This window comes from Corvus hawaiiensis, chromosome 4, assembly GCF_020740725.1.
Source record: "Corvus hawaiiensis isolate bCorHaw1 chromosome 4, bCorHaw1.pri.cur, whole genome shotgun sequence".
Classification (NCBI taxonomy): domain Eukaryota; kingdom Metazoa; phylum Chordata; class Aves; order Passeriformes; family Corvidae; genus Corvus; species Corvus hawaiiensis.
Window position 1 is genome coordinate 19,144,704 of NC_063216.1, and position 69,903 is coordinate 19,214,606.

The 69,903-nt window shown below is 43.2% G+C and overlaps 3 protein-coding genes and 1 long non-coding RNA gene across 15 annotated transcripts in view; 2 read left to right on the plus strand and 2 right to left on the minus strand.

Annotated features, from left to right (window-relative positions):
- Positions 1 to 23,901: 23,901 nt before the first annotated feature.
- Positions 23,902 to 33,424, minus strand: LOC125324807. Its single transcript, XR_007203132.1, has 3 exons — positions 33,308 to 33,424; positions 24,013 to 24,017; positions 23,902 to 23,912 (listed from the first exon to the last, which is right to left on the minus strand). It is a non-coding gene; the product is annotated as an uncharacterized LOC125324807 (long non-coding RNA).
- Positions 33,425 to 34,533: 1,109 nt separating this feature from the next.
- On the plus strand, positions 34,534 to 59,150 carry KRAS (KRAS proto-oncogene, GTPase). 3 transcript variants are annotated; one of them, XM_048301168.1, is made up of 5 exons: positions 34,534 to 34,628; positions 35,486 to 35,724; positions 41,181 to 41,359; positions 43,067 to 43,226; positions 49,269 to 55,635. In XM_048301168.1, exons 2-5 carry the CDS (start codon positions 35,614 to 35,616, stop codon positions 49,386 to 49,388), a joined length of 570 nt encoding a protein of 189 aa, XP_048157125.1. In that variant the 5' UTR covers positions 34,534 to 34,628; positions 35,486 to 35,613; the 3' UTR covers positions 49,389 to 55,635. The 3 variants fall into 3 exon arrangements, with proteins under 3 accessions (XP_048157125.1, XP_048157128.1, XP_048157126.1); XM_048301171.1 differs by having other exon boundaries at positions 34,541 to 34,628; positions 55,596 to 59,150; XM_048301169.1 differs by having other exon boundaries at positions 34,542 to 34,628; positions 35,602 to 35,724.
- A 2,482-nt stretch (positions 59,151 to 61,632) lies between these two features.
- On the minus strand, positions 61,633 to 63,337 carry ETFRF1 (electron transfer flavoprotein regulatory factor 1). 3 transcript variants are annotated; one of them, XM_048300375.1, is made up of 3 exons: positions 63,282 to 63,337; positions 62,249 to 62,343; positions 61,633 to 62,145 (listed from the first exon to the last, which is right to left on the minus strand). In XM_048300375.1, the coding sequence occupies exons 2-3, from the start codon at positions 62,291 to 62,293 to the stop codon at positions 61,930 to 61,932; spliced, it is 261 nt and encodes an 86-aa protein (XP_048156332.1). In that variant the 5' UTR covers positions 62,294 to 62,343; positions 63,282 to 63,337; the 3' UTR covers positions 61,633 to 61,929. The 3 variants fall into 3 exon arrangements, with proteins under 3 accessions (XP_048156332.1, XP_048156334.1, XP_048156333.1); XM_048300377.1 differs by having other exon boundaries at positions 63,271 to 63,294; XM_048300376.1 differs by lacking the exon at positions 63,282 to 63,337 and adding an exon at positions 63,255 to 63,279.
- Positions 63,338 to 63,373: 36 nt separating this feature from the next.
- The window catches only part of LOC125324463 (dynein axonemal intermediate chain 7-like), a 17,968-nt gene continuing 11,438 nt past the window's right edge, over positions 63,374 to 69,903 (plus strand). For 3 of the 8 annotated variants that reach the window (XM_048300363.1, XM_048300366.1, XM_048300369.1), the window contains exons 1-7: positions 63,502 to 63,625; positions 64,402 to 64,422; positions 66,363 to 66,426; positions 67,427 to 67,518; positions 68,448 to 68,549; positions 68,705 to 68,812; positions 69,901 to 69,903. The exon at positions 69,901 to 69,903 is cut by the window's right edge and continues 84 nt beyond it. In XM_048300363.1, the coding sequence (XP_048156320.1) occupies positions 63,503 to 63,625; positions 64,402 to 64,422; positions 66,363 to 66,426; positions 67,427 to 67,518; positions 68,448 to 68,549; positions 68,705 to 68,812; positions 69,901 to 69,903 (513 nt within the window). In that variant the 5' untranslated portion in view covers position 63,502. Of the gene's footprint in view, positions 63,443 to 63,501; positions 63,718 to 64,401; positions 64,423 to 65,154; positions 65,174 to 66,362; positions 66,427 to 67,426; positions 67,519 to 68,447; positions 68,550 to 68,704; positions 68,813 to 69,900 lie in introns of those variants that run through there. The other 5 variants (XM_048300367.1, XM_048300370.1, XM_048300364.1 and 2 more) reach the window with 5 other exon arrangements.

The window sequence follows — 69,903 nt, forward strand, 5'->3', positions numbered from 1 at the left end:
GATGGTGCTGCGAGGGCACAGATTGACTTGACGTCTGTTCTATTAGAGCAGGATGGTGGTTTCCAGGATGAAACTGTAATGAATCTGGGAAAGGGTGAGATGTTGGGAGTAAATCAGTAAAAAAGGCAACAAATTGCTCATTCTTGTTGAGCATTTAAAATTACAACCAATGCCCATTCAATCAGTGCAGAGACTTACTAGAATAATAATTTTAAGAGCATGTGGGTCAGGCCCTTGAAGGAACTGCATGCTGGAGTATTGTGATGGATAAGTGCATTTTACAAGGGCTTTCTGGAATTCTTAAGCTGCCGCAGTGGGAGAGAGGGAGAAATGTATTTCATAGCTGAAATGTGCCTCAAGTGACCGGGTTTTGTTTGGTTGGGGTTCTTCTCTGTTTTTCTAACTGCACTTTTGTTGGCATCTGCTTGAGAATAGACTGCAATGTTCATGTGCAATTTTAAAGCTGTAGGTTTTACTACCTTCTGTGGTTAAATTGATAGGGAATCCCTGAATATGGGGACGTTTATATAGAAATGTATGACCAGTGCATGAAATAGATACAGTAATTCTGTACTTTTTTCATGCTCTGGATTGTATTCCATAATAAATGAAAGCACAAACCAGCCAGATCCACAGAGCGGAGTTAGGCTGGTTATGATGCGTCACCAGCAAATACCATCTGCATGCTCACATTGGTCAGGAATATAAAGGATTCCCAAATCCCCACCCCTCTACTCAGTGTGTACAAAGAAACGGAGTGCTTTCAAATTGAAAACGACCAGATATCAGCAGGAAGCAAAGCAAGGAAGGAGGTTTCTGCACATCCCAGCCAAAATGGGATTGAGCTGGGCAGCAAGGCGTGCACAGCAGTCCCCCGCGGCTGCTGAGCAGGAGGCTTTTGTTCTGCAGGGCAGGATCAGGTGGAGAGGCAGGCCCCGTTCTGGCACAGAGAAATTGAGCTCCATCTGTGACAGAGCAGCCTGTGAAGGTAATTGGCTTTCTGAAAGGCTTGCGCTGAAATTTAGCAGCCGCTGGTGTGTTCTGGCAGGGAAGGGACTCGTACATGTTGGCGAGCTGCCTGAATCCAGGAGTGATGCTGAGGTCCCCCTGTCCCTCTCCCAGGCACTCACCTGCGTGTGTTTGCCTACCTGTTGTCCTACTAAAGTCTCATTCTAGTTAAAACCTATGATACACTTGTGGTTTGTTTGTTGGTTTGTTTTTAAATCACTCCCCCTGATGAAAATTGAATAGCTCAGTGAATGCCTCGGGCTGCTGATGGCTTTGGGAGCAGCACAACCTCGTTTCCCATAATTGTGTCCACACTGGGACTTGTGCCAATAAAGATCTTTTACTAAAGGTATTGAATAGTAATCAATGTAGTTATACCAGTACAGAAATGTATACAGAGAGAGGTATGTGTGTATATATACATATATAAAGGAGAAAATCCTTTGGGTTTTGTTTCTTTGCAAACTTTCCACAAAGATTGAAATTTGGGACTGTCTAAACGTAGTTGTAGTCTGATTTGAGCCGTGTTGGTAGAATTTAGCACTCTGGGGCTGTGGCAGGGATACTGTTACACTGATGTTTCCAATTAATATTGATTTCCTTAGATCACAACAAAATAAATGCAGCTCTCTGGAGTTTGTAGCTATCTGATGGGGACTGTGCAGATCTAAGGGCTTGTCGGCAGCAGAAGGGAGGTGACCTGCTCCCAACCATCCCCACAAGGCTCCAGGGTGAGTGCTACCAGTCTGTCCCACACTTTCACTGTCTCTGTTGCTTGTCAGTCCACAGGTAGAGCTGGCTGAAGTCACTCACACAGCAGAAGACTAATAATGTTGAGGCAAATTACTGAAAAAAGTCACTCCTTCTACGCTTGATTAATGAGCTGAATTAACTCCCACATGGTTTTGGTGAGCAGTAGAGGCAGTGCAAGACCAGACAGGGCACCCTGGGAAGGGAAAAGGGGACACACTGCCTGTTTTGGAGACCACAAGCCACTGGCTAAGGTGCAGGACCACAGAATCACAGAATGGCCTGCATTGGAAGAGACCTTAAAGACCATCTAATTCCACCTCCCTGCCATGGGTAGGGACACCTTCCACTAGACCAGGTTGTTCAAAGCCCCATGTAGCCTGGCCTTGAACACTTCCAGGGATGGGGATGAGTCTGGGCAGCACAAGTAAGGCTTTTTTTTTTGTCCCAGAATTGCCACATTTGCTTTCCCAGACTGTTATTTCCCTTGTTATTTCAACAAGGCTGCAGGAAGATGCCACTTTTCACATACAGCTTTCTGGCTGTTTGTAATTGTCTCCTGGCTGAAAACTGCCATTCCCAGTGAGCTGCCAGTCTGTGGAAGCACATCCTAATTCTTTTCAGGCAAAAATCAGGCAGGCTGGTTTGAATAGTTGCAATAGTCGGTCTGAGCTCATCTGAAGGGAAAGGAGGAGTGCTCACTGGAACTGCTCCACAAGCAGTTGGAAGAGGCCAACATCCAGCAGAGGGGCTTGGGGTGGTAACAGATTTTACCAGCACAGCCAGATTCAGAAGATGACATAAGTTCACAGCCAAAAAAAAAAAAAATCACCTCTAGATCCAAAATGCATCATACCCTTACAAAAAGCAGTATTCAAGCCTTTTTTTTTTTTTTTGAGTAGCACTCAGGCTACTTTAATGTAGGTTTTGCTGATTTTTTTCCGCCTGTAAATTGCACTAATCTTCAGATCCTTCCACCAGCTCAAGTCCTGCCTATCAGTAGGAGAGCGTTAAAGCCTGCGAGCAGGAGTCAGAGTACAAAACCTGGACTTTATGTGGTGGAGTTTGGCTTGCCATCTGCCTGACAGTGCCAAGGAAGCACAGCAGTGAGGGCATGCAGAGTAGGATCCCACAGGGAACACAAATCTAGGGGAGTTGCTGAGGAAGGTGGTTGCCTTTTTCACTTAGGCTAGGAACCCAGACAGGGTGGGTGTCACACTCAGTGGACAGTTCTCCACAGCAACATTGCAAGAGCGGATCTGGGCCTCCTGGAGATGTGGCTCTCAATGACTTCATTCTTTTCTCTTCTTTTTTTTTTTTTTCCTGTCCTTCTGTCTGTCTTGTTAATTATTAATTCAGTGCATTGAGAGCCACATTCTTCTGAGCGGCTCCTCCCATGTTTCCAACCTGGGCAACTCGTCTTGCCTTATTAGCCAGTGGACTAAAATTGCTCCTTCATAAAGGACTGTACTCTGGAAAGGTGTCAGAGTGTACAGAAGGTGTGTCATCCCAGCCTTGTGGTGTGTTACGAGAGCTGCCTGCCTTACCCATTATGCAGGTTTTTTACATGACCTCACCAGCATTTGGTAAAATGGCCTCAGGTTGTCGGGGACTCTGCGGTCTTTCCAGCACATGCAATTAATCAGGAGGGGAAAATAAATCTAGCAGCAGAATGAGCATTTTACTGGAATGGAATTGCAATTTCTGTACATAATTTAACACTTTGGGGAGGGAGTGTTCTCTGCTTGCCTGAAATAATTTAGAGGTGGTTTTGAAATAGAACACGTTTGTGTAAATATGTCTTGGGATTAAAGAGCTAACATTTAGTTCCTGCAGCATTACATCTCTGTCTATAGGATATGCCATACAGTAATCTCTAAACCCTGTTCTGCAAACTGTTTCTCATATGAAGAGACTCAAAATAGTTCTTCTGGCATAGTTTCATTTTTTCCCTCCTAAATATGGGTCTGTAGCATAAAACCCAATGCAAGGTAACCCTGTGCTTGTTTTATACATGGGAAAACTGAGGGGAAGTTTGGCTGAAAGTGGCCTCAAGCTAGTGGTTCACATTTTTCAGTACTTACCAAGGAAAGGAGCTGTTTTGACATGTGGGTTTCCCCAAATTGCAGCCCTCGAAGTTGCAGCTTGCTTTTTAAAGCTGTCCCAAAGTTACCTGATTAATCTGCTTTAGACCCCAGTTTATAGTTCAAAGGCTATGTCTGTACTTCATCCTGTGTCCTGTATTAGTAACACAGACCAATTTATGGACCCTCATGGAGAGATCCCGCAGTGACAAAGTGGAGAATACTTTTTTGTATGGAATTTGCAAATACGTTGGGGCTCACTGACATGTCCTATTTACAAACACCTTTGCACTGTCCTTCTTTCTCATCTCCTCTGAGACTGGGGAGCTTCTTTGAGATTAGATGGTGTTGGCCTGACTCTTTGAAAAGCTCACCAATTGTGTGTTCAAGGCCTAAAGGATCTCTGGGCATGTGCCAGCACAGCAGGATCAGAATCTCAGGCAACAGGCCTCAGTGATGGCATTTAGAGATCCCTTTTTGCCGTGACAATGCTGTGACGTTTGCTCAGCTAAGAATAGGCACTTGTAATAAGTTTCCCATACGGTGCTTTCAATACCAGTAAACAAAAGCTCTCTCAAGTAAGTGAGGAGCAGTGTTTTGGGTTAATGCGTTTTTAAAGCCAGGGCTCATTTATTTTACAATTAACCAAAACCTGTTGGGTAGGTTGGGGTGTAGGTTGGGGTGTAGGTTGCCACACTTCAGACTCCAGTCATTTGCACTCCTTGCCAGTGGCCTCAGCATTTTACCTTCACGCATGTTATCTGTAAGAGGGCAGAAACTTTGAGTTTCTCCAGGACAAGGAACCTCTTGCTTAGTACAAAAATGCATGTTCAGGTATCTGGGTCATGCCCATTTCATGCAGTGTCAGGTTCCCCTGCAGGGGACTTGTGTTGGGGACTTGGAGCCATGCAACGGGCAGAAAGGAAGAGCCAGGGAGTTCATTCTCCTGGTGAGACTGAGGGTTACAGATGGTTTAGGGGCCACAACAACATTTAAGTGGAACTGAAGGGTCACCTAAAAGTCCCTTGTTCAGCTGCCACTGAACTCCAGAGTTGTCCATGCTCACGTCACACCGTCCCGTTTGGCTGTGCCTCTTCTGGAGTTTCATTTTCTGTGAGTTCCATTTTTTTCACTCCAAGTTTCCTAATGTTCCTCTTGCAGACAGGTAAACAGCCTATCTGTTGGGCTTGGCATTCCTTATCCCATTCCAGGAATAGGCCCTGGGAGATGAGGCATGTGAAGCTTCCACTGGACCGAGCTCTGTGCATTTTCATTTGATGCCTTGAAGCTGAATCCCTGCTGTTCAGAGGAAAGCTGCAGCTCTGAACCTGACCCCGACAACTTCCTTGGGAGTTTTGCAGTCAGGTCCCTGCTGCATCAAATAAGGCTCACCTCATTTTCCTATCCATCAGCTAAGCAAGAACTTTCAGTCTGCTCAGTTCAGGGTATGAGATATTTGGGATTGCAGCAAGGCATACTCCTGTCTGGGGCAGGATGAGGAATTCTGTTCTCCCCTGCTTGTCTCCTACTGATGTCCAAATCCATGAGGAGCTGCTGTGTTTTGTTCTTTTCCCCATTTTGTGCCTCTGTTGGAGGAATATCTAGAGCTGGCTTGATTTCTGCCCCACCCTTGGTACAGCCCTGAATACATTAGTGGTTCTTGCAGAGCCCCAGAAGGGAACCACAGGATTGATTTTGGCTGTAAGTGATCAAAACAGGTGACTTTTAAACAGGTGTCAGAATTGCTACCAGTAAAAGGATTTGGAGAGGGGTGATTGCATCACTGCAGAGCAAGTCAGAATTTTGCCAGGAATTAATTTGGCCAAGGGTTCTTACTAAAGCTCACAGCCAACAGCAAAACCCCACCAGTGCAAACCCCAGTTTAGCCTGGTGAGGTGTTGTCAGTAGTTAAGGGAAAGGCAGATCTGCAGAGCAGACAAAAGCTGCATTAAACCACCCGCATGCCCCGGCACACCAAGGACAGGGAGCAGGTTTTACACGGTCGGGAAGTGTTTTGTCCAAAACACTGCCTGCTTTTTGTGATTGACTGAACACCTTGAGCACTCTTCCCATTGCCTGGCTGGGTTGTGTGCATGCATTTGGTGCACAGATTCTTGCACAATCCAATCTGAAATCAATTTTCAGCAACGGCTTACGTGTACAATGGAGGAAGTGCACTGCAGGCACCTCCAGTGCCTGCAGAAACCTACCACAAAAAAGCTGTGAAGACTGACAAAAAGATTAACTGAATGAGCTCAGTGTGTTATATGTATTTTGCCCTCAGCCCCCACTATGACACCACCTTGTAGCTGGCATTTGCATGAAAAATACACAGGCATGGGACACAGAAACAAAACTCAGCACTTCCCAACTGCTTCAGTAAAGTGTTAACACATCCAAAAAATGAAGGCTAACAATATGACAGGGACAGCTGCTGTTCTGTAATGTGTTATCCCTCATCAAACTGTGAAATAATGAGAAAATGACAGTTCCTATCATTATCTCATAACTCGTGGGCTTTATTGCTGGGCTGTTGCAGCTTTACTGTGTTGTTTTGGGCAAGTGATTTGAGCCTGTGGTGCCTCGGTTTCCCCTGCTGCACAATGTGGGGAACACTCACTGCACAGGAGTGGCAGGACAAGGGGAATGGCTTCAAACTGAGAGAAGGTTTAGACTGGATATGGGGAAGAAATTCTTTATCGTGAGGGTGGGGAGGCCCTGGCACAGGTTGCCCAGAGAAGCTGTGGCTGCCCCATCCCTGGAAGTGTCCAAGGTCAGGCTGGATGGGGCTCTGAGCACCCTGGGACAGTGGAAGGTGTTCCTGCCCACAGCAGCTGGAACTGGATGATCTTTGAGGTCCTTTCCAGTCCAGGCCATTCCATGATCTGCTCTTGGGAAGCAGCTTGCAACAGCACCTCACAAATCTTTGTTGGAAGAGCCCACCTGTGAGGATGCAAAATGTTATTCTGCAGGTTTTTTCTCAAGAGATTGCAAAAAAAAATCAGCCTCATTGAGTCTGGACACCATCCCAAGGTGCTGGGCAGTGCCCCTTCTCCCTGTGAAGGGTGCAGTGAGATCAGTGGGGTGCTGCTGGAAACACTCTGATGTCCCACTTTCTGTCCATTAACAGCTCGTTCATCAGCACAGAGGCTCTCACAGCTGTAGAATCAGACACAGGGTACTTCTGCTTGGTTCGTTTTGTATCACAGGATAAGCCGAGCTGACTTTTCCTTCCTTCCTTTCTTCCTTCCTTCCTCTCTCCCTTCCATCCTTCCAATGAATTGGTGGGGACAGGGCCCTGGTTCTGAGTTCACCAGAAAAAATTTCAACACATGTAAATATTTAAATGTTTCAGGTCATTTAGAAATACTGGTTTTTGTTTTGTGATGTACCAAAATAAAATAATTGTTAGACATAGATGGACGTAGGACTCTGGAAGCAAAACCTTGTTCTCTTTTTTTTTTTTTTTAATGAAACATTTCTTTGCTCTCAATTGAAAGTTTAGGGTTTGAGGGTTTTTTCATATCCATACAGAGAACAAATGAAAAAATCGACAAGGTGTGCTAATCATTATGAGGCACTACAAAAAATGTACTTACACCAATGGTAAGGGAAAACAGAGCCTGAAAATAAGAGTTAATTCAAACCAGAACCTGAGATCCAAACACTGAATGTTTTTGAAGACTTCTGAAATCCAAACATTGGTACTGCAGACTTTTAAATAATGAGGCAGAACTATGTGAAATGTCAAAAGTTGAGATTGTTTTTCCACATTTGGCTCTCTGTTCTTCAGTCTTTTGTCCTTTTTTGTCTTTTTCAGTAGCTACAGTGGCCACTTTGGGCAGTTTTTTCTTTCCAAAGAGATGCTACAGAAGCAAAAAAAAAAAAAAAAAAAAAAAAAAAAAAAAAAAAAAGCAGGGGGAGGGGGGACTGTTCTGACAGTAGGAAATTTCCCCTGGAATTTTATCACATGGTGACAGTGCTACTCCAGTCAGCAGTCTTCATCATCTGCTGCATCACAGGGGGTTTGCACAGTTATTATTTCAGAGTATTCCACATAATACTAAAAACACCCCACTATTTTAAGTTACGGAAAACCTGCTGTATTTCTGAGGTTTTGGAGCATTGCAGGGATGATTTCTCATTTATTAAATGCTCTTTTACTTATGATATTATCCTGTGATTTTAAAGATATCCAAATGTCGTAGTTCAGCCCCAGCTGGCAACTCCTTTTATTTATGTCAGACCTTATCTACAGCTTTTCACAGGCTTCAGTTTTAAACGGAGACGAAGCAAAAGGTTATGGCTTATCTTTCTTATGCTGTTGTTTTTTTAGAAGCATAATTTAGGCATGATAAGAGAGGGAACATCACAGAAAAGTTCTCTCATGGGGGCTTCAAAGCCTTTCTAGCAGCCTGTGGCATCCTCTTGTGTGGTTTATTTGGGGGTGAAGGTTGGGAAAATGCCTTTGGAGACTTTGTTATAGTTTGGATGGCTAAAAAGAGAATGGATGTTTGACTGCATGGTGGAAATGAGAAACATAGAGAGCACTTCACCCCTCCCCAGCACTGTGACCCCTTGGAGGCTGTGCAGCTGTTCAAAGGGGACATCACACGGCAGAACTGGCTTTCCTTGGGGTGTGTGCTGGAAGGGAAGGTAAAGCAGCCTGTGGAACTTCTGTCTTGCTCCAAACATGGGCACATGCCAAGCCTGGGGAGGGCAGAGGTTACCCTGAGAGGGTTTCCCTGCTCCTTTGGACGCAATCCTCCAGCTGGTTTAATTTAGACTGAACACAGGGCTGGTCCTGCGAAGAGCCAAACACAAGAGGCCACCGCGGTGGGTCTAGAACAAGGGAGGTGTCTTGATGTAGGGTCTGATACAAGCCTGGAACAAATCATATGAAATTCTTTCAGCTCTTGGAGCTTAATGTGAGGCTATTGAGGGTGAAACTGATGGCATTAAAACCCTTTCTGCTTCCTTAGTTGCAGAGCAGGCTGTTTACAGCAAAGATTATAGACCATGGAAAATCGATTCAGGGGGTGCTGAGCTCAAATCATGCTGCAGTGCTCTGCTGAAATCATCACAGGGCCATTAGCATGAGTGCTAAGTGCTTGTGTTTCCAGTGCTGCACAGGACCTAGGGGGACTTTACCTATCCAGAGGGAATTGCCCAGGTAGAGGCATTACAGAGCTGAATTTCCCTGGATCTGCAGAGCTGGTTTGTAGTCACACCCGTATTTCTGACAGACACCTTAGTGCTTCCAAGTTACATGATAAACACCAGCAGATGGGTTCTCATTTGGTGATGTAGCAGAAAGTGGTTTTCTCCCAGGGAGAGATGTGCTGGAAATAAGTGGTTTGTTCCCATATATCCACACAGAAACTTCTGCTCTCCTGTAACTCTACTGGCTTCATTTTTAATTACAGTCCAGGACAAACACCTGGCACTTTCACAATTAGCAGCTGTGAACAGACATGATGCAAGGATTTCTACTCACTTAGAGTTTTGTTTTATGCCTAATTTACATGTACTGGCTGAGAAAGTAAAAAGAACACATGCTTCCTAAAACCCATAAGGTAAATTTTCTTTGGAATGAGAGTCTGAACCTCTTCAGCGGGACTTCAACAGGACATGCCTGAGCCCTCAGTTTAGCACTAAAGCTGCTAATGTTTCCCAGACAGCTTGATGCAGTCAGTTGGAGGGGAAGATTATAGAGCTCAGGGATGCTCTGTGGTGACTCTCCTGTTCCATAGAGGAGTTGCCAAAACCGTGGCGGTTCTGGTGTCACCCTAATGGTGAACTAGGCAAGCTCTGTGACCTTGACTTTGAGGCAAAGTCATGTCAGTTCTTTAGACATCCACAAGGCTGGATATGTCATTTAAGTCTAATTGTTTTTTAGGTCTTGCTGCTGTTGTAACTGTTGCTTTTCAGAGGTGATGTCAGCTGCAGGTCTAGATTTCAACTTCCCCAGGTCTGTTTTTTTTTATTTGAGAGTCAGGTTCAGCCCATCAGCAGAATGGTGGAAGAGTAGAGAACAAAATGGGACAATGTGTTTAAGCACTGAAGGTGAAATACTAGATTCCTTGTCTGTGGGATGTTCCATGATAGCAGAAACACTGCTGTTTGGCATGAAAGATGCTGTAGTAATGAAGGTGAGGGTGATGCTGCAGGGCAATAGACTGGTGTGGTCTCCAGATAATGTCCAAGTATTTAGCAGGATGGTGGAAACAGGAGTAGATGCAGGAGGGGACTGTATGGAAGCCAGCAAGGAGGGGGTTCTGTGAGACAATCAGATGAATGCACAAAGCTTTGGAAAGCAAGACAAAGGAAAACAGGGAGCAGTCATTCTTGAGAAAGACCTCATTAGGAGATACAAGGAAGGTGCCTCCTGTTCTGCCAAGGGCACACACAGTTCAGGTGGGGCTGGAATACAGGTGCATGGTGTGAATCCTGCCCCTGAAGCCTTCCTGTTTCTTTGGGAATCTGTCCCTGGCTGGGAGGTGCAGCCTTTGGCTCAGCTTAATAACAGGAGCACATGGGCAAGAACTGTCCCAAGTACAAAGTTTCACTTCAATCACTAGTGGCTTGTAAGTGTAGGAGTTGCTTGCCTGCTTTTGATTGCAGGATCTGGGCCTTTGCTGGGAGAAGTTCTTCTGAACTGTTGCTCCTGGAATCTGTTATTTCTCAATCTTTCAAACATGCCGGAACTTGGCTGGCAATAAACTCTTCTCACCAGACAGGGGCATATAAAACCTTCACAGAAACCTCTGATCAAACTGATCACTTGATTAGATTGTTTCCCAGGGAACTGATCCGGCATAATAATCGTAGTGAGAGGAAGTGGTTCTTGCTTCACCAGAGCCGTATTGTTCTGCTGCAGATCTGCTCCCTGGCAGGACTCTTTGATCCCTTTAGTGGAAGTTACCTGGTGTGTTACCAGGTGGGGAGTAGATATTGCACTCTCAAGTGCATTTTTGATAAGGTAATCAAGAGGGAATGTGAGTCTGTATTTTTGCTCTTGTCTTCTGAGTAATCATGGTGCTCTTCTGCAACAGTTGGAAAATCTAACCTCTGAAACGGTCTGTCTGTGAAATATCTGAAGTAACACACCCAGCAGAGAGAAACAAGAGGTTGGAGCAGTGACCTGGGTTCTGATTGCAGCTGTGACAGAGATGTTTATGTCCATTTAAGAAGTTTACATACAACTTCCTGTGCCTGATATTTCTATACAATGGGGATAGTTGTATTTCCTTTATTTAAAAATAATGATTGATAATCCTTGGACAATGTGCTGTGTAAGAGTACTGTGCATGCCCATTAGCCTGTAAAGCTCCCTTGGGATTGGACATAAACTCTTCCCTGCATTTTGGATGATCCAAGAGCATAAAATTATAGAAAGACTTATGTTGAAAGGAACCTTAAAGCCCATCCACTTCCAACCCCACTGCCATGGGCAGGGACACCTTCCGCTATCCCAGCTTGCTCCAAGCCCCGTCCAACCTGGCTTTGGACACTGCCAGGGATGGGGCAGCCACAGCTTCTCTGGGCAACCTGTGCCAGGGCCTCCCCACCCTCACAGGGAACCATTTCTTCCTCATATCCAATCTAAACCTGCTCTCTGTCAGTGTGAAGCCATTCCCCTTGTCCTGTCACTCCAGGCCCTTGTCAAGAGTCTCTCTCCATCTTTCCTGTGGGCTCCCTTCAGGCACTGCAAGGCCACAATGAGGTCACCCCAAAGCCTTCCCTTCTCCAGGCTGAGCAATCCCAATTCCCTCAGCCTTTCCTCCCAGCAGAGCTGCTCCATCCCTCTGCTCCCCTTGGTGTCCCTGCTCTGGACTGGCTCCGGCAGCTCCCTGTCCTTCCTGTGCTGGGCCCAGGGCTGGATGCAGCCCTGCAGGTGGTCATTTAGTACTCCTCTACCAAAGTAGAGTCAGAAATTCCCAGTCCTTCACCAAAGTAGAGTCAGATATTCCCAGTCCAGGATCCCCTTGGTCTGAAGGGCAGGAAATCAGCCCAGCAGGGGTTAATGCAGCAATGACCTTTCCAGCTGGACTCCAGCTGCCGGTCCCAGCTGCCAGCTGCAGAGAAGGGAAAGGGGTGGAGAGAAGTGCCGCTACTCCAAAGGTAGGAAAGGCCTCGTGTTGCAGAAATTAAAGGTCTCTCGTTCTGCCACATTCATTTGCCTCCTGAGAAGTCCATTCTACTTCATTTCCCTCCTTGCTCATTAGCGAAGGAAGAATCTTTTCTAAATTTGAAGATGGAGACCATCCTCAGTAATGAAAGCAAACAGAGCACACACTGTGCAGGAGTGCCTGAACATGAACTAACTTTCACATATTGAAGACTCACCTGTGCCTGACATAGCTTTGGATCAGCTCTGACTTCAATCTAAGCTAAAATGGGTGGGTTTTGTGCCTGTTCTCTTCCATTCACTTAAATGCAAACTTTTTTCCCTGAGGACAACTGAGAGTCTTCCTCCATAAATGTGTATTTTTTAGATGTGTTTCTGTAGCGGCTGCAGAGGGAAGCTTAATTGATTTGTGTAAAGTCTAGGAGTCATAAACTCTAAAAAATGTTTCAGAAATGATATCATTACCCATTTTCACTGTCAAACCCTGTTTCCTTAGAGACCAAGAGGGCTGACATCCTCTCTTTAACGTGACAATCGGTTTTCACGTCTCTCCCCGAAGATCTGAAAGCAGACTCTACCTTCACTGCAATTATGAGTCAGCCTTTATACCGAGGGTGACTCAAAAATGCAACCCTGGCACCTGTTCCCTGCCTGCCTGGGCTTGGGGAGCGCTGATGGTGGCACAGGGAGCAAAGGTAAGCAGGAGAGTGTCCCTTCCCAGAAGCTGTTTGCATTGAGTGATAAAGAACAAAAGCTGCTACTTAAAGGTGCTCACAATCCTGCAGCTGGAGGAGTGGGGCATTGTACGGGAGGTCTTGTATCACTTGCCTCAAAGAGGGAGCGGCCTCAGGGATGGATGCCAGGGCCTCTCACACTTCCTTTGGCACCTTATTTTGCCTGCTCTGTTCGGTTCAGGGGGAAGGAGGAGGGAAAATTAAGTCAGCTAATTGTATTAACACTACTGAGGCACCTCAAGGATGAAAAGCACTATATAAGTGTTTATTATTATTATTATTATTATTATTATTATGGGGAAAAGAAATTCCTCAAGAGAGGAAGCTGCTCTGCATCTTGCCCGGTCATGCCACTGCAGGTGTGTGAAGGGGGCAAAAACAAGGCTCCACTTCACATGGACAAGGAGGTACCAGTGTTAAATTTAGGTGCATAATGCTGGTTTTGATTTGTCCCGGCAAATTTACGATATGCAGCTGCAAATAACATCCCCAAACCCAGAACTTGTTGCTCAGCTTTCCCATGTATGTCATTGTCTGAAGTAATTAATCACTGTCAAGTGAAATCTCAGCCAGGATGCCTCTCAGACAGGTATCTGCCTTCAGTGTGGTTGCCATGGGCATATTCAAGTGAAAAATAAGTTCAAGTGTAGGGAAATGCTGCTCACTGAGTATTTGCACTTGGTCTTGTCAGGTAGAAAATGTGTTTCACACCTCCTCAGAGACAGTTGTGACACATCAGGCCTGGCACAGGGATTGGTATTTCCAAAAAAAAGGTACAGTTTCGGGAGGTGAGGCTTGAAACCAGGAAGTAGGGCCAAGTTGGGAGAAGTGTGAGATGTGGATCTGAGTAATTCCCAGACAAATTCCACACAAAGGTGAAACTACAGAGCTGATGTGGTTGTACCAGCTGCAAATGCTGCCTGAAGGCAGGAGTGTGCACAGGGATCCAGTCTGACCATGTGGGTTAAGAGTGGCTCTACAGCTTATCAGCTTAGGGGGGAAGGAGAAGAGGAAGAGGATTTAAGGATTTCATCACAGGATAAATGTTTTTTTTTCTGTCTTCTTTGTCACTACTGCCTTCATAAATCTTTCAAGAAGTTATGGATTTTGGATTGCTTATATTTTGAGCTTATTTTGCTCTGATTTGCTTTTACCTTACTCTGCTTATGCTAAAGGCAATTACAAGGTAAGCGTCTCCCACCGAGATAACCCTACCTGCATGAGTGGGAGTGTTAAAATGAGGGTACTGGAATTCTGTCGCTGTGCCCAGCAGCTCAAAACCTTTCTGCAGCATAGCCAGAAGCTTTCCAGTATAACTCCAGTGATCCACATGGGGCTGTTTACATCTCATAATTCAGGAGCCCTGGTACAAGTGTTTCCTGGTGGCTGGTGTTAATCATGATAGTCAGAATAGTGCCAGCAGCCCAGAGCCATGGAAGGGATTTTCTGATTGCGGTAGAATTGCGTAGGATCCGTGCCTGTTTGCCAGTGAGCATGAATCACAGTCTATTCCTGATAAGTCCAGTGACAACCGTAGTGCTTCAGTGACAGGAAGGGAAAATTCTAGTAGTTTCGTTCTTCCTGTGTATTTTGGGTGTACACCTTTGCTAGCAGAAAATAGTCTCAAAAAGAAGCATTCTGCCAGGACAAGGAAGGCAAGAGCCTCTCTGGATGCATTAGAAGAGCTTTACCAGCAGGTTCAAAGAGGTGATCTTCCCTCTCTGTTCAGCACTAGTGAGACACATCTGGAGCGCTGGATCCAGTCCTGAGGTCCCCCAGCACTAGGGAGACATGGAAATACAGAGTGATCCAGCAAAGGGCCAGTAAGGTGATTAAGGGATTGGTGTATCTGTCCTACAAGACTGAGAGCGTTGGGCTGACAAGGCTTGGTGGATTTTATCCATGTGCATAGAGAACTGACAAGAGGATATAAGGAAGATGGAGCCAGGGTTTTCCCAGTGACACGACAAGAGGCAAATACAGGAGAATCTACCATAAACAGAAAAAGCCTTCTTTACTGTAAGAGTGATCAAACACTGGAACAAGTTGCCCAAAGAGCTTGTGGAGTCTCTGACCTTGAAGATAATCAAAATCCAGCTGGGCATGGTCCTGAGAAGCCTGATCCTGCCTTGAGCAGATGGTAGGATTAGATGATCTCTGGAGGTGCCTGGAGAAGTGATTACCTGTAAGACCAGGTAGTCAAACCATGATGTACCATGCTGGAATATGTATGGGGTTAATAAACCAGACTCTGAAAACTGTAGAAAGCTCTTCAGAGAGCCACTGATGGTGTGAGGAGAAGCCCTAATGAGCTGAGAGTAATACTGGTTGCACATGACCATACAGAGGCTGCCAGGTCAGGTTCATCCCCGGTTGGTCACTCACAATTTGGGACAGACAAAAGCACCTTCAGCTCACCCATCTGGTTGTGTGGGAGAAAGGGACTGGTAGCAAAGCAGGCAACATGGGAAGCCTAAGCTATTTTAGGTCAGGTGTGGGAAAAGCAGACACCCACCAGGAAGCCTCAGGTTCAGGATTTGGGGAGGTGAGTGGAGCTGTGGCAATAGGGACAAGGAGCCAGACAGCCCGAGTGGGGCATGTTGCAACAGAGGCAAATTAACATCCAACATCCCAGGAGCAGCTCAGCTGTTGCATCACCTATCTGTAGGGCACTGTGTTACACGGAACATTCCTGTGGGGTGGTACCTCACACCTTTCCAAAGGCTGGGAGATGGCTCCACACCACCTGACTTAACTCGAAGAGAGAAGGATCAGGCTTCTCAGGCCTCTAAGTCCAGAATGCCCATTACTTACAGACCTCCTTTTGCCCAAGTTTTACATTATTCCAGAGACACTTCACCAGAAAATCTGAAGCTTCAAGAAGTAAAACAATGTCACTATCATGGAAATGTATGTTAAATGTCATATCTTTGTTGAGAAATTAGTTAATAACAACAGAACAATAAGAAACAATGCCTTTTATTTTTGCCTAAACAGGGGACAGAAAGGAAAGAAATTTAATATTATCTACTCTCTTCAAGAACACATCCAGAGAGAAAAAGCCCCTCGCTCTTTATCCTTTTCCAGCTGAGAAACTTCTTGATAAATACATCCAGACATTCAGTCCTAGAGTACATCCTATATCTTTAGATTGTGTTCAGAGTAAAAAATCTCAGTCTGGGAAGAAATTCCAGCTTTCCTATTTCTTCTCACATTTATTTATACCCACCATATTTACCTCCAGTTCATATTTAAGGCAGGCAACTGGATTGACTTCTTCCATTTCCACCCTTTCCCTCCCCTCCCAATATTGATCCGTGAGTAATTTCATCATTTCCTATTGATTCTCCAGGCTCAGTCACCTTCTGGGCTTGATCCCTGCTAAGTTGGTAACCCATGAAGATTTAAACTGTATTTCTCAGCAGCGTGCTGACCTCATTCTGAGGTGTGTCCTCCCTCAGCGTACAGATGTGTGAGCTGATGAGTGCACGTCGTGTACAGTCATATCTGGGATCCATGCAGCAAGCTCCTGATAGGAACTACATCCCAGGGCAGTCAGCCCTGTCTGGGTGACAGAGGGTGTGGGGTGAAGAATGTTCTATTAGAGAGAGACTTCTCCAAACAAACAATTGGTGTTTGTGCCACGTGGGTGGGCTGCTTGGCCCTTTCAAAAGGCTTTCCAGAGCACAGAAGTGTTTCCAAAGCAGTGCTGTGGCTTTGCCTGGAAGCAGAAAGGAAGGGACAGAAAGTTCTTCATGTTGGGGAGACCCCATTAGCTAATTAACAAGAATGATGAGCTCCAGATCGTGGCCTTGACCACACCTTTGCCCTCTGGGCAAAACCTAGGGAACACAAGGGGACACAAGGCAGCTCACTGAGCTGCACTGTGCGTATGTGGAAAACTGCCACTGAAGCCATCTTTCCTTGTGCTAAAATATTTTCAACTTACTGAGAGAAATTTAATTCTTCCCATATACACATCAACAAATAACTTGATCCCACCCACGAATATGCAAACAAATGCATAAGTTACGCCAAGTATTTCTTCCTCTTGCTGCCAAGTAAGAGAGGGAGATTGTTGCTGCGACTTCTGTTTCCAAATACTTGGGAGGTGCTCCAATTCTGCAGCAAGGGGAACTATATAATACCTAGGCTGGAGCTGAAAGAGCTCCAGCAGCAGCTCAAAGCCTGGTTGAAATAGCTGAGTGGTGAGATTCTCCCCCTAAATGATGAGCAGAGCTCTACCTTTAAGTGAAAGCACACATCCACCTCCTCGAGCACAGCTACCTTGCTAATTGCAAACAGGCTGCAAACATCCCAGCTGCTGGCCCATGGCTTTGTTGGGTGTGAAACTGAGCCCAGCATAGCCCAAACCTTGCCCAGCTGCCCCCCTCCTTGCTCTGTTCTATTTTGGGCTGTGGCGAGGTGCTGGGACCCAGCCGGTGGACAGCAGCTGGAAGAAAAGGCCGGTTGTTCAGCAGGGGAGGTGCGCCCTGTGACACGCCGTAGGAAGGATGTGTGCTTGGAAGATGTGCAGAAATCATTAGGAGGGTGTGTGCAGCCCAGAGGGGGGGACCCAGCCACAGGAGGAAGGAGCCAGGGAGGAGAGAGCAAGGGAGGATGAGGGTGGAAGGAGCAAGGGTGGAGGGACAGAGGCTAAGGTAGGAACTGGGACTACAGAAGTCACTGCTGGATATAAAACACCTGAAGATAAACTCAAAGACCTCCTTTGGGGTGAGAATTGCTTTTCAATGTTGATTTGGTCACCTTAGAAGAACTAGATTTCAGGCCCAAATGGGCTGAACAGAATCTGTGGTGACACTAAAATCTGTCAAAGTCATCTTTCCATTCCCTCTAAACTTTGCAGGGCTGGGATCAATTTGGCTCCAGAGTATTTAATGCCATAACTTCTCAAAATGGTCTCACAGGAGTTGTTCCATTGCAGGGGGTGCCTTAGGTCTGGCCCAGACAGTGTCCTAAAGAGTTTCCTGGTCTGAGCTGGGAGCAGGTGGATGAATCATCCTTATACCAAATCTGGATTTCTCTTAGTGTCAACAAAACAGCAGCTGCTCTTTTAGGACACTCCTGGCCATACAGGGACAGCACAAAGAGGTGAGCCCTGGCAGCCAGAGCTGGATTTGGCCCACAATGTTAAAGGGAGACTAAATCACAGAAGAGAGACTGTGTAGCAAAAACACACAAGAGGGTGTGAGTGAAAGGCCAGAAATGAACCTTCCTGTTTGCTCTGTGTGCTCCACACCTTCTCTGCTCCCCAGCTTAGCTGTGCCAGTGTCTCAGCTCCAGGTCTCCCTGGAACCACTAACTCAAATCCTGGCAGGATTGACTCAGCCCCTCTGTAATTTTGAGGCTGAAGGAAACTGTGAAACGCAAGATTCTGTGGCGAGGTGTTTGCCCCAGAACGCGTGGCCAAAATTGTCCTGATGCTTTTCGTACGTGGCATGCTGAGCTGACTGGTCTCCTCTCATTGGGTCTTCATTCCTTCCAATGTATTAATTACCTTAATTACTGCCTCAGTATTGCTGAATTAGTCACGTGTTTTGAGGGAGGGAGTGTAGTGTATATTTACTATCCACATCTTCAGTGAGTGCTGGCTGATGTAGTGCTGTTGCCATTCCAGGAGTTACAATGATCCGCACAAGCTGAAGATCTGCTCATTAAACCCAGCCATTAAAATTCACAGTAGTCCCTTGATTTCAGCTTTTTATGGGTTATTAGTTGAGATGGATTATTTACTCTTGGATATGAAAAAAGCCTGTGGGCAATTTTTAAAAGGATCAATCTGAAATGTCTGTTATTATCTGTCAGGCTGGAAGCATGTTGGATGGGATTTTTGTTTCTTTTCTTTAAGGGAAAATAAAACAAACATGGGTGTCAAAATGTGACCCAACCCCTGCTTTCTAAAACTCTCCCTTTAACTTTGTAGACTTGAAAACAACCTTTTATGTTTTTCTTTTTTTTTTTAATAAAATACTGCTAAAAATATTCTCCTGACCTGCAAGTTTTGACTGCCAACATTCAAGGCTTCAAATATGCTTTTATAGCCAACTTACAAATCTATGAAAAATAGATTTATCACCTAAGTAGAAATTAACTTGAACTAAGCCAAGATCCACATGATTCCTTTATGTTTAAGGATGAAATGTCTGTTGTTCCTTTTCCCTCCCAACTCTTGTAAAGGCTTGATACAGAGACTAATGCTTTTTAAAAATGTCATAACTCAGATTCTTAAAAGATAAAGCTCTCAACATAAAACCAACTCAAAGGACCTTATCATTCAGTTCTTTCTCTAATGATTTTCCATGCTCTAAATGAAATAATGAGAAGTAACTTAAGATGTTGCCAAATACAGTGATGAGTAAGTGGACTCCTGAGCAATCACAGCAGCAGCATTTAACTTGTTGCTCAGGAGTCCCTAGAATTGTGTTTCTGCAAATACAATTCCAGCCCTGTGGGACAGAGATTTCTCTCTTTAGGTCTGTGGATGGGAATTGATCTGCATGACTCTTTTGACATTCTCCTTGGAGGGGGTGTCCTGGGGATCTCACAGCCTGAATCCCCTTGGATTGCAGTGGTTTCCCAGCACACAAAGCTCTCCTCAGAGTGTCCCAGCCTAACTCATGTTCAGTTCTGAATTCAGAAGCAGCTTTGTGGCTCACACGGCTCTGGGGGAAGCCCTGCACCCCTCAAAGCTCCCCAGGGCCTGCAGTAGCCAGGGCTGTCAGCTCTGCTGTCAAAACCCTCCAAGTTCAAAGTGGCTCCGCCAGCAGCAAGCTCAGAGCTTTGAGCTGAGCTCCTGCCTTCCTCACAGCAAACATGAGGATGAGGAAGGTGAAGGTAATTGATAGGGTCACCCCTATTAGACCCCAAGTGTAACTAGGAATGCTTGGGAAGGACTACATCCCTGGTGAATCCAACTCTCTCAGAGCCCCAGACATCCCAGCTCCCACCCATCTCATCTGAGACCTCTCCTGCATCTCCCAGCCACCACCAGTACTTCGTTTTGGTTGCCTGCCACAAGGAGGTTTGTCCCTGGTCTACCCCTCCAGAGCCTTTCAGCCCTCCAGCTCCTGCTCTACCCCTCCCTTCTGCCAGGATTGTCTTTCCTCCAAAGCCCTTTTTCCCCCAGCACACTCCACTCCTTCCTAAGCCCAAACCCCTTCCTCTGACCATGCTGCAGAAGCTCCAGGCTCTCACTAACCATGCCCTGCCTCTGTCCTGGCTCCTCCAGCCCTGCCTGATGAAATGCTGTTGCCTCACACGTTGGTTCTCCTTGCCTGCTACCTGCTCCTGTCACCCCACTGCTTCCAGGCTCAGCCTGAAGTGCCAAAAACACGGACGTGCTCCCGTGGGAACTGTGGAAGACTTGGCTTGGCTTCTGCTCCCTACAGTGTGCTCAGATGGGACTCGGGGAGAAGAAAAGGGCACATCAGAGGAAAAACTGGATCTGTGGTCTCTTCAAGAGCCATCTTTGTTGGTTTGAAGCAGCTTTCTTGAGTCGTAAGACCTGTAAGTTTTTGTCTTTTCTTTTTCCCCATCACAATGGCTGAAGTTTAAAGCTGTTTATATTTAAAGTATTTCTATAGCAACATCTCATCAGCATGATCTTTTCTTAAAAAGATCTCTGTTTTATCTGTGGTGTTTCAGTAAAATCTATAAAATATCACTCACTGAAGGCATTTCAGAATGCTTGTGAAAAAGGGAAATCAGGGAAGTTCTCATTTTATATAGCTGGGTAGAGTTACTTGCAGTTGGTAGCATAAAAGAGATAATAGAAACAATTTTTTATGTCAAACTACCCAAGATTTCAGTAGGCAATTCCAGAGGGTAATGAAGGTGGGAATAACCATCTCTACACTGGAAGAATACAAGCTCTTACAAGGTATTTGAAGCTACTTTTCCATGTAGATATGTCCGTGTGCCTTTAGCATAGGCTCATTTGGAACTGGATCAAATCAAACCACAAAAAAAGGCAGAATGAGAGTGTCCACGTGGGCAGTTCAACCACAATAACTCTACTGACACGCTGGCAAGTGTCACAACAGCTTCCCCAAAGAGCGGAATTCCCCAAAATGCGGAATTCCTGTGAGCTGCAGCTGGGCAGGGACACTTGGAGGGCTCCCCTGATGGAGAGGTGGCTGCTGTCAGTTGTAGCTGAAAGAGCTCGAGGCGACGGAAGAGGAAATGACTCAGGCTAAGAGAGGAAAATCATCCCATGGCCCTGTTTGTTAAAGGAGGTGGAGGAAAACTCTCTGTAACATCATCAGCCCCATGCAAAATATTTTCAAGGTATCAAGTTGCTGGTATGAATGACATATCAGTAGATCAGAGGACTCTGTGTTTACAATATAGATAGACAACAGCTGATTTTTTTTTTCCCCAGCCTCCCCTCCCTTTTCCTCTTCTCCCACCCACTCTTTTCCTTCTCTGTAAACTTTGGTGGTTCAGATAAACTGAAACATGGATCTTCCCTCGCCTCCCATTAGATGCAAAAGGAAATATCTGCAAGCAAGATGTTATAAACCTAGGACTTAGCCATGTGCATCCTTCCTTTATAGTATTCCTGGGTTCAACCTTCAAGTTATACATTCTCGGTGCCAGTAGGATGTGAAATTTGAAAATGAAAGTATAAACACTTTGTTATTTATTCATAGCCTGACTTGTAAATGCATGAGGGTGGCATAACTGCTTACATTAGCCCCAGACAATAAGCCACCAGAAGAAATGCCTTTAAATGAACAAAAACAGGTTTATACATAATTTATAGAAATTCCTTCACACAAAGACATTTCAGAGCCATCAGTGTGTGCCACGCACTGAGCAGTTTTCCCCCCTCATTTTGTGGCTGTGTCAGAAGTAGGGCACATTTAGGCAAAGACCTGGTACATTTACATTGTACAAACTTTACAAAACACAGCAATATGGAACCTGCAGCGTGAATTTTTCCTACTGAAACTAAGTAAGAGAGCTGGGTAGGCAGAGTGCATGTATTTGATGAAGTTTGGATAGGGTTTTGAGGCTGAGATTACTCCTGCTAGGCCAGGGAAAGCTAGGAACAGGCTGGGAAATAGGATTTGGGTAAAAGGTACAGTCATTTTTCTGTAGGAGCCAGCCTCCTCCCCAACAGGCCAAAGGGCAATTAGGGAGTAAGTGTTCACAAATAAAAGCTAAATCCAAGCAAAAACCCCTGTGTCTGGAAGTTCTCAGGGACACGAGCACTTCACACTGGGTTCAGTCAATCTTTTTGAGGGAGAGCACCCACCTTCCTTCAGCATCATTTAAAACTTGTCTCCTGTTCATGAGACTTCATGACACTGGCTACTTTCCTCGAGTTCCTGAGCTACTTGTTTGCCACACAAATGGAATGTTTAATGTATTGAAAATTCTCTGTGCCTTTCACACTGGTTTTTATCATGAGTTTAGCAGCGAAGGAGTATGCTTTGAAAAAGCGTGTTTGAAAAAGACAATAGCATCTCTTAAGGGCTGAGGAGGGAGTCTTGATGTGGCTTCACTAAATGCCACACAAAATATTTCAAAAATTTGTGAGAACTAGTTCTTGAAATGCTGCGAGAGAAAAGATACATTCTTACCCTGCCCCCACATTGCTAAAACTGTGCTTTGCTAGGTTTAACCTTTGTAGCTCATGCCTTCAGTATAGGATTTGAGTACCTCAGCATACACTAAACCCCAGAAAATTCAAATAGTGAAATCCCTTCCCCTCGTCATAGAACAGCTTGTTTGGATGAAAATACACGTTGTTATTCTCATTTCCTAAAATGTAATCCTCTACTTCTGCTCAGGATAGATCATCCCTCACTCCCTGTTTCTGTCACAGTACAACTGATAGGACACCAACCCATTCCAGGAGGGTGACAGCAATTAAACACAGCAGGCATTGATGTCATTGCCAAGAGAAATGTGGGGTTTTTTTTTGGTACAATCAGGGATGAAATGCACCCTCAGCAAATTGCAGATGACACCAAGCTGAGTGATTTGTTGTCACACCTGAAGGACAGGATGGCATCCAGAGGGACCTGGACAGGCTCAAGCAGTGGCCCATGGGCATTTCATGAGGTTCAACAAGACCAAGCACTGGTGCTGCACCTGAATCAGGGGAACCCCTGGGATCAATCCAGGCTGGGGATGAGCAGAGGGAGCAGCCCTGGCAGAAGGACTTGGGGGTGCTGTGGGTGAGAGCTGGCCCTGTCCTGGCTGTGTGCGCTGGGACAGAACCCCCTGAGCTGGGCTGAGCCCCAGCGTGGGCAGCAGGGGAGGGGAGATTCTGCCCCTCTGCCCTGCTCTGCTGAGACCCCCCTGCAGGGCTGCATCCAGCCCTGGGATCCCAGCACAGGAAGGACAGGGAGCTGCCGGAGCCAGTCCAGAGCAGGGACACCAAGGGGAGCAGAGGGATGGAGCAGCTCTGCTGGGAGGAAAGGCTGAGGGAATTGGGGTTGTTCAGCCTGGAGAAGAGAAGGCTTTGGGGTGACCTCACTGTGGCCTTGCAGTGCCTGAAGGGAGCCCACAGGAAAGATGGAGAGAGACTCTTGACAAGGGCCTGGAGTGACAGGACAAGGGGCAATGGCTTCACACTAACAGAGAGCAGGTTTAGATTGGATATGAGGCAGAAATTGTTCCCTGTGAGGGTGGGGAGGCCCTGGCACAGGCTGCCCAGAGAAGCTGTGGCTGCCCCATCCCTGGCAGTGTCCAAAGCCAGGTTGGACAGGGCTTGGAGCAACCTGGGATAGCGGAAGGTGTCCCTGCCCATGGCAGTGGGGTTGGAATTGGATGGTTTTTAAGGTCCCTCCCAACACAAACCATTCTAAGAGTCTATGATCTCATGCACTGCTGCACTTCTAAAGTGCCACTGCAAGACATGCATCTCAGTTAAATGTGGGCATCTATAAATACAGGCAGGACATACATGTACACATGTGCATATGGACACCTGGGATCTGCAATCAAGGGAAGTCCATGGAAATATCAGCACTGACTTTACTATGCTTCATGTTAATCTTCTGTTAAATTGATTCATTCTCCCTTTTGCCTTTATGGAGCTGCCAGGTTGGAACTCTGTTTGCCTTTTTACAGTGTCTTACACAATAGAGCTTTTGAATAAGATTTTACTATCTGATTAGTGCATATTAATGTCAGTGATATAAGTTTATTACTCACCTAACCAGCCTTTATCTTGTTTCGCCTTGAAACAAAGGAGCTGCAGAGCAGGCTTAAAGAGAGTCAGTCGAGTTAGATTCCTGTAATGCTCTCTAATTGTGCTGTTTGGCCACACAGAACCTCCATTTCTGCCTGTGATGTCAAATGATACTAATTATTTCTCTGCCTTCGCTAAGTATTTTATTCATGAACACTTAAAGGAATAGTTGAGCATAAGCTGCAAAGTTCAGGTGCTGCTACGAGTTTATGTTTTCAAAAAGTAACATTAATTTTAGCCCCAACCAAGATTTCTTTTAAATTAAAAAAAAAAAAAAAAAAAAAAGATCCCAGAACACTGACTTGAACATCATGAAAAAAAAAAAAAGAAATTGCAGGGTGATTCCTCTCACAAAGGTCTGGGAAACTTTGATTTGAACTTTTTCTACAGAGCATCTCCCTGTTAAAAGGAAAGCTTTGATAAAAATGGAGGAGTGATGTAAGATGAAACTGGCCCATAAGGAGCAGAGGCTGGAGAAATATCTGTGAGACATATGCAGACTAAAGAAGAAAATCAAAAAGCAAGCAAGTCAGAAATTGCTCTTTCATTTAGGACTGTATGTGCCAAGGAGGAATTTTCATCTTAAAGAGAACTATTGAGGAAAATAGCAAGGTAAGCTCATTCCCTGCTGCCTTCTGTCAGTCTGACAACGGGCTCTCAAAACCACTTTGAAACTGTAAGATCTTCCAGCTTTAAGATGATACAGCAAGAATCAAATGGAAGGATGGTAGACAAAAGGGAATGTAGGAAAAAAGTCTTGTACAGCATGCGCTGTCAAAAAAGAGTGAGTTAAGTGAGCTAACTGGATAAGGTGAGGTTTGATTTGATTCTGTGATAGAAAATCTGAGAGAAAAAGCATAGAAAGCAGAGAAATTATTTCACGGCCTTGATTATTGCCCATCCCCACCCCCCCAACCCCCAAATCTCTTTGTTCTATTTTTTACAACCACAAGCCCTAAATAAACACCAGCATCCTCACTAATTACGTATGACAAGGTGCTCTGAGAACTGCTTGGAGGTCAAATATATTCCATGGTGTTCTAAAAGCTGTGTTCCACAGTCACTCCCTCCCCATAATTGTAGGGTGAGGACAGGGGTAAGTCTTCAGGGTCTTATTTTTGGTGAACTACACCATTTGTACAATGACATCTTGCAGCCCTCTGTCATCTTCCTTTCCTGAGTCCCAAACAGATTTCTAAGCTTTACCAGCAGTGCTGCTTGATGGGAATTTTAGAGAAATTCCTCAAAAGTCTCTAGGGGACATTCCTTCTCACAGAATCACAGAATAACTGGGGTTGGAAGGGACCTCTGGAGATCACCCAGTCCAGCCTGCTGCCAAGGCAGGGTCACCTGGAGCAGGTGACACAGGAGCGCGTCCAGGTGGGTTTGGAATGTCCCCAGAGAGGGAGACTCCAGGCCCTCCCTGGGCAGCTGTTCCAGGGCTCTGCCACCCTCAGTGTGCAGAAGTTCTTCCTCATGTTGAGGTGGAACTCTCTGTGTTTAGTTTATGACCATTGCTCCTTGTCCTGCTGCTGGGCACACCTGAAAAGTGTCTGGCACCATCCTCTTGGCACCCTTTGAGATACTTATATGCATTGACGAGATGCCCTCTCAGTCTTCTCTCTTTGAAGCAGCACATCAGTTTAGCAATCTGTGGTACAGAACTTTCCTCTGCAGGTACTGAGGAAGGAGGAAGACCATCTCCTCTGTTCTTCCACTCAGCTGCAACTCTATCCTCACTTTGCTTAACACACTCTCTGGTGGCTTGTCTTGTCTGGTTTTGAATTATTCATACAGTCAGACTTGAGCATCAGATAAAAGAGCAGCAATTTCCTGGGACAAAATTTTGGAAATATTTCCATATTAAACAGCAATTAGTGAGAATAAATGAGGAATCTATAAACTGATCAATTACTCGATCATATCCTTCTTGCTTTACTTAGGAAGCAGTTCCTTGAGGCTTGGTTCTTTTCTCACTGCCAATTGTGTAATTATTGAGCAACTCTAACTGGAGTCACCCCAGAGTAAAACTGACTTCCGTGAGAGCCGAAGCAAGCAAACTCTCCAAGAAAAGCAAGCAGCAGTCAGGCCTTAGCTAGAATATTTCTGCCCCTTAGCCAAAAGACAGCAAATTTTGGTGCCTTGTAGGTCAGGTTTCCTCTCTCATAGCAGGATGCAGAGGTGCTGACTTGAGTGTTTCCTTAGGGTAATGTGTCTATTTAAAGAACATACAGACACTTGCTGATTACCACAAGGGTGGTTATAAACAGCACACAGTCAATTCCCGTTTGCAGAAACACCACGGCCTTGTCCCAAGGAACAGATGCTTTGGTGTCCTTTTTCTTTGGGGCGCTCACAAAACCAAGAGGCAGCTGTTCGGACACATCCAGCACCCCTTTCTCACCCCCACCCATGACTGTGAATGGGGGGAACCTTTGCCCAAGGCTCTGACCCTGTGGTGTGGAAAAGCATCTGGATCATTAAGCTTGGCTTTTATAAATCTGGGCTCAGTTTCACAAAGGCTGCTCAGAAAGCTCAGACAGAGGCAAGAGCTTCAAGCCACTGAGTATCCTTAACAATTTTGTGTGTGTGGTTACTGCTTGGGATTTTTAACTTTTCGATGAAGAATTTTATCCTGGGTGTGATGCATCATGTGTAAACCATTAACTCCTCTCACCATAGCTGTACATTTTCAAATACAATGGTGCTCTTTATTAAAGCACTTAAAAATAGCATTCTGGTGCCAAAGGTTATCCAGTGCCTTTCTGCTGCAGAGCATGTCAGCAACTCTTTGACAGTTTGCAGTGCATGGCAGTGATTTATTTGTGGAATTCCTAGAGAGCAGGGGCAAGCTGTGTAGAAGCCTTGATGCATCAAATTCAATGATGTGTGGTAAAAGATGTAATAGCTGATAACACAAACGTATTGAGGAGGTCACGAAGAACATGCTCTCAGTCTGCACAGCTGGTGAGAGCTGAGACCTAAGGACAAGAGAATGAGAATCATTGCTGCAAAGCTCATGTGGTGTTTTAATGTGGTCAGGGAGGGCCTTGACAGGGTGCTGGGAAGAGGAAGAGGCTGACATGTAACACATGACACATTTATGGACACCTAACAAGGGACAGAGACCCCCACCTGTCTCCACAGCTCCACTCCGGATGGGAGCTGGATCTGATCCCAGCACAGAACCCTGGGCAGACCCTGATACAGGATTCTGGTAATGCCAGCTCCTCAGGGCCTCAAGTCACCACTGCTGTATTGCTTTCTATTGGTATAGGACACGAGCTGCTTCCAATAATTTTAACCTAGCCTCAGATTTACACCAGCTGAAAACCTGGCTCCAAGCAGCCTGTGAGGGAATTTCCTTTACTCTTCTCCCCCATCCCTTTAGAAATAAATTACTGCTGCATGTTTTCCATTTTCCTATAGGTTTTCTATCCAGTGATCCAAACACTCCAAAATAAACATGTACATTTCCTTCCCTGGTATTCTGTGTCAGGATCTATTTAGCTGCCTCTGCAGGAGCAAGCAATCCTAAAAATCCTGACACCAGGATTAAACAGAAGTTTCTTTTCTTTTTGGAACCATCTAAAGGTGTTACAGCTCAGCAATACTTCCCACTGTGTTCACATGCCCCATCCTTGGAAGCGTTCCAGGCCAGGTTGGACAGGGCTCGGAGCAACCTGGTCTGGTGAAAGGTGTCCTTGCCCATGGCAGGGAGTGGAACTGGATGAGCCTTAAAGTCCCTTCCAACCCAAACCATTATGTGATCTTAAGATTCTAGGATGATTCTTGCAGTGCTTCCAGATGCATTTCCTAGTGCTGCACGCTGTTGTGGACTTATTAACCCCCATTAGACACATTTTGCTGACATTTATTCTAATTCAAATTCTGGAGTAAATGCAGCCACTCCCAGAAAGTTCTGCATGTGTAAGCTGCTGAATGGACAGTGGAGTCTCCTGAAATGAAGCCTAATGAAAACTGAGTTACTGCACGGCAAAGCAGGCAGGACCTGCAATCTCGAATACAGTGAGCTTTTCTTGAAATCCTAGCCCTGGAGTGTGTGAGGAAGCAGGTAACCAAACTGCTGCTGCTGTAGACAGGCATTGCTTCTTCCTGTGTTTGTTTAGTTATTATTGGTTGTATTGTGGTTACAACCAAAAGCATAAACTAAGAACAAAACCAAATTTTTAGGTTGATATAAAATACATATTAACACATGTAATTTATTTAGGCTGGCCCCAGGTGTAGAGTGAGGACAGCAGACCAGGATGGGAAGAGGCAGTAGTGTTGTCCTCTTTTTCTTTGCCCACGGCTCTGGCAGTGTGTGGAAGCTGCTGTGCCAAGGAAGACCTCGGTTATTTGGGATACAGATGATTAATCTGGTTGGCACTGGCCATACCCAGAAGCAACCACTGTCCAATGCCTCCTTGTGCCAGGGCAGCAACAGGAATGAACTGTTCAGCTCACCAGAGGTTCTGTCCTAGTTACACATCCCTGTCTCCCACTGCAGGGATGGCAGGATCCTCTCTGCCTCTGGCCACACATTTGAGTTCCAAAACTTAGTTCCAAATATAACCTTGTGAAGCCCAAACCTGGCTGCAAGAGGGTTCATTCGTATCACTCTACTCACACGTCACTCCTTTATGCTGGTGGAGGGTCTGGCTACAGGTGTTGTCCCAGACCATTTACCACTTACTAGAATATGCTACATAACCAAGAGGAATGAGCACAAAATTTGTATATTCAAGCTTAGTTTCAGTTCACAGAATGATCTGCTCAGACACCAGATGTGTTTTAAGCTCCCCATGACTGGGAACGTGGGTGTGTCCTTGCCCCTCTCCCTGTGTAAAATCCCACCACTTCTATTTAGTGGCCTTGCTTATGTGCCCTGCCCACACAGATTCTGCCACTGGTGTGCATGAACACAGAAGTCACAGGGCACAGGGAATCCAGTTTTGCATTATTGGGACAGGCCAAAAATACCATTCCATGGGCCATCTTTTAGCCTTTGGGACAGCAGTGAATGAGAATCATTGACAGGTCATGAAGGTACCACAGCATGAAGGCACCACATCTTCATGGAAGCGGCAGCGGCCCATCTTCCATGGGAAAGGCCACATAAGATGAGCCCAGCATGCTCCTTGCCCTCTGTATTCAGGGCTCCCAGCAGGAATTAACACAGCCCTGTGCTGACCAGCCTTCTGATGGCAAACAGCTGCATCCAGATGATGGCCTTGATGGAGAAACACGGATTTGCCACCTGGAATTTTCTGTGTGGAACTAGTGATTTCAATTTAAACTACTTGCTTGTTCCAAAGCCGCCAGGCACTTAGCTCCCTGAACTGCAAGCCTGGGTGCCTTGGCTTTTCAGGCTCCAGGCTCTGAGAGGTCTGTGGATCACTGGGATCAGAAGCTTCCAGCCTTCCCTAAGTCTTCAAGTTGTCCAGCATCTCCGGAGGCTGATTTTCCCAGTCTGCTTCATACTCCCCAAACAGCTGACGCCCAAGCACAGCAGTCAGTGAGAAGGGCTACCCTGGGATTCTGCTTCGAGTTTCCCAGGGGAGCTAGGGAAATGCATCCTGTCCAAGAAAAACATGAGCTGCTACTGCTGCTGGAAAGTTTTTTATGTCTTTGAAAAATATTAGCTCTCCATGCATTGTCCTGAGCTGTAGCAACATGCTCGGCTTAACAGGTCTAGGCAAAATAGGCAAAGGACTGTTGAGGTGGAAAAAAGAATGTCGTTTCCAAAGTGCTGACAAGCATCTTCTTTTTTTTCCCCTGAAGTAAAAATTCAGCAGTAAAAGACTTGGAAAGAAAATATTTCTTTTTTTCCTTCTCTTTATGAACCATTTTAATATTTTTCCATGTGTTTCTGATCATCTCAGGGTGATGTATAGTTTTTCCCAATTCCAGAGAGGTGAAGCTCTTGGTGAGGTAGAAATCAGCTAGATCCCAAAGATTTTAATAATGCCAAGGGATGCATGCTGAGGCCAGTGATGCTGAAGGGCAGTCAGTGCTAATGTGTAAGGCCAGGCACAAACAAGTGGCAGCAATGCCATTCACTGAGAGCAGGACTGAGCTCTAGGCCATGCGAAAAGGCAAAATCACACCAGTGTTTTACTTTGGGCTCACCCTCAGCCTGGATCAGCCTCACACACGGATTCCTCTCACCTACAGACAGGGTGCTTTGAGGCAGGATGGACTTAGCTGGAGCCCAAGTGTTTGTTCAAGGCCTCTGAGCCCTGCCTGAGAGCACACACTCTGCCAAGGCACCAGTTCTCCTCCACAGCCCTCCTCACTGGAAGAAAGAGCCCCAAAACTCACGAGGAGAGTGTCAGGGAGCAGCTGATCCTGGCGTGACACACAAACCTGGGATGGAGGCATGTTATGCTGCAGCCCCCGGGCTGTTCCACGCTGTCTCAGGCAGGAGAGATCTACTTAAGTCCTTCTTCCTAGTGTTCCTTTTAGGGAGCAGAGGGATGGTAGACTTCCACTGTGCCTAATGCCCTCTTTTCCTCCCCACAAGATGGTCCTCACTCCCCTGAGGGACCCACCAGCCTCGCACCCTCAGTTTTGGGTGCTGAGCTGCTGGTGCCAACAACAGAAAAGAGGCATCGAATCTCTTGGTTTGGAGATGCAATTTGGACACCCCAATGATTTTTCCAAACATTTCTAGGCCCTATTGGGATGAAGCCCATTAACTTCAGTGGGCTTTGGATGGTTTCCTACATACACAAAGTTGAAAAATCATGCTTCAAAAGAAATGCCGAAGCTAAATTGGGAAATTTTAATGATTCTTTTTGTATTTTAATTTGGTGGCTGTATGCTGACAATATAATTAGAGCAATGCTATGTTAATTAATGCCAGATGACATTAGTGGGATGGCAAAAGCATCCAGTTTTGTAAAGAATAGTTCACAGTTGAACTGTTCCTTTCTCCTCACCCCATTTTTAGTAGAGAACTATATTCAAAAAGTCAGAGACATCTGAATTAAACCAAAAGTCAAACCTTTGACAAATACCATGTATCTTAGCATGTTATTTTCAAGCCAAATCTAACGTTATTGCAGAAAAATACATTAGCTGTGTTTCCTTTAGTGCCTATATGTTTAAAAAAAGAAGGAAGGTTTGCAGGACTGCATGCTACTCTTGTGCTTGAAGTGGGTAATGGCAAACCAAGTTGCCACTGAAGCCAAAGAAGCAGGACCTAGACTTGTGCTTCATATACCTGAGGGTTTGAAAAGTAATTTTTGGTTTAGGGTTTGTGGATTTTTTGGGGTCCATCAGACAATTTGAAAAAGATTTGCAATGATGGGGCAAACTACATTCACATTTAGCGTGAGCCCATACATGCTGTGTTCATATTCTGGGTGAGTTCAGCTTTGTTAAACTTCAACCTATACATGTAACATTACTGGGGTGCCCCAGACAGCTACAGGAAATTTGACAGGGCATGAAAGTCACCATCCCATGAGAACTATAGCCTTTATTTTAATATAAACTCACATATTCTGAATTGCACATGTAGAGATATTTATCTATGGATGCAAATATTTATATATGTAAGTTCACTGTATGCTGTCATATAAATGTCTTGTAGATCCTGTCTTTAGAGTAGAGTTAGTGAGTTAAAAGTCTTGGGGAATATAATTGTATCCTGCTGTGTCAGCAGACGAAAAATTGCAAGCACATTTGTACTGTTCTAAATAGAACTTAAAATGAAAAATCTTCTGTAGGTGATCTCAACGAGAGAGCAGCAGAAGGAAGTTGGCAGGACTTCCTTAAAAGTTTTAGTTTTCCTGGGGGGAGAAGAGGCAGAGGTAAAACCTGAAGGCTGGTAGATCCCAAATGACCTCCGGTTAAACCGAGGGAAGCATCACTGCATGGCCAGGACTGAATCCATACTGGTACATGTCTGGCAATGTGGGTATCACTACCACCCTTGGCCTATCTATAAAAAAACCAACCCTTTACTAATATTCCTAATTCTCAGCAGGCAAACCTGAAGTTGCACAAAACTTACCTTTCTGTGGTAACACTACACTGGCTTTGCATCTGCTTTGCATAGAGTTCAGTGCCAGGAAAAGCCACAGGAAAATTAACTCTTGTCCCAGCTTGTCTGATGCTCTCTGTTAACAGGGAAATCTTACTATTTACCCCCAGGCTGGAGCTGAATTTTACGTGTCCTGCTCACAACTCCTGACAGGTGAGGAATGCTCCTATATTCTCAAAGTGAAAATGTCACTGAATTCATTGTATCATGTTTTGGAATGGGCAAATCTGAGTACTGTAAATGTGGGATTATACTTGGCCTGGTGCTTGATATCATAAGGGAGGCATCTTGTTGGAGTAAGGAGCTGTGACTGGCGTTGCCCTCAATGTTCCATATCCGTGGAGGATCCAGAAGACAGGGACTGGACTATTTTAATGCCGTTGTGAAGAAACCTTTGAATTGAAAATGTGCTTTAACTTAACAGAAGTATTTAGCTCCAGCATGCTGAAGTGTTCTGGGATTTGAGGGTGTGCATCGTGTTGCACGTGTTCAGAATTCTCTGTGCAAATCACAGTGAAGCAACAATCACTAAAATGAAGTTGGTAACTCATAGAAAAAAACTTGCACAGAATCTAAGAGGTTTTGCATCACTTGTGCTGACTATCACCAGCTTTCATATCAATGCAGTGAATGGGCTGGCACTTAACGTTCTTGATCAGCTCATTTATTTGGTCTTGTTTTCAAACCACTCTGCACATGAGCACGAGAAGATATTTCTAAATTACATGCAAAGACAGCAAAAAGCAATTTCATAATAGATATTTATAAACAAAATCTGGGCACAAAAAAAGCAGCTTTGCGTTCTGCTTTTTCCAGAATCCTAACAAATCATTTTCCTTCCACACGACATGCAAAAGGATTGTTTGCACATTTCCTTGAGATCATATGGAGATAGGACAGCCCAAGCTGTCATCATGACCTGAAGTTTTCATGGAGAAGGTTCTGCCAACAACAGCTGCTTTCCGGATACTCTTCTGATCCCAGCTGTGGCTATGTGGGTTCAGGGTTTCCCACATCCCAAGCTTGTGGTTTTACCACCAGGCTACTTGTTCTTTGAAAGCAAGTCTGACTTTTGGGTTTTACATCTGCTCATGTGAGGCAGCTAATTAATAACCCTGATTTGCGAGATGATCTCATGTTGTTCTGTCACATGGATTTTTGTGAGGTTTTTCTTCTTAATTGAGGCTGTTGGGAAATAACCTAATAACCTTTAACACAAAAATTACTAGGTTACTGACACCTAAATTTGTGGGAGAGGTGAAATGGGGGTCATACCTGGAAGTGTTCAAGGCCAAGTTGGACGGGGCTCAGAGCAACTTGGGATAGTGGAAGGTGTCCCTGCTCATGGCAGGGGGTTGGAACTGGATAATCTTTAAGGGCCCTTCCAATTCAGGCCATGAGTCTGTATTTCAGTTACAGGGAATTGCCTTTTAATAAGAAATCATGGCTTACTATGCATCTGTTAACTTGTTTAAAAACCCAAAACACTGTGTTTATTAACTTTTATTCAGAGCTAATGATCAAGCCTTGCATTTTATTTTGAAAGCTGACCAACTTTATTTGGTTTATAAGTGTTGCAGCAGTTCCACAAAGCCTCTGCTGACATTTCCATGATGGATAAAATCGCTCTTTATGTGTAACCAGGCACTGCCTGGCTGGGCAGCCCACACGTTCCCTCAGGATGAGCCTGTCCCTTATGGAGGCTCTTGTGCCTCTTCCCCTCCAGGGTCCCCATGGGCAGTGAGGGAAGGGGGAAACGGTGAGGAAATGCTGGAATTGTACACATTTCCCTTCACCACCCTCGAGCGTGCACTTCCAGGACGGACTCTTCCCAAATGTCTCCTCCGAGCCTCTCCCCGGTCCCAAACCCACATCCTCTGGCCCCGTGGAATCCCAGGATGGGTCAGGCTGGACGGGACCTCAGTGGGGCAGCTGGTGCCACCTCCCTGCTCCAGCAGGGCCATCCCAGAGCACAGGGCACAGGATTGTGTCCAGACTGTTCTGGAATATCCCCAGTGAGGGAGACTTCACACCCTCTCCGGGCAATCTGTGGAAGACGTTTTTCCTCCTGTCCAGGGGGAACTTCCTGGGATCAGTCCCTGCCCGTTCCTCTGGTGCCATGGCTGGGCCCCCCAGAGCAGAGCCTGGGCCCTGCTCGGAGCCCTCCCTGCACACAGGGACACACAGGGCTGAGGGCCCCTCTCAGCTGGGGCTCCTCTCCAGGCTGAACAGCCCCAGCTCCCTCAGCCTTTCCAGTCCCTAAATCATCTCCGCAGCCTCCGCTGGACCCGCTCCAGGAGCTCCATGTCCCCCTTATCCTGAGGATGCCAGGACTGGACACGGGAGTGGCCGGATGCGGTCTCGAACCCGCGGTACCCCTCTTGGCAGCGGGAGGGAGGCGCCGGCGCTGCCGCAAGGGGCAGTGGAGCGCCGAGCGCATCGATCGCGGCCGTCCATCCGTGCATCGGTGCTCGGCTCCCTGGGCAGCGCCCGCCCAGCCCTGCCCGTCCCCCGCCATTTCGCACCGGGACGGGAAGGGAAGGGACGCGGAGCGGGAAGGGAAAGGAGAGGAAAGGAAGGGACGCGACGCGGCGCGGGCACGGCGGGTGCCGGGAGCTCCCGCGGCACCGCCAGCCAGGTACCGCCTATCCCCACCCTCCCGAGCCGGGGCGACCCTCTTCCTTCCTTCGTTCCCCGCTTTCCCTTCGAGGTGGGAAGCGCAGCCGGCGCCCCCTTCCTCCCCCGTCGCCGTTCCCCCTCCTGTCCCCCTTTCCCTCTCCTATCCCGTACCCCCGCTGCGCCCGCCGGCATCCCCCGGAGCCGCATTCCCGGTCCTTCCCGGCGGGAGGGGACAGGTGGCCAACGCCCTGCGGGACCCGGCTCTCGCCCGAGACATCCCCTACCCCTCCCTGAGCCCTCATGGATTTTTTTTTTTTTTCCCCTCACCCCTTCTCCCAGATCCTTAAACCCGGAAAGTTGGGGTGGCGCGGGCGCGGCGCTGGCGGGGGCAGAGGGAGCCGGGGCGGGGCGGGCGATGCCCCGGAGCCGCGGGGGTCCCGCAGGCACGGCTCGCCCGGCAACTAAAAATTAATAAAACCCACCCTAAACTGTGTAGGGGAAGCCACCGAGGGAAGCCGTGCTCGCCCTGTCTCCTGTCCGGCCACGGGAGGCGCGTTCTCGGCTGTGAGCTTCATCCCGAGGGGCGCTGGGACGCCCCGGGAAACCCGGGCGGGCTCCGGGAGGCGCCGGGAGGAAGCAGCGGGGAGCTAAATCCCTGCACGGATTAATTCCCTGCACGAAATACTCTTTTGGCCTTTCCCGGAATTCAGTGCCTTTTAAATTTATTTAGTGTATTTTTTTTTTTTTTTTACTCATTCGTGTTTTTTTAATCTCTGTGTGACCGCTGCCTGTCGGCCGAGTGCCCGCTCTGCATTCCCTGTGTGTGTAATATTTGAGGAACAGCATTCCCTCATCCCTTTTTGTCTTGTCTTGCAGGGAGGGAGCTGCTTCCCGGTAATAGTAGAGGATCCTGACGCTGAATGAGAAGGCACCGGCAGCATCCTCGTTAGTGGGAGCCCAGCTCTGCTTAATGTTGGTTTCTTTGTCATCAGGTCTGCTAAAAAATGACAGAGTATAAACTTGTGGTGGTTGGAGCTGGTGGTGTAGGCAAGAGCGCCTTGACAATACAGCTAATCCAGAACCACTTTGTGGATGAATATGACCCCACAATAGAGGTAAACACTTTCATCTCATACTTTTTGTGAGGGGAGATTATCAGTTAATAATGGTGCTTGTTTGCTTTTGGACACTTACCACAAGGACAAGGCTTTATAGTAAAAAGAGCTCAGAGATAATGGCCTGCATTGGAGGCAAAATTGCTGTGCTTCTTGATCTGGCTGTGGAACAACAGCTGCAGTAAAAAATTACTAGTTTTGAGCAATTAAAAGCGTGGTGTTAATTGCCATCAATCCTTGGGCAGTCTGGATGCGTGTGTTTAGGATCTCCATGACGAAGTATTTGCAAACTCACTTGAAAATGCATGGTGAAACTCTTCATAGCTTTGTGCAACCTCTTAAATTTGAGGTTTGTGACATTTTATTGAAAAATGTGACATTTTTCTTTTGAGTAGAAGGAAATCAGTGGTTGTGAAATGCCAGTCTTTCTTAGCTCCTATTGCAGGGATCTGTTTTACACAGTGAGAAATGTGACCTAGAATGTGAATGTGAATGAAGCAAAAATTGGGGCCTGTTTTGTTTTATTTTTTCTCTGTTTAAACACACCAGTGCATGCTTCCCTATCTAGAGAAAATGTTAGGAGATAGCTTCTGGAATGGATTCTTTGAAATACATGGCTCAGTACCTTAAAGTTTGAAATTGTATCTAAGCTTTAAAAGTTGTGCTGTTTTAAAGGTTTATAATGAGCAGGCAAGCTCTGCCTTCTAAATATAAGAAAAATACCGGTGTTGTCTGAAATCTCCTGTGGATCGTTGCATTTAATAACCTCAGACTCTATAAAAGGAGAAATGACACCATAACTTACCCCAGGTTTTTATGTTCCCAGCGTTGAAGCTCTGCATCTCATGACTTCATTTATATGTTTATCCAGCGAGGCACTTCCAGGCTCACTTGAAGGAATCACAGGGGTTTAAATCTGGGCTTAAAATGGAGACTTGGGAAGTGTGTAGGTAGTGATTTTCAGGGAGACACAAGCAAAAGGAGCCAGTGCCCTGAGGTGACAGAAATTTAGTGAGGGCCTGAGCCCAAACAGAGATGTGTTGAGGTTGTTTCACGTGCCTGTGTGTCGTCTTGTCTGTCTCTTGCATGGCCAAATAACATCTTGCTTGCAGAAGGTCTTGCAGACTAAACCTGTGCAGAAAACTGTGTTTGACTTCCACCAGCAGAGCAGCACTTTCAGTTACTAAGATAGGAAGTCTTACAACAGCAACCCCCAACACTCTTTAAAATCACACAAAACTTCCTAAGAGGAACAAGCCACTTGGGATTTTAGTTTTTCCTGCAAAAGGACCTTTGGAGGCTGTTGGTCTTTCATGTTTGTTCATAATTACCTGGGCTTCTCTTAGGTTGGAGGTGTGTTTAGGTGCTGTAGAAAGTGCTGTGCAGGTCCATCTTATAAGTTGTCACTGTGTAAACAGTTTAGGAACACAGAAACTTAAATGCCAGTATTCCTGGAGCACTCGAAGGATTTTACTGTTCAGCCAGCTGACTGATTTGAAGGACAACAAATACATTTTTAATGTAAAACAATAAAATGGAAATTCAGTTCCTTATAGAATGAACCTAAAAATCCCAGAACTGTGTCTTTTATTCATGGAATCATAGACTGGTTTGGGTTGGAGGGGACCTTAAAGATCATCATGTTCCATGAGCAGGGACATCTTCCACTAAACCAGAGTGCTCCAAGCCCTGTCCAACCTGGCCTTGGACACTTCCAGGGATGGGGTAGCCACAAATTCAGTGGTCCAGAATCCATGTGTTCTTCTAAAAGAAAGACACCAAATTAATTCGTTGTGAAGCAACTTAATAGGTTTTGCCAGGGTTCACAGCTGTCACATGCAGCAGCAATAATTTCTGCTACTCTTAGAAGTTCTTGTCTACTAGGTCCCCTTATCTTGCAAATTCTGAGACCTTGAGGATGGAAACTGTATCTTCATCCTCCTGGTCACTGGCCTTGTGTGTGCTCATATGTGGGTAAGCAATAATTCAGTTCAAACAAGGGCAGGCCGTGATTTGGGGTGGCAAAAAAAAAAAAAAAAAAAATTGGATTAAATGCTCCGGTTCATGCTTGGACAGAATCCCACTTGGTTGAGAAGGGTTGTGTGATGGTGCTTCCTGTGTAGGTGCAATTGTGATGCTGATCAGAGAACAATAGCTGTGGAGTGGGTTTTAGACAGTATGAGGAGATAAGGCTAAAATTGCCTTGACTGGTAAACAATTAGGATAATTCAGTAGTGTCACTACTGTTGTTTGTCTCTTACTACTGTTTCTTTCATTGCCATACTCCTTTTCCCTGAAGATAATCAAGCTAAATATGTTGGGGTAGACAGAGAAGAAGATAGTTTAGTGTTTCTTGTCCATGGTATATTTCATAACTACACAGTTACTGAATAATTCTAAATATTTCCTGTGATTAACAGAATGAAACTCCACACTTGTAAAATTCTCATGTTGTGAAGACGTGATATGGAAAAAACACACTAATTACCTAATCACAGGTGCCTTTATGGTGTTAATTTTGCTGCTGGTTTTTTGGTGGAATAAACCTGGTGATTCAACAAATAACCTGGTTGGAAAATGTCAAGTTTCAGGGCCTGCTTGAGTGTTTTATTACTTAAATCCAAGCATAGCAGATGGCAGGGCTGGGAGAGGACTGAAAATGAATGTTTGGGTGGCTGCAGTTGTTCAGATCTCTATGCTTTATGTGTGTTTCACAGTCCAGTACTTTATTTGAAGTAGATGTCCGAGCAAGGATTTATAGCCAAGTAATTTTAAGTGTTTTATTTTAAATTAAATGTGCAGTAACCATTGTAAATCTGGCCTGAGCAGTTGGGGCAGTGCCCTCTACCGGCCGAGGCTGGGTAAATCTTATTTGTGATCACTTGGATTTCTGTCCTTTTTAGCTCTTTTACACTTTCAGGACATTTCAGCCCTAAATATGTGTCGTCTTTTAAACGTCCCGGAGAAGGAGCAGCTTTCCTAGCTGCTTGTCAGAGGTTTTGAAATTGGATTAGCCAAATCCCTCAGCTGATTTAGGAATACTGATATTTAAGTCTGTGTTCTTAAATGACCGGTGCCCTTGTGAAACACGCACCAATATTTAGTAATAGCTTAGTTTCAGGAGCTGTGATGTTTTAACATTAAATCTCTGGTATAATAGACTTTTGTGGAGTAATAATTACTTGCCTAGATGGGATTTATTAAGCACTGGGTTGTTTGTTTTTTTTTTTTTTAGCTAAATTCCATATGTAGTGTAGAGCTGAGATTTCATATCACATTTTCTTATCAGTGCTTGTGAGCAAATGGAATTATTCCTCTGCTAACATAATTCTTGCTGTTTTCTCTGGCTTGCGAAGGGCCAATAAAAGCATATTAAGTGATCAGTGAAATTTTTAAAAATTACATAGATATGCTGAGCCTGTATGCTGGGGAAAAACTGGAATTTCACATTTGAAGCTGGGTAGGAATTAGGAATTAATCTTCTAGTTTGCATTATTTCTAGTTTGCATTTTGTTTTTACTTATTAGTGACAAATGTGATTTCAGGTTTGATGTTTTGCAAGGGGGAGAGGAAAAAAGGCCGAAAATAAAAATATTTATTATTTCACTTGTCTGGAAATCATAAGCTTCAGTTTTCTCTCCCACATCTTTCTTTTCCTTCTGCCTCAAATCTCCTCACTAGGTAGTCACAAAGTTTTTCTCCCCAGAAGTGGCAAAGCAACTTAGCACCTCAGAATAGTAATTCTTGTATCTGTGCTGTGCTTTTTGCTGGTGCATCTTTGCTGCTGCTGCTAACATGGTAGGCAGTTCTTTTCTCTTAAAAATGATCTTCTTTGATGAAAATTACTTAAAGCTTTTTAGAGCTCGGTTGAGGGGAATTTCTTTCCCTTTGAAGTCCTTAGGATGGAAAGGAGTAGTACAGGCTTTTCAAGAACTGCTTTTCATATTTTTGAACCGGCAGTCAAATTGCAAGAAGAGAAAATGAAATGTTTGTAAATATGTCTGGTATAATGATAGAACTTCTGCTAAGTACTGTGATAAAGGTATCTTGGACATGGAGGATCTGCTCTTGAGTAGAAGTGTTGGAATGAAGATACATCCTTAGGTTTTGGGGGTTTTTTGTAATTTTTTTTCCACTTTAAGCAGCAAGATAGAATATTAATTTTATTTTAAAACACATTGGAGCTTGTGTATTTCTCAGCTGTATCAGTATTTAAACATGCCTTATAAGTTTCTAAAGTAACTTACCCACTTCTTACCTGAACACTGAATTTCCACTTCTGTGAAATAAATAGTTCCAAAATCATATTGGATGCAAACTTTTATCTTTAAGATAAACAGTCAGTATTGTTTTATCTGATACTGTGAGCCTGGATTTAAGAGTAAATGTGAGATTCCAGAGTTGGTTTAGTTTAAGATACTGATTCTATACAATTACCTCCTGCTTGTTTCTTAGCATAAGCAGCAGGAAAGAAGAGAGCCTTTTGTAAAATTACAAATTGATAGGAAGTGCCTAATAGTAGGTATACTGTGCCCTAAAATGGGTGCAAGGGAAGGAAGGTTGTTCTGAATTCACCTTGCAGCTGGCTAAAATTGCAATTTTAATTCTTTAATTCCCTTCCCAGTAGCTTAGGTTCACTCCTGTATAGTGTCAGATAGAACAGAGCAGCAATGTTGAGTTAATCTCTAGCTAAGGAAGATGAAAGGTGATAGTAGGAGCTTGTGTTCATATCTGTTATCTGTTACAAGAGCTGCTTACTGGGAATAATTCATGGTGCTGGTTGATGACACCTTTCCCAAGCTCATTGCCATGGCTTTATTTCAAACACAGAGGTGTTCACAAAAGTTACTGGGCATGTAATGCTCACCTTCTTACTGCTAAAGCTGTGTACTCATAGAGGCCTAGCACCAAAATAGAGATGTAATACAGTCTGGCTGGTGGGACTCTGTACAGATTTTAGCCACTTGAGTCAGTGACCTGAAAGCTTTGATTCGATAGCATTGAAATAATTTGTTCTGACATCTCCATGAACCAACCCATCAGGGTTTTAATATGGCTCTGTTGGTCTGTCCTGGCTAAAAAGCTTGAATTTCAAATGTATCAGCTCAACTTTGATAACATAACAGATAGCATTATAAACACCTGCTCAGGCATACAACACAGATTTCCTGTCCCAAATACTGAAGGCTTTTTATTCTTCTCTTCCTTCTCAGTGGCATAGATTTTTGGAGTTGTCTTACTTGTGTGTTCTTTCTGGCTTATTATTTTGTGTGTTCTTGTGGCATAGAATGAGGGTAAATTGTAATTTTAAAAAAAGTTAGTAGATTGAGTAAGGTTAAGCACAGTCAAACCTTTTTAGTCATTCTTATTGCTAGTAAATAATTTGATTATCTCCATATTTACTGATGTTCAAAACCTTACCTGTTTGTGGTTAACCAAGGTGTATTTTTTCCTAGGATTCCTACAGGAAGCAAGTAGTAATTGATGGAGAAACCTGTCTCTTGGATATTCTTGATACAGCAGGTCAAGAAGAATACAGTGCAATGAGGGACCAATATATGAGAACAGGGGAAGGCTTCCTGTGTGTGTTTGCCATAAACAATACAAAGTCTTTTGAAGATATTCACCATTATAGGTGTGTATATGAAGAGATAATCAACCAGCTCTTGTGTTAGGTGTGCAGGGGGCTTGTTCTTCCTCGGGATAATTTAGTGATCTCTCATGAAATAGGGAAAATCTGAAAATTAACAATACTGCAACTTATTTGTGCATCTGTTACCTGGAATTTTGGGTAATCTGAAAATGTCTCGCTCATAAATGAGGTGTAAACTAATGTGACTTAGTATTCCAAGTCAAGACTTACGCAAAGATAAATTCTGTCCATTCCATTGACAAAATTGTTTGCTAAGATGGAAAAACTGAAACTGTTGAGATTATACAGACAGTAATGTCAATTGCTGGTTTTGTTAGGGACTGGAGGGGGAAGTGCCTGGGGAATGTTGTGAGAAGAGTAACCTGTGTGAGCCCTGAGGCCTGAGAAGGACAGACACACAACACCAGAGCTCCTAAATGACACTAGAAAGCAACCTCTTACTATTTTCTTCATAGTATCTTTTTAAAAATAATTATTTAAGAATTCCAACTCATGCTTTCTTTGTCAAGTACACTAATCTAGAAATAGAAGCAGTTTCTGGTGATGACTATAGCAGATCATTTATAACTTGGTACCTTACTGTTATCCTGAATTCTCCCTGGGTATTCTATTAGAAGCCAATGCAATTCCCACCAAAGATCACTGAGTTAATCAGCATCAGCCTAAGGTTAGTCCCAAACACAAGTTAATCTATCCACAGTTAGGCATTTCTAATAATTAATAATATCACAGATGGGTTTCTTGTGGTTTTAGAGGAAGAAGGGAAAAAGGCAAGAAAGATGTTGGTGTAAGGGGAAGGAGGAGCACAGAGGTTTTTCTGAGGAATTTTTTTTAAAGAGTGTTGCAGGTTTGCATAAGAAGACCTTCACAGTTTATTTCAAAGAGTGTTGGGAGTTGAGTGCTGGAATTCCTTCTGTGCATTGGCAGACCTGTGGGTGACCTTCCAGGCTTGAAGCTGAACAATCATAAAGAGCTGGAAACAGTGTCTATATTAAGGAACACACTGCTAGATTATTTGGGAAGGCAAAAGTAATGAAATTAATGATTTTTATTCAAGATTCTTCACAAGTACATGTAACATCTTCCAAGATGCTTTCTAACTAGTGCTTGGAAGGATTTTCTTACCAAATTTCTCTCTGTAGAGAGCCAGACCAGTTGTCTTCAAAGTTGCAAACCCCCTGTCTAAATGCAGAATTTTTAGTGCTGTCTTTAGTTAAAGAACAAAATAAAATCACAGCCTCCCCCACAAAACCAAACCAAAATCAAGACAGCAGACAAAGAGCTTTTGGCAGTGTTTTGGCAAATTAATTTAATATTATGAGTGTTGAATATGAGAGGTAAGTAGTAAGATTCATACCAGAGCTTGTTAAGCTTATTCTGGTATTAGCTGCTAAAAAGTAAAAAAAAAAAATTTAAAAACCCCAGTGTAATGTCATTAACACCTGTAGTAGTTTGCAAAGTACCAGGCTGTTGGTTGGTTGGTTTGTTTTTGTTTAGTAAGATGCTAAATTTGATGGTGACAGGATTGGTCAGTTTATTTTTTAGTGGCTTCCAACAGTGCATGTGCAGTAAATTAACATAAGGAATGATGTTGGACTCTGTCAATTGAATGTTTCAGCTGTTTTAAAGTCTACCATATAGACTATTAATACTTGTTAAATGCAATCTTTTCTTTTTCTTTGTTTTTAGGGAACAAATAAAGAGAGTTAAAGACTCAGAAGATGTCCCAATGGTGCTAGTAGGAAACAAATGTGATTTGCCTTCCAGAACAGTAGACACAAAACAAGCTCAGGATTTAGCAAGAAGTTACGGAATTCCTTTCATTGAAACATCAGCAAAGACAAGACAGGTAAAGCTCAAAACCTCCCAGATGCAAAGGCAGAGCTCTCGCCTGAATTACCATAGTGTTAATTATTCCAGGCATTGACATTTGCTTGGTCATCTCAATGGATGCATTTCTGCAGATTGGAAATCTTTGGGGTGTCTCTTCTTTCTGTCAACTTGCTCGTAATTGGTAATTGTTTATTGATGAGTGATTGATTGGCTTCAACTGGGCAGACTCAGTGAGACCTGGCCTACTGTTGCTCTCCTCTGTCAGGTGGTTGCAGCATTCTCAACCTTGTGAGAGGTTTTAGTAGAATAAAAGCACTTCTGCTTAGAGGTGGAACGCTTTTTTTTCCCTCAGCAAGAGGATTAAACAGACAAGCAGCTAATTAGTTTCTTCTGGTTCAGGTGTTTTCATTAATAACAAAGCAATTTTTCCTTGAGGCATTGATTCTCTAATTAGGGGGGCATGCTTGATACGCCTAAGCAATTGGCCGTAAGGCTCTTTCTGAAATTCCTGAATTAGTTGTTTGTGTAAAATGATACTTTCCTTAAGACTTTAGAGCTCACTGTTGGTTTATTGTAGCCCACTGGTCTTTCAGTGCTTCTCTGGGGGTGTGTGAGGACTCAGGTGACAGAGTGGCACATCTGAGCTTTCAGGAGAACAGCAACTCTACAGATAGAGGTGGAACTGGTTCAGTACTTCTGGAAGAAAGCAATCTTTTAAAAAATGCTGGTTGGTGGTTTCTCTTTAAAGAGCAAAGATTTTACTGTCATTACAAATTGGATCAGGCCTGAGTGGCTTCTACTCTGCATAATCAGAAGTGTTACGTGCAGGTCGTGAATCAGGAGTTCAGGGGGTAAATAAGGGCAGAATGCTGCAGTTTGAGTAACTGCTCAGAATTTTGAAAGAGATCCAGCTACATCACTTGGCAGAATTTCCTCATAGCTTTGTAAGGCATTTTTGGATCTGAGAAATGAATATTTTGTTAGTGCAAATTTGCTCCACCCACCCAAATTTTTGACAAGTTGAAATGTGGGCTAATTAGTAAAACTTCACACAGCAATGCTAACTTCTGGCAACAAAGAAAGTCTCTGTTAGGTAGGATTAAAAAAACCAAAGCAGAATTACCAAACTTGAATGACTGAGAATAAATTAGGCCACACGAGTGCCCTGAAGAAGGGGGCATATAAGTGGACTGAATAGTGGCAGCAGCTTTGTTTGGAAGGTGCTGTATTAGTGGCTGTCATGAAGATGGGAGAGTGAAAAAATAACTGAAATTACATTTACGGTTTGAAATAATAGAAGTGTTGTACTAACATCTAGATTTTACTTTGTTCAGTCTGTCTTACAGAGCATCAGGCTTTGTTGGGGAAATACTCCTTTTGCATAGCTATTTCAATTAAAAGGGATATTTTAAAATAAAGATGCCCAATAGACTGTTTAGAATCTGTTTCTAAACCTGGATTCTAAAAGTTGGCACCACTAGGGATGGCTGCTGATTCTTTCCCAGTGCTGTTCAGAGCATGTTGTGCTATGAATTTCCTTCCTATGATGCCGTATAAATAAAGTATTTTTGAGAGGCAAAAAGGGGCATTGGAGAAAGTTCCTCTTGCTATAGTTAAATTCCAGTTCTAAATATTAGTGTATGTGATTGTACTTACATGAGCGTGTATGTGCATAGAATGATTTTTCAGCCACACTGTCATATATATAAATATATATATACACACACACTTTCTTTAAAAGTAATTTTAAGTTAGGGGATTCAAACCATTTTGTGAGCTGCATATGGCCCATGGGCTATAGTTTTATTCACTCTTTGTCTAAAAGTCAATATAGGAATAAAACTCCGGTCCTCTCTGTCCTCATGGAGAACTTCCAAGTATGAACAGATGCAGCTAGTGGTCTTCTGGAGTCTGTGGGAAGTCTGCCATGAATGTTTAGAAGAACCTTCTTTTCCATTCCTGTCCTCACCTTCCACCACATGGAAACATCATCACTAACGCCCTGCTGAAAAGCACCATTTTCTTGCCTCTGCCCTTTCCTGTGCCCAGTTCTGCTGGAGCTCAGAGGGAATCAGGAATGTTTCTGTAGAAGGAAACAGGGAAGGTGGAAATGGGAAGTAGTTGTCAGAGTAGACTTTTTTGATTTCCAAGACACTTTTTTAAGACGATGGCATTGCATGCTCATGCAGGATGATGTCTTAGTTCAACTAAGTTTTTAAGATTTCCAAAAATTCAAAGGCAAGGACAGAAAAGAGAAGAATATTGAAATGGAGTACAGAAATAGGTTGTTCTAAAGGTTAGTGTGTTTGGGTTTTGACTGAGAATAAAGATGCAAACTTTAACTTGCTGCAGGAAGATTGTGTTTTAAGCCAAATCCTTCTGTGAATTTTCATACAAATCATTGAATTCTTCAGTGAAACCTTGCCTTAGTGGACCCTACAACTTCGGTATAAGGCTACAGATTACTACTATTTTTAATTAGACCACTGACTGAAATTAATATCATGTAATTTATGAAAAACAGTGATAATCCTGTTTCTGAATGTAAACAAGTGGCAGTGCTGGTGGTTTCGTAAGGCCATGCAGTTACTCATCCTTTCACAATCCCTGTGGAGAAGGGAATGAATGGCTTGGGTTTATTTTGATTGCTGCTTTTGCTTTTCTCTGTTTGACATAAGCTTTATATTCAAGTTCTTCCCTGTCTATGAGCATGTAGCTCCCAATATTATCAATAATATCAATGAGAGATGAGGGACAAACTTGATTTATCCCCACCAAGGCTGCATCCCCCATTCTTTACTGGGCTTCCCTTTGCCTGGAAGTTACACAGGGTAAGGCCAAACCACCCCAGTGTGGTATGACTGTATGGCTTTGTTTCCCTTGGAACATTGCAGCTTTCCTTCTGGTATTGGATTCACAGGAAAAGCAGATAAAGGGGCATTATTGCAAGCACAGTAAAGGATTTCCCAAAGTTTGAGGTCTCATTATTGAGAATATATGCTTAAACACACTTTTAAAGTGTGGAATGAAGAAGTTGACCTAAATCACCAGGATGCTGTTAAAAAAGCATTTTGGTTATTTCAGCTGTCTGATGTGCAGTGGGTTAGGCCCCAACCTTGTGATGAAAGTAAGTTGAGAACCTGTGCCTGGTCTGGTGAAGTAACTGGGGCAGTATTTACAGAAATTCATTGCTAGATCTCAGTTAAAATTCATGGCTAACTGATAACTTAGTTTGCTTTTTTAGGGGTTTGTCATATCTGTTTAATGATACTGTATCACTCCAAGCCATTTTTAATCCAGTTCTTGCATACAGGTTTCATGTTAAAGCCTTGTTTTCAATTAGTTGGTCAGACTTTACACTGGGGGTTTTTTCATGTCACTTGTCTGTTGTAAGGTAGAAGTTTTCTGGAACAGCTTAGTCCTCCCCCAAGGACAAAACTCCAAGAAAAGAAAGTTTTGGTTGCTTTTAGGAGATTGGCTGTGATAAAGTGTTTAAGGATGGACACAGAACAATTTTGAGTTGTCAAGGCTAACGTTCATAAGGTTCCTTTAATGCTCCAGAAGTGGAACTTGTGAAAATTCCTGTTTGGGATACTTCGTGTTTGAAACAGCCTTTCTTTGCACATAGTCATATTTTAAATGGAGTGTTTGGCTGTCATTCAGGAGGCAAAGGCACCTCAAAAACATTGCCTCAATGTCCTGAGTTCCTTGGGCTGTTTAGATTTTGAAGTTTGTAATAACTGCCAAAGGTATTTTTGCTTCCAGCTCTGACAGCTAAAAGAACTGGTTAATCCCATGTTACATATATGGTCATTGCTTATTGAAGGAAAAAATACTAGAGAGTCTTAAATTGGTATTAAAAAGACTTAAGTTTATAGGATTGGCATCTGGCTCTTCAAAATGTCACTTTGTGCTAATGATATAAGCAAATATGTGTCTGTACAGATTTTCTTTCAGAATAATCTCTTTCAGCAGGGTTCATAAGACTATTCTTGGTGGTGGCAGTAACAGCAATTTCTTTTCTCGTTCTGTTTCTCTCCATCTCTCTGCATTGCTAAAACAAATTACAGCTCCTGCTGGTGATGGGAAAGTTGGCAATAAATGTTGACTCAAGAATTGTTACCTATTTTTCACGTGAAAGCTCCATAATCAAATTACATCTTTCTACTGCAAAACAGTAGATGTGCAAAAATGTTGATTCTTGTACAGCCTGTACTTTGGCACATAGCAGCTGATCAATGTTTGCTGTTTCCACTTAAGAAAGAAACTTCCATTCCTTCCAGAAAAACATGGAAGTATGAGCTTTACTTGGATTTTGCCTGTTTTTAGTGGCTTTCTTTACATTTTGCAACCTGTCAGACCTGGAATGTAAGACTTGGCCGTACTTTCCTACATCCTAGGAGGGCACATTATGTATATACAGGGAAATACAATCCAAGAAATAAATCTAATTAATTTAATCTTCAAATTGAAGAGGCTGTAGTTCAGAAGAACCCTCAGATAAGCAGCAGTGTGTTAAAAATGAGTGTTTAATGTGATAAGCTGTGGCACAGGTAATTCAAAATGGCTCAGTAACTGTGGCAGTAAATGGTGGCTGGTTTTTGTTATTCAGTGCATAATATGAAGATGAATTGGAGAGAAAATTTATGGAAAATCTGCCAAATAAAAGCCCAGACTGTCCACTGGTAGTAATAAGTTTTGGCGGTTAAGTGGTTGTGCTGCTTACCACAATCATCAGTCAGTTCTGGTTTTATTTTCAAATGATGAGTTGGTATTAAATTCACAACCCTGTTGATGTGATTGAGGAGACAAGTACTGAGATTGATAGTAAGGCAGAGGAGAGATTTGCTCTCCCCTTAAAAAGCTGCAGTAGAACATTTTTCATCTTGTTCTAGTAAGAACATCCTCATAGATTGATTTAAATTCTTAAATTTATGCAGAGATACACTAATTTTGAAATATTATAACTTAGAGCTGGTGCTGTGTCTCTTTATATTGTATTTCGTTAAAGATGTCTTCAGTCTCCATATATTTATTTTTTTTAATGCTTGTGGTGTCATATCCAAGTGGCCTAAATGCAGATCTGCAGAAAAAAAAGGTGTGAGACCAGAGAAGTAAAACATGTAGCTCTGTGTCATCCCTGGAACACCTGAGGAGCGTTTCTGCAGCAGATTAAAATTGGAGCAGCAGAACTTCACATACAGTTTGCATTTAATTATTATTATGGGACCCTCGAGGTTGCTGAGTGTGGCCCAGAGGAACAGATCAGGTGTGTCTTGTTGATGTAACCAAGCTCTTAAAGATGATAATAATGAACATTTGCTGACATGGCTCACCTATCACTTTGACTAAATTTAATAGCATAGTGCTTGCTTTTTAAAGTAAGTAGCTTTAAAAACAACACTGCCCCAAATTTAGTACTTTTGAAAATTTTATTTCTTTATGACCACTTACAAAATCACCTGGAGGGACTTTTAAATACTTTGTTAGCTTGATCCACGGATTTTTGCAAAGTTCCCCTTCTTATCTAAAGAACAGAACATAAAGGAGCTTGCTTTTCTTTGCCCAGACAGTAACATGTTCTCACTTTGGCTCAAAACTGCAAGTGGGTGGTTTAACTATGTGTGTTTATAAGCACCCCCCAGTTCACAATCTAATAAGGTTTTGTGCCTCCTGAATACATCCATGCCCACAGAAATGTGGGAATAGATTAAGTAACACAAGCAGTATCGTTTTCAGCAATGGAAGAAAAGAAGTCTTACTCTTTTTTTGGCCCAGTGTTACCATGCAAAGAAGAAAAGCAGGGCTTGAAGCGTAGATATTCACAATAATTGGTAATCAATAAATGTTGAATTAAGCTTGAATTAAGAAGTATTTATCAAGCAGCAGATGAGCAAGCTCAGCATTTTAAATACATAAATGAAGCTCCATATACTTCTCTCAAGTAAAGCTCATAATTTCAGTGGTTTTGTTGTGGTTTTTTCCCCTTCCATGGGTGTCCCAGTTTGTCTCAATCATTAACAAGGTGATTTTTAAGGAGTTGTGTTTTACAATGCAGAGAGTGGAGGATGCTTTTTATACATTGGTGCGAGAGATCCGACAGTACAGAGTGAAAAAAATCAGCAAAGAAGAAAAGACTCCAGGGTGCGTGAAAATTAAAAAATGCCTTGTAATGTGACAGGGTAAGTTTGTAATGTAACAGGGTAAGTGTTGCAAATCACTTGCCAAATAAAACTGATTGAGGGTGTCTTGCCAATCAGACTTTTTGTGTCTAATCAATGACATAATTGCAGATATAAAACTAATCACATTTCAGTGTCCTGAATATGGATTTGCTTTGTTTCTTGGGGTTTTGATAAATGGATCAACAAGAAGTCATTACTGCATATTGAATTCTCCAGTTGGGAAATGGAGGCACCGTTCTGAGTGGGAAGAAGTTAGGAGGAAGGAGTTTTATTAGGAATATATTGCAGATGCTGTTGAAGTGAATATTGGCTGAATCTTCAGGCTGATGAACTGAGGGGAGAAGTTTATGACATTTGTAGTCCTCCTCAGATGCAAAAATAGGAGGTTCCTAATCCAGCAAAACAGTGTTTGGCTGGTGTACAGGATTTTTTAATTCTCAGGTCCTTCCTTATGCCATGCTGGTTTTTTGTTCTTCCCCAGCTTAAAAACTTTACCCTTACCATTTCTAGAAAGCCATTAGGGTTTTTTTTTGTCAACCGTAATGCTACGAGTGATCCAGATTTGGACAAAGTAAGGTTTCACCTTTTTTTGAGAGCCTTTACAAGAGGTGGGGGTTAAGCAACAGTGAAGGAACACTGGAGGAGAGAGGGGACTAAACCAAAACCAACAAGAAAGCACCAGAAAAGCCCAATACTCAAATTCTCATAAAATGATTTTTTTATCTATATATTTCACTGTAAGAAAAAAGGAAGGAGGTGAGGACAGAAGAAACTGATACGGAAGAAGTGCTTGTCTAAATTACTTCCAGGGCTTTTTGAACAAACCATTGGAGCAGCTCCTTGCAGTTATTCCTATCCCATTAATTCTTCACCTCTTACTGCACCAGTGCAGACAGTGGGTTGTTACTCATTACATACTTGTCCAACTGGAGGATGACCTGAAATATCCATTGTGTAAAAGAAAAACTGTTCATTTTTCAAGGTGTGCGTTTGTACTTTAGAGTATGTGGCAGAGAAATAGTAGAATTTGGGTGGTATCCTCCAGAGATTGTCACATTTTGGGAATGTTCCTTTCAGTGAGGGAGTTTTATTTTTCTTTCTGGGGGAGAAATTTTGATTCATAGCAGTTTTTACTAGATCTGCTCAGGCTTATTAGTCTCAGCTTTTAAGTGATGAATGACTGCTCAGAGGTAATTATTTAGTTTGGATTTTTTTCTAAAGAAACTGGTGGAGTTCCCATCCCTGGAGATGTTCAGGAAATGACTGGATGTGGCACTTAATGCCGTGACTTAGTTGACACGGTGGTGATCAGTCAGAGGTTGGACTTGATGCTCTTGGAAGTCTTTTCCAACCTTAATTATATGATTCAGTCACTTTGTGATGCTCTTTGCATCACAGGTTTCCTGCAGGAAACTGGAAACTTCAGTCACGAAGCTCCCCAGTCTTGCATCCAAGTATCACTAAAATTGATGCCATCAAAACACCTTCTTTTATCATTCCCCTTGCTATCAAAAACAACAAAGAGAAGCTGGGCAAGATGACTTTTGATGAGAGCAATAGGAATTAAATTGCTTAAGCCCTGTAGCCTTCTGGAAACCAACTTTGCAGTTACTTGGTGTGTTACTGATGTAACCATACCACAAAGTAGAATTTATTCTTTTTATACTGGGACTTGAAAGATCCTAAGTTCTGTCTGCTTTCCCTTCCTGTCGGGAGAATGAGAATAGGATGGTGGGAATTGTGGTTTTCAGTGGAAGGATTTTTTTTTTGCAGATTGTAAGGTTCTTTTTTATGTCTCAGTGAACACATGCTTGCTTTCTACCAGCTTCCTGCTTTCTTTCTGGTGATGTCCAAGAAAAGTATTTTTTGGGAGTTTTGCACCTTGTTTTTTTTTTCTTCCCGTGAGGGAAATCTGTTGTCAGCAGTGGATATTATTGAGTTTTGGATGTTTGTTGTTTTCTTTTTTTCCCTGCACCCTATTTGCAACGTAGTCTTGGATCAAAGGCTCTAGAACTTCAGGAGTCCACTTAGGGAAGGAATCATTTGTCTTTATCCCCTAGTGAATTCTACATGGTATTGATAGGCATTTCAGCAACTTTGTATTTAGGGAGTTAAGCTGGAGGAAGCATATTCCAAAATTAGTATGGCACAGCTGTAGTTCAGTAGTGATTTGAGTGGAATGAGACGTCTGACATTTAAACCAGCCTGGCTTGTATTACTTTCCAGTCAGTAAAAAAATGTATTATTTCAGTCTGATGTGTAGTAGGTGGCTAAGGAGAGCAGCACCTGATGGTGGGAGCCTTACAGCTGGGATTTTAGACTTCAAAAATATTCATTGTAACACAGATTGCAATGATAGTATTCTGTGAATAATCAAGTTGGATGGTTCAGAGTATTTTTCTCCCTCTTGGAATATTGTTTATCTTCTTGTTGCCAGTGGATGCCTTCTTAAGTTATATTAATCTTGCACAAGGAAACTGAAAACTTCAACTACCCAGACTGCCATGAACTGCTGATGCTTTCCGAGAGTTTAATTCCTTTGGCTGTTACACAGTAAAGCAGAAGGAACAGAACATCTTTTGCTCCATTTGTAATTTCCAGCTAGCAGGGAGAAATTTCCAAAACTCCACGTGAAATCCTCAGAAGAACTCTTTTTGTGAAAGCACCAGATTTTTTAACTAAAAAGCACACCACAAGCAGACATCTAGGTAATGTAATTCAGGTTGAGCTGGGTTAATAGGGAAAAGTTTGAATTAGAAAAGTTCTGTATTTGAATTTAAAAATGCCTAAATTCTTGAGTCAAAGTGCAGTTTGACAGTTTCCCTCCATAGTCCTACAGAGGTGTAAAGATAACTTCTGTTCCTCCTGACTGATACATGTGTGTATGTATATATGCATTCTACATTAAAAAAATATTAAAAAGAACTCCTACAATTTAGAACCTGTTTAATGGTTATTTTTCGGGCTGGGATTTTAAGGAATTCCAAATTCCTTATGAATTTGGTGTTTGTTATTGCCAGCCAGGTTTGTTGCCCAGTCTCATGCATGCTTTTGTGGTCATGCAGGGACATCTCCAGACTTCTGTAAAGCCGTGGGACCACGTGGGGCTCCAAAAGCAAACTTGTAGCCAGGAGCAGGCTGTTTCTGTGGGATCAGTTCTGCTGTTTCTGTTCCCTCCGCCCTTTGGAAGAACAAGGCCCAGGAGCAAGGCCTGCCAGTGCACCTTTAGTGAGGCTCTGGGGTTTAGTTCTGAGCCTGCACAGGGAATTGTGAGTTTCTAATCTGAGCCTGGATTTAAAGCTCTCGTTCAGTGCATTTTAACTTCCCCCAAAGGCTTGCACACAATAAGTGCATTGTCAGAGGGAGGAAGGTCAGCTGCCTGCAGTCCCTTCCTACTGAAAGCTGACTGGAAAGGTTGGCAGCCTTTGATCTCACAGTATTGATGCCTTCAGGGACCTTCTGGAGGCAGAGTATCCACTACTCACATTTAAAATTTAATGGGCAGGCTGAAAAGTGAAAGACCTCCCCTTTACCTTGTGTTCTCCACTTGTAACTCACAAATGGTCTAAGCACAGTTTTGTATGTCATGTTCTATTAATGACCTGAATTGAAGACAAATTGTGGCAGGACCAAACATAATCAATAATTAGTGAGGCTTGGTCTACAGAGGTGTCAATGCAAGGATGAAAGCCAAGTCAGTTCTGTAACCTGGTCTAGCAAGAAGTGTCCCTGCCCACAGCAGGGGATTGGAAGGAGATGATCTTTAACATCCCTTCCTACCCAAACCATTCTATGATTCTATGTTGCAATGTGCTGCATTTAAAAGATCATCCTCTTACTAGGTAGACTAAAAATGTCAGCCTTGATTGGGACATCATGTGTTTAAAGTTTCATTATAGTATCTGGGTATTACTTTGTTCAAGTTATTTTCTCTGCATTTATTTTAAAACAAGTTTAATGAGGGAGGGTTGCTCGTTTGAAGACTTAAATTGCAGCTTTTAAGTGTGTCTCATTTGAAGGCACCAACTGAAAGCCAGTTCTGAAAGGTGGTTCTATAAGGCAGTGTGAACAGTATTGTAGAAGAACATTGGGCAGGGGTTGTTCTTATATGGTTCTTGTGTTTTAGGAATGAAACTGTTGTTTTGTCTGTTCTGATAGATTCTTAGTGCTGTCCTCCTCCTTCTTAATACTGAAACCTGCAGTGGAATCATGAAATGTTGCTACTTCTATACCATTTCCCTACTTGAACATTGCTAAATATTCGCTTTGTGCATTAATGCTGAAGCTGTTAGCAAAATACACTAGTTCTCTCTAAAGTAATACCAAGTACTTTTAATTTTCCATAAACTAATGAGTGACATGACCTTTTTGCAGAAATAAGGCTATTCTCCCACTAGGCATGCTGCATCAATTTTATATTGGTCAATAATGCCTCCAAATGTAGAACAAGTTGTTTGCAAGGTCTTGGAATATGCAAAAATGTGCTATTTATATTGGGAGATACACTGCCAAGGGCTTTGAACATCAGTTGTGTGTAAATGTTTTATGAACTTGAAGGTTTTAAGTACATTTAACTGTACTGAGTGCTGCTTTTTAAGTGACGCTATTTCACACCTCCCTGTTGTTTGGACTTTGCATATTAAGTTTCATCACCACTTGGAGTTTGGCTGAAACAGTAATGAATTCGATTATTTTTGGCTTTTTGTTTTTTTCAGAGTTCACTTTCAGTTCTTTACTGAAATAGGCACAGAGGAGGAAATGCAGAGTCTCATTTTTTTTTTGGCAACTTGAAGGAAAACTTGTGTGGCTGAATTTCTAGTGATGCATTTGGCTGCTTTGATACAGTAACATTTCTCATCTATCTAAAAGATATAAGGAGTAAGGCAGCAAAGAATCAAGAAAATTTTCATCTTAATGATTTTATAAGTGCCTGTACTCAAATTATTAAATGTAAAGGTATACTGACAACATGGGCACTTTAGTGGGATTTGAAGCAACCTGAGAGCAAGGCCATAAATTGTTTCACATAAGTAAGTTGTAACAAAGTACATTGTACAGCATTGTACTTGGTAGTGGTCCATATCAGGCTTGTGGATATGCTGGTCTCTTTTGATCAGAGTTAATTTTGGTCAGCTGTAATTACCCCTGAAAATAATGAAACGCTACTCAGTGTGAACAAACTTCAGCTTTTGTGTCTGTAGCTTAAGTCTTGGAGCCATGGAGATTTTAAGTGACTATGTAGCACCAGAGAGAATGTGTTCCAAGTGTCCTTATCTTTCAAAGTTGACTAGAATGATTTATCAAATAACTTATCATTGGGACATGGGATTGATTTGATTGATTTGCATGTGTAAAGATTATAAAACTGTGGTGCGATTAATACACCAGTGTGCCTGAGAAATGATCTGAATATGTGGATTAGCCATATTATGTCTTTGGTATTGAATTATTGGTACAAATATTAGAATTCACATTCCAGAGCTGCATATAGATAGTTAAAGCATAAATAAAGATAGTTATTAATGCCTCACAACTTCTTTGAGAGGGTAGTGAGCCCTGGCACAGGTTGCCCAGAGAAGCTGTGGCTGCCCCATCCCTGCCAGTGCCCAAGGCCAGGCTGGATGGGGCTCTGATCAAGCTGGAGCAGTGGAAAGCATTGGGATTGGAACTGGAGGACCTCTAAGGTTCCTTCCACCCCAGGCCATTCTATGATTCTATGATAATATATACTTACAACCTAATTGTGAGGTATTATTGCCTAAATACACACTCTGTATGTGATACTTTACTAGCTTGAGGTGGGGCAAGGTGTGCTCTTGGAGACAGAGAAGAGGGCAGCACACACTTTCTTACCTTCCTTCCCACATCAGCAATGGCATTTCACCTGTGAGGCACCTGTGTGTAACCTGCAGGATGCCCTAAGCCCAGTTTAGGAACAGCTGAGGAATAGGGCAGTGGGTGTCAGCTCCTGCTGGCACCAAAGCAGTTCCCTCAGGTGGTTGTGTCAGTGCTGCTCAGAATTCCAGAGAGGAACAGGATTAATCCTGCAGCCAGTATTCATTGTTCAAAGGATGGCAGGTAGGCAGCAAAATGTGCTGATGGAGCCCCCCTCACGTGGCCAGGGAAGGACACAGGCAGTACCTCAGCAAGCCTCTGAGTCTGAACCTGATCCTAATTTGTATCTTTCTGTATCTTTTCAGGGTGTTGATGATGCCTTCTACACATTAGTTCGAGAAATCAGAAAACACAAAGAGAAGATGAGCAAAGATGGTAAAAAGAAGAAAAAGAAGACAAAGACAAAGTGTATAATTATGTAAATACAATTTATCCTTATTCTTAAGAAGTACTGAAGTAATTTTGTACATTACACTAAATTATTAGCATTTGTTTTAGCATTACTTTACTTTCTGCTTCATGATCCTGTTAGCTTTACCTGAATGCTTGTTTTAAATGACAGTGGAAACTTCATTCCTCTTAAAGTGCCAGTATTCTTCGACTGTTGGTTCTTGAACTAGCAATGCCTGTGAAAATTTAAAAAAAAAAAAAAAAAGGAACAAAAAACCAAAACAAACAAAAAAAACCCCACACAAAAAACCTGAGAACTGTCTTAGGACTCTTTGGTGCATGCACAGTTGCTAACTTCCTATTTTTCTTACTGATTGTGAACTTCTGTTCTGTGTGCAAAGCAAACAAATGATTCTCTACACATTTTAACATCCCCTCTAAATTTTTGGGTTTATAAATTTGGTTGGGAAAAAGGACTAGTTAGCAAAAGAAACTTTCATTTCAGCCTTTCCTTAATTTTAGACTGATTGCAATAGAGAGAGACCAGAAGCCTTTATAGTCTTCCTGTAGATTTTGCTTCTAGGCATCTAGTCTTGTAGCATTTCAGATCAACTTTAATGAATGTAAAGAGAAAACTTTCAAAAAAAAAATTCACTGCAATTTGTCATGGTTGCTCCTTAAATACTCTATTTTTTCTATAAAAAATTAAAAAAAAAAAAAAAGAAAAAAATTTAAAGTACAACAATGCACACCTGGCAATGGAAAAAGTAAAAGTTCTAATTAGGTTGATTTGCTATTGTTAATGCATTGCTTTAAGAGCTTCACTGACTTTTTGTGTCTGAAGAGCAAGGTGAAATCCCTCTGTGTCAAAGCTTTGAGTAGATTTGTGCAGGGTCAGGATTTCACCCTGAGTGTCCCTAGGAAATACTAGAATGCCTTAACAGAGAAGTTGATTCAAATTCTTAGGTTAATTCATACATGGACCCAGAATTTACCGTAAGAATTAAATCAGAATCAATCCTACAATACATAGTGGGGTAAAACCATCCTTTTTCTTTTTTTACCCCAAAGAGTGGCATAAAATATTTCCAGATGCCCATTTTTCAAAATAGGGGAGAAATTTTAAATTCTAGCAACATCAAATGAGTGAATGAACAAGTTGAATTTAGCTGCTTCATGCAAATAATTTGGAAATCCACTATGCCATGGAAATGGTGTGGAATTTGCACAATCTGTCAGCATAGAACATGGTTTCCAGAGTCAGTGTTGTTTGTGTGATGTCTGTGAAGTACTGATTCAATGGTTGGTGAGTGGCATTCCAGTGTCTAGACTGTCATGAAGCTACACCAAGAGTTTAATGTTGTCTTTCTCTGTGATTAAGTTCTCTTGTGATTTTTGTTCTTCCCTTCCCACTCCCCCCTACCTTTTTTTTTTTTCTGATTGGAATTAATGCAGGATTTTTGCAGGAGCTTTTCCTTTTTGGTACTGCAGTAGCCTAGATATCCACTAAAGTATGAGCCAGTAGTTGCAGTGTTTCCAAAAGTTCCTGGTGTTTCCCTGTAAATGTGGAGTTGTTTGTTTCAGGAGAACTTTGGTCCCTGAAGGTGCACTTCTTCACAGGAGCTGACTCAGCTGCAGAGTGACACTGGAAGGTGTGACTCTGGTGTCCCCAAAAAATAGAGCACAAGACATTGAAGTAGGATAGTTCAGGACACTGGGAAAACTTGGAACAGGGAATAGCAGCATTGCCCTAACCTGAGGTATTCCATGGAAATTTTACACAGGTATGTAAAAATTGCACTGTGTAACTTGGACCATTTCTGTAAAACGTATTACTTTGCTTCTACAAAAAAAATATCAGAGTGACTGTTGTAGGTGGAGAGCTGCAAAGCTGGCAGGGAACACGGAGTGTCTGGATTGCTCCATGTTCTTTAATTTCATTGTGTCTGGGAGAAATCAGGCCTTTCCCTGCCTGTGCCTCCCCATTCCCATCCTTCACCAAAATCCAGTCCCCTCCACTCCTCTCAGCTTCAACATGAAATGTAGTTATGAAATACTCTGAAAAACAGTAACAGGAGAACTGAATTTATACTGTCAGGACCAATAAGGAGTAAGAACAGATTCTTAATGTCACAAAATATTTCAGAGCTTCCAAGGTTAAAAGGTGTTGGAGACAGATATTTGCACATTTTATACACTCTTGATTATACATGAAGAACGTAGCAAAAGTGGGCTGTAAGCCTTGAGCAAATGGAAGTAATTTTAAGGTTACTTTAATTTTGGTAACTGAGTCACACTGCATGTCAAATTAGGGCTGGTCTAAAATGCTGATGTTAATTTAACTAAAAGCTGTTCAGGAGAATTTGTAGCTGAAATGTCTCATTCATCAAAGTGGATTTATATAGCTCTACTATAAAGCTATATATGAACCAGTGTTGGGTCTTTTCAGCGGAAGTGAGCTGTAGCTGCCAGTCTAATTTAGTACAAAATCCATTTAGATTAGCCCTTATTTACTTGAAAAAAACCCCAACCCAACCCCATCCTTGCCACTGTTGTGCAGTTTTGTCTTCCTGTTTTTTGAGATTGGTGAAGCATGTTGGATTGCAGCTTGCACAAGTTGCTCCATCATCACTGCCCTGCCCTGTTTGAGATGCTTCCACAGAACATCCCTGGGTGCTGTGTGTCCTGAGAGCAGCTCCTGAGCGAGCTTCGGAGTCACTGCCCATGTCACCACGTCAGACTGCCATGTGTCAGGGAGTAACACCTTCTTGCAGTAGCTTTATGTAACTCTGCTAAAAACCTGGATCGTTGGTTTGCTCCAGAAGGAATTATTCTGACCAGCTTCATTGCCCTGAAAAGTTTTTGCTAATTTTTTGCTGTGTGGGCTTTGTTACAGTAACAGGATAATGGGTAAATACTGACACACACAATCTTCTGCTCTTGTCTAGACTGAAGCAATACAATTATTACCTTCGAAGACCATCAAACTGTAAAACAAATCATTGTGTCTCAAGTTTACATAAAGCTACATAGATGGTAAATCTTTCCTAACATTTCTTTATTCCACTGTCTTGTGTTTTCATGTTGAAAATACTTCTGCTTTTTCCTCTTGAGTGCCAACTTCTTACTAGAATGACTTCTTAATGTAATATGTTTACCTGGAATGTATTTTAACTATTTTTGTATAGTGTAAACTGAAACATGCACATTTTGTACATTGTGCTTTATTTGATGTGGAACATATGCAGTGTGATCCAGTTTTTCCATGATTTGGTTGTGTGACCTAGGAATGTTGGTCATGCCAGACATTAAGTTAAAAAACGGGGAAAAAAAAAAAAAGACCACTGTTTGTTTTAAAATTTTTAATGTTTTTAGGAGTATGTGCTGTGAGGTGATCTGGAATTTGTCATTTTTTTGTCAAACTGTACTGCTCCTATTTATTGTAATGTAATAAAAAATAGTTATTGTGAGCGTCTGTCCCAGTGTCCTTCTCCTCCGCAAGAATTTCAGGTAACAGAGCATCCCACGAATTCTGTGTGCTTGGCAGTTGCTCTCCATTCTTTCCTGTACTTCTGCTGGTGCTGCCTGTCACAGAGCTGCTGTCCTTGCCCCCCTTGGTGTCCCTGTCTCTGAGAGGGGCAGCTGCTCAGAGTAGGTGGAAGTGCACAGGAGCTCAGTTGATGAGGAAGGAATTTTTCTTATCAGTGTGGTGGTAGAAACTGGAGCGCGTGCATTTCATCACAAGGTACTGTACTCTGCCATCACTTCTTAAATTCTGTCCTAGAATTCTGTGAGGGTGGTGCTGCATCCCCCCCTCCCTCCTCCTCAGGCCTCTGTGATCTCAGAAATGCTCATCAGGCCTCAGCCTTAACAAGCAGCACTTGGGCTGAGCTCCTCTGGAGCTCATCAGGAACAGTTCCCAGGAATTGGTGCTGTCTGAGGAGCTCCTGCTTTGTAACCAACAGCCTTAGAAACTTATTTTGCCTGCCTGAAGAACACCCCCAGTGGAACAGCATTTTTGCTTTCGAAATTTCAAAGGAAGTTACCGACCTGGATTGTGGTCAGGATGGAAAATGGCTGTGCCTAAACCCACCTCTCTTGTGACCCTATAAAGAGTGCCTGAGTGAGGGCCTCAGAGCTCTCCTGGACTGCAGTGGGCAGTGATCAGAAGTCTCCCTCTGTGTGGGGCCTCTCAGAGCCAGTGAACTCTTGTTTGCTATATTTGGAGGACCAGCAGAGACAACAGAGCATGGAATGATGCTCCCTTTGCTTGAGGCTCAACCTTTCAGCCACTGAGGATGCAAAGGTATCCAAGGTAAGTGCTTCAGTGAATTCTAGGTGAATTTTATACCTTGTACATACTCCTTTAGGACTGTGTGTGTGGATATGCTACAGAAAATGTGCAATGGATAGTGCTCTCAGAGATTCTAAGTACTGTAGATTTGCAAGTAACTCAGGCCTATGAGAGAGTTATAGGAAGTTCTGTTGTGCTTACAGGAAATTCTACATGTCTTTAGTTAAATTGTTTTAAATTAAGGATTAAGTGCTGTTAAGTGCTGTTCAACCTTCACACACAAACCACTGGTCAGATGTGGGGCTCAGTTTAGCAAGGGGTTCCACTCTGAACTTTGTGACTCAATGGGAGCATCTCCTTTATTCCTTTTATCCTTTTCCATCCTTACCCCTTCTGTATCCCCATCCTCCAGAGAGGTAAGTTTTGGTTGATTTTGGTTTTTGATTGATTGATTGTAGATTTTAGTTTGCTTTTTCTCTGTGTGCTTTGACTACTAGTAAACAGTGGAGTGAACTTTGTGAATGGACTTTGTCACACTTCCACTTTATTATAAACCCGGGATTGCTGATGCCTTTGCTGGCAATTGAGTGACCTTAAAACGCTCCTTAGTGACAGTGTGAAGACTTGCCACTGCCAACAGCACTACTGCAGTGATTCCTTACCTATATTTCAAAGATTATTTCTCTCTCCAGTGTCATTTAGTTGGTGGAACACCAACCAACCCTACAGAGTATCAGCTCTGACACAAGTGTGAGTCGAGCCAAGGCCTACAGAGACAGTGTGGAGCAAACAGCCATGTCCAAACTTCTCTTCCAGGGGCAAAGATCAAGTTTTCTCTTCCTGCTGCAGCAGTTACACAACAGCAGAAATCAGCAGTAGCAGGAATTGTCTTCAGGGCCCAAATGCTTAAAGCACTATTGTTCAAACTCGCCCCCTTTCCAGTTGTCTCCCTGACACAGTAAGGTGGTACCTCTGCAATTTGAGCACATGAGGTTAAAAGCTTTAAAAATTTACTTTCACAGAATCACAGAATAGTTGAGGTTGGAAGGGACCTCTGGAGACCATTTAATCCCACCCCCGTGCCAAGGCAGGGTCACCTGGTGCACGTGACACAGGAGTGTGTCCAGGTGGGTTTGGAATGTCCCCAGAGAGGGAGACTCCAGGCCCTCCCTGGGCAGCTGTTCCAGGGCTCTGCCACCCTCAGTGTACAGAAGTTCTTCCTCATGTTGAGGTGGAACTTCCTGTGTTTAGTTTATGGCCATTGCTCCTTGTCCTGCTGCTGGGCACACCTGAAAAGTGTCTGGCACCATCCTCTTGGCACCTTTTGAGATACTTATATGCATTGACAAGATGCCCTCTCAGTCTTGTCTTCTCTGGATTATACAGGCCCAGCTCCTGCAGTCTTTCCTCATAAGAGATGCTCCAGACCCCTGATGTTTATGGCTTCTGCTTGATCCTCTCCAGTAGCTTTTTGTCTTTCTTGAACTGTGGGAACCAGAACTGAACATAGCACTCCCTCTCCAGGGCTGGGAACTTTGCTTTTGAGAGGGTGTTCATTTCCAGCAGAAATTGATTGTTCAGTGTGGAGGATTTTTAAAACCAGGTTCATCTTTCAAGCAACAAGCACAGCACTTTGAACTGACACTCAGACACACAGCAACGAGGTAAGAGTTTCTGTTCAACACATACATTGAAGTGAGACAGAACAGGGCTGTGCAACCACTGCTTTGTGCAAAATCATTTCATACCTGAAGGTTTAGTTTGAGGCAGTCAAAAGCGGAGGAAGACCTATTACCCATAAACTGCACGTCCCAAACCCTTCAATCGACTCCTGGCAGGGAAGCAGCTCCCTGATTTGTGCTCTAGAGGGGTTGGAAGGATTTACATTTCACTTCTTTTGCAGTTAGAGCTCTTTTATTGTTACCTTTCCAGGGTGTGTGTGGTTACAGGCACAGTCAAGGCTTGTCATCGCTGTAGTAGCGCTGCTTCATGGCTCGGTATTTCCTCAGGAAGTACAAAGCCTCCAGCTCCTTTACAACAAATTCTCCCCGGGCAATCAGTTGCTTAATTTTTTCAGGGTCTGTCTCATCTTTGTTTTTTAGAAAAGCTGCTTTCAAACGGCATCTGAAGTAGTCTGCTCCTTTGGGATACTCCCTTCCAAGGTACAGCAGCTTGGAGAGAAAAGAATAATGTGTTTGTAATTAACTGAGTGCACGGTGAAAGGGGCTTCATTTTCTGGTTAAGGAAAGTGCTGGTGGCATTTAAGAAACTTACATTTTTGTACAGTTTCACCACTTCACCTCTTAAAGAATTGGCCATTCTCACATTTCGGTGAACTCTGTCCTTGTGGTATTCTTTTTTTTTGTTACCTGAAGGGATAATCAGTTTGACATTAGCCTTCTGTGGAGTCAGTAAATCACCACCTCAGCCTTCCTAAAACTTCTGTATCCTACTGAGCCCCATTTGCTCTAATTCTGGTTCTACTCTGTCTCCTCTGTTTTTTTCTTCCTTTTTATTCCATTTCGCTTCTCATTGTCTTCTTCCCTCCCCCCTCAAACAGAAAACAAGAAATTTCTAAAAACTTTCAGCTACTGGGACACTTTGTGCTGTTCATTGGCTGCTTTCTCACACCCTTGCAGTTCTATACCCACTGCCCTGGCTGCTTCTATGGTCTGCTAAAAGACTGTATCTTTATAAAGTGGTAAAGATAGATAAACAGAACACATATTTATATATTTTATATATTTATATAGCAGTGTTTATAAGAACATATTTTGATAGCATTATATCTCCATATATATTTATGTATTACGTATTTCTATATTTTATAGATCGATATATCCATTTTATACACATACATGTATATTCCTGCAACTGTCGCGTTCATAAATTCTGTTTTTTTAAGGACTGTTTAAGTGCACTACAAATTTGAGTCCAGTGTGCACTAGCAAAAGGTAAGGATAAGTGATAAAGTGACTGATTTTTATTTCTGTAAACACAAAATCACAGAATGGTCTGGCTTGGAAGGGACCTTAAAGATCCTCTGGTTCCAGCCCCCTGCCAGGGGCAGGGACACCTTCCACTATCCCAGCTTGCTCCGAGTCCCGTCCAACCTGGCCTCGGACACTTCAGGGACGGGGCAGCCAAAACCGAATCACAAGCGACTGGAATCCAATCCAGCTCCCGCTGAGCGACCCCCCGGCCTCCTCGGGCCGCCAGCTCCCCCTGGCTCTGCCTCCCGCCCCGCTCCCGCCGGAACCATCCCTGCTTCCCCGCGGATCCCGGGAAGGCCGGACCGGGATCTCACCCGCTCCCTCCCGGCTCCGCCGCGGCGCCGCTTTACGGCAGCGCCGGGAGCGCGCTTCCGGCCGGAGCTGCGCGTGCGCGCCGGCGGGCGGGGCCTGGGGGCGCCGCGGGTTCGGGAGCCGGAGGGACGCGGGGACGGCAGCGCCGCCCGCCTGGGACATGGTGGGGCGGGCAGGGGGCGGGGGTGGGCTGGGGGACGGGCTAGTGCTGGAGAGGGGCAGGATGAGGTGGGGGAGCAAAGCGGGGTGTTCCTTGGTAGCTACTAAAGTAGCAGCAGGTGGCGAAAAGGCTTTAAGGCTGAAAGGAGCGGCTGAAGGACGCGTTATCTTTTGTGTGGGCCTCGGTGTAAGTCCTTGTGCCGTGGTTTGCTGCTGTGGTTGCTCCGTGTGGAACCAGCCGGCAGGTGGCTCAGACTTTGTTGCCAGAATGGCTCTGTGGTAACAAACTTCATTCTCAGCCTCCCTTCTCCTTCTTCCCCCTTTTCCGCCCCGCAGGGAATATTCCCGTGGGGGTCATGAATCCCTGTGCATTTTTGCAAATTCACGTGGCAGTATTGAGACGTTGTGCGGAAAAAGTCATTGGTAAAGAAAGGATTTTCTGTTGGATGTTCGGCTTTGTGGAATCGGTTCTTATTTCCTGTAGTCGTTTGGAGAATTCCTTCAATTCCTGTTTCTCCAAGCGAAGTTTCCTCATGAATGACAAAAAGCTTGGTGGTGTTTCTCTTGTGTTCTAGGCAATTGCATGATGTAATTTAGTGTTATTTGGAATAGCACGCATTAGTTTTCTGATGAGTTCAGAAAACACTGGAAAAAAATATTTTACTGAATTTCCCACACTGAATTACATATGTCATGTATATTAGTTTTTTTAACATTGAGAAGAAGTACATGTTCTTCTATAATCATAAGTGTGGTCTAGCCTGATAAATTATGATGGTCCACAGTCATGTGTTAGTGGCTAATTTTCTACAATATTGAAATTATTGTCATTATAGCTTTTCAATAGATGGTCACATCTGATTTTAACAGAATAGTAGTATTTTTCTAATTATTCCTTTTTGGCTGATACCCTGTTGTCTGATGTTCCCTTTCCTGTTTTTTTTTCCCCCTCTGATCTTTTAGGGTCCAAAACCGAAAAAAAAGGTAGGTAGGCAGAAACACGCTGTAGTTCACTGTTGTGTTTATTTTTTTATCTGTTTTTTTGTTTTTTTCCTGAGGCAGCTGGCCAGGGCTAATTGAATTTGAAGGAGGAAGAGGCGTCTCCAAGACACCGAGCTTTTGTGCCTTTTGCAAGGAGGCCAAGTGTTCCTGCAGCACTGCGGGAGAGAGCGTGGCCAGTGCAGCCACTGCTTGTTTGGCTTGGCAACGGGTGTCCAGGCAGAGAGGCGGTGTCCTGGCACTGTCCAGCCATGGAGTGGCAGCAGGACCAGGGCAGTGACTGTGGCCCTGTGCTGGGCACTAGTGGGGCCACACCTCGAGTCCTGTGTCCAGTTCTGGGCCCCTCACTGCAAGATGGACATTGAGGGGCTTGGGCGTGTCCAGAGAAGGGAATGGAGCTGGGGAAGGGGCTGGAGCACCAGGAGCAGCTGGGGGGGGGCTCAGCCTGGAGAAAAGGAGGCTCAGGGGGGGCCTTCTGGCTCTGCACAACTCCCTGACAGGAGGGGGCAGCTGGGGGTGGGGGTCGGGCTCTGCTCCCAGGGAACAAGGGACAGGACAAGAGGAATGGCCTCAAGCTGTGCCAGGGGAGGCTCAGGTTGGATATCAGGAAGAATTCCATCATGAAAGTTTGTCAAGCACTGGAAGGGGCTGCCCAGGGAGGTTTGGAGTCCCCATCCCTGGAGGTGTCCAGAGAGTGACTGGATGTGGCACTCAGTGCTCTGGGCTGGGTGACAAGGTGGGCATCAGGCACAGCTTGGACTCAGTGAGCTTGGAGGCCTTTTCCAACCTGAATGATTCTGGGATTCTGTTATTTGAGTCATAGGCTGGACACAGAATGAGGAGGTGAAGGGACAACAGGCAGAAGTCCATGGGAAACTGGGTTGCATAAATTTATCCAGTGGGTTATTCTTAATTCAGTGATAATGAATTTATCTACCCCTCCCCAGCTGTGCATCTCGCTCTTCTCAGTGCTCTGTTAAGTCATAGGAATGTGAAAAGAAGTTGACTAAAACGTGATTTCAAGTAATTGAAACAAGCAGATTTTCCACTTTCAGTTTACTCATTTATTTATTTATCAAAGTGAAAAGAACAAATTCTTCCCTGAAATCCTAATGGGTATAAGTGTGGGTTTTACTGACTATTTTGGCAAATTAATACTTTGGTAACAAATGTGATAAGATGCACTCAGACTCTGGTGGCACTTAATTGTCACCATTTTGTTACCCAGCTTCATGGTAATCTCTGCACTCAGAGTTGCATTAGGTATATATTTATTGCCATGCCAAGTAGTGTGAAGTGAACAAGTAGTTATTTATATCTGAATAGATGATAATCAGAATCAAAATGTGAGATAAGAGTATTTGTAACACAGTTGGTGTGTGAAGAAGGACCAGTGGTCAGATAATTTCTGAGAACCCCAAATTTAAAATTTAGTCATTCTAGGATTAGGCTGGAGGTGAACAGTGAACTGTCTGGAGTTGCAGTAAGGATTTTATAACAGAAAGGAGAACTCTTTGCTATTTTGTCTTGTGAATTAGATGCTTCTAAATGCCAGGCTTGTCCCAAAATACATTGTCCAGTATTTCCTAAAATGTTTGAAGTTGTAGCATCTACTTTCCTAGCAGATCTGCCTCTTATTCAATTTCTACATTAAACCAGAAGATTTTAATACTCTCCTGCTGTGGCTGTGTTTGGGAATGTCTACCATAGAATAAAATACTGATTGTAAGAGCTTATCATAAAAATGAGAAGAAAATTGAGTCAAGGATGTGCATTACTATTCTGGGGGCTTCATTGGCTGTGTAGGGAGTCTAAAATCTTAATTCAGGGATCACATGAGAAGGGCAAAGTTACAGAGTTATGGAACTGCCAAAATTAAAATACTACTGACATTTGTTTTTTTCTCCCTTATTGCAAACGTGAAGTCCAATGGCAAAACTAAAGATGAAAAACCGAAGAAAGGAAGGGACAGGAAGCAAAAAGACAAAGGTACTGTGCACTTCATTTAGAGGGAATATGATGGACAAATCATTTATTTTAATTAAGTGGACAGAAAGTGACATCTTGAACTAGATGTGAATTGCTATCTGTGTTCCTCAAACACAATTGATTCCTCCCTCTTTTCTGGTGTGGACCAAATTCCCTGTTCCTTGATGCTGTGTCTTACTTCCCTATCAGAGCAATACTCTCTTCTCTAGTTATTCCTACTGCAATTAGGAAGTTGGGAAGAATTAACTTGCCATTAATCCATCCTGGTGGGGGCTTGGGCATGCTGTGACTGCCAGTAAGTGGCTGCTAATCACTGGTAAGGTTGTGCTGTGGGAGTGACAGCTCAAGTGAGCACAGGCAGATTTGGAAACTGCTGCTGCTCTTGCCTCAGTGCAACACACATGCTTGACATGATTTACTTGTAGGTAGTGACATCAAGTCACTGTTTGGGAACATCTGGATTGAGGCACAGGCTGTACCATCTTAGACTGAAGGCTTAGAGGCTGAATCAGTTTTAGTTTTCACATCCTCTCTGATTTTCTAGTCCCTATGGCAGCAAAGACAAGCCAGAACTGTGGAGTAGCAAATCTTGAAGAGGATTTCAATGAAAAAACAGCTGTAAAATTGAAATTATAGGAAACCACTGGTTGTAGGAGAGGAGAAGAGGAACTTGGGGTTAAAGCACTGAGTTTCACCCAAGACTTTGGATTGAGAACCTCTGTCCTTTGAAGCTATAGATGGAGAGAGCAGCACTTGCTGGTCCTTGTATCCACTTTTATCCTCACAGACTGATAGGGGTAGTGCCATAGACAGTGTGTTTTAGTACTATTCAAATTCATTCAAATCAGTCTTCATGGGGGAAATTTCTGTGCAGTGGAAGATAAACATTTATGTTGCTTATTTTATGGTGGTTTTATCATTACAGCCAAGAACCAGATCATTTTTTAGATTTTATTTAGGAAGGCATAGTTATGCCCTTGATCTCTTTCCCAATCTTCAGGTGAAGCCCAATTACAAGCTGAACAAGAAGAAGCAGAAAGGCTTGAAAAGGAGAGACTTGAACGAGAGCACTTGAAAAAGCTTGAGGAAAAGGTTAGTTTTTTACTCAATGAAAAAATGTAATCCTATTTCTAAACTTGAGACAAGGCCTGTAAAACATGAGTAATTTAGTGGGAGAATAGGAATGAATTTCCTTATGTACTTACTGTTGGGAACAAGATTGAAGAAATTTTCCAGTTTGTATAAGCTTAAATACATGAACTTTTGTGATATGTAATTCTTCAGTTCAATTAAATGCCTTTTTTTTTTTTTTTCCATTTCCACTGTGCTTTCAATTGAATGTGTTTTTTGTGTTCTCCATGAGGCTATTTGGTACAAATTCCTTAATTGGTTACCTCTTGGGGCAGATACAGTGATTTGTATTTGTACATAGATGTGTGTGTATTGGTCTAGGTATATTTATTTTTCTGATAAGACTGGCGTTCAGAACAAAAACTGATTGGTAATAGATAAATATTTTTGTGTTTAAAAAGGAAAAAAAAGAGATTTACAACAAACTAATTTTTTTTGAAAGAGGCACTCTTGTCTACTCCTCTTGTACTTCACAGAATATTTTTTCCTCCTAGGGAGAAGATGAACTTAAAATAATAGAAATTAAAAGGGAAAAAATAAAATAATCTTGCACACTTTTTCCAAAATTATGCTTACAGTTTTTAGCAGCTCCCATGAGAGCTGGCTCCAGGATGCTGATATGGAAACTGTTCAAGTGAGAGGTTACAATCATATGTCACATTATGTTTATCATAGGGCTCAGCAGCTAATGTGATGACAATAACATACTGCAAACCACTACAGTCTTCTCAATTGGACGTTTCATAAAAAAACCAAGTTTTCAGTGTTTGGATTTGTTTAAATAGTAATTCATTCAAATATCCCAGATTTGTTTCTTGTATATAAAATAATAGTAAGAAATAAGCCAAAATATTTAACTGCTCTGTTTAATTTTTTTTTTTTTTTAACAGTATCAAGGAGCAAGGGAGTCTGAACTAGCAGAACTTAATTCACTGGAACAGAAGTTTCTTTCTGCACAGCAGTGGAAAATGGATTACAGAGAACAAGCCAAGGTAAGCTTTCTTGCCAAAATCTGCCCAAAGGTTTGGCAAGGAAGAGACTTCAGGAGTTTCCAGTTCTTGAATGTAGGTATGTGCTATGACAGCATTTGAAATTCCATCTCAAAGCAATGACATGCCATGCTTGCTCTCTTACCTTCACTTTGGAGCACACAGAGAAGAAATGTGGGCAAAGAGAAGCCTGTTTGGTGATCAAAATATCAATCCCCTACACCTTACCCCAAGAGTCACGAGGAATTGTAATTTCAGATGTTCAGGTATCTGTTTTTCCTCTTCTATTTCTTTAATTCATTCTGCTTTTAACCATTTGACCAAAAAAAAGTTCTGCCAGGGCTTAAAAAGAAATTCTGAAGAACATTTGTTTCAGTGGTTCCTGGATATCACAGGTCATCATTCAGAGAGAGAGGTTTGCCAGATTTTTGAAGGATGTGGCACAAATCCAGGTCAGGGCTGGAAACATATGAAAATTCAGCTAAAAGTTGATGTCTGCAGTTCAGGGTGACATCCATGGAGGTTGAATCATCACCCAATGGCATTATGTACCTGTCCAGTTAGATTTTAAGTGGTAAGGTGTGGAAATACAGTAGTAGATTTCACTCTTGTGAATCTTGCAGACACATCACTCAGTAATAGTCTGATAATGGGATTTGGTCAGGTAAGGAACCAAAGGTTTAATATCCTACAGGGTGGTCGACACAAGGATTTTCTCTTTGTCGTGTGTATTGCTTAATCCTTTTTAAAGCTTCTGCAGAACAACTTGAGAATCATAGGCTAAATCATGTTAGAGAGGACTTCTGAAATTCATGTAGTTCAACCTCCTGCACCAGGCAGGGCAAAGTCTGAAGTTAAATCAAGGTGCTCAGTTGGGTTTTGAGATATTTAAAAGTTGGAGGTACCACAGCATCTTTGACAGCTTTACCACTCTCACTATAACAACTTTTCTCTAAATGCAATTGGCATTTCCCTGTTACAGCTTGCGGTCATTGCTAGCTGCTGTTTATTGATGTTTTTGACAAAACAGAACTGTTGATTTTAAAATAAGTCTGATTAAACACTGGTAGATTATGGGAAATACCAGAGTTTCTGTTAGTCTGTTGTTAAGATTATTTATGGCAAAAGAAATACATAATACCAAATGCTGAGTTTCCACATCTATTTCTGAACAATTCCAGTTTAGATGAAGAGATGCACTTACAATTTACCATGAAATTTATCCTTTTTCTCAAAAAAAGTGCTGTTACTTCTAAGGACATGATGATAAAAGTGAAGCTCTCTTTTAAGTGCAAAGATGTAAAAAAAAGAAATCAGGTGTCTTATTACTGAAAATTGATCACTTTTTATACAGGAG

Excerpts from the sequence above, each read along its gene's own strand:
- KRAS (XM_048301168.1), top strand. The coding sequence starts at position 35,614 with ATGACAGAGTATAAACTTGTGGTGGTTGGAGCTGGTGGTGTAGGCAAG. Across the intron at positions 41,360-43,066 it reads GAAGATATTCACCATTATAG|GGAACAAATAAAGAGAGTTA; the intron begins GTGTGTATATGA and ends CTTTGTTTTTAG. Across the intron at positions 43,227-49,268 it reads CATCAGCAAAGACAAGACAG|AGAGTGGAGGATGCTTTTTA; the intron begins GTAAAGCTCAAA and ends TTTACAATGCAG.
- ETFRF1 (XM_048300375.1), bottom strand. The coding sequence starts at position 62,293 with ATGGCCAATTCTTTAAGAGGTGAAGTGGTGAAACTGTACAAAAAT. Across the intron at positions 62,146-62,248 it reads TGGTGAAACTGTACAAAAAT|CTGCTGTACCTTGGAAGGGA; the intron begins GTAAGTTTCTTA and ends TTTCTCTCCAAG.